The sequence below is a fragment of the Nicotiana tabacum genome, chromosome 20 (genome assembly GCF_000715075.1).
Source record: "Nicotiana tabacum cultivar K326 chromosome 20, ASM71507v2, whole genome shotgun sequence".
Lineage (NCBI taxonomy): Eukaryota > Viridiplantae > Streptophyta > Magnoliopsida > Solanales > Solanaceae > Nicotiana > Nicotiana tabacum.
Genome location: NC_134099.1, coordinates 68,759,587 through 68,831,675, shown reverse-complemented (window position 1 = coordinate 68,831,675; position 72,089 = coordinate 68,759,587). Strand labels below are relative to the sequence as shown.

Sequence of the window (72,089 nt, the reverse complement as noted above, 5' to 3'; positions counted from 1 at the left end):
AAACTCTCTGCCCAGCGGCTCAAAGCATCAGCCACTATATTGGCCTTGCCCGGGTGATACAAAATAGTGATATCATAGTCCTTCAGCAACTCTAACCACCTCTTCTGGCGCAAATTTAGATCCTTTTGCTTGAACATGTGCTGCAAGCTCTGATGTTCAGTATAAATCTCACAGGGAACACCATACAAATAATGACGCCATATCCTCAGGGCGTGAACAATGGTAGATAACTCAAGGTCGTGGACCGTATAATTCTTCTCATGTATCTTCAACTGTCTAGATACATAGGCAATCACCCTACCATCCTACATCAATATCGCTCCGAGGCCAATCCTCAAGGCATCATAATAGACCATATAAGACCCCGAACCTGTAGGCAGTATCAAAATTGAGGCTGTAGTCAATGCTGTCTTGAGCTTCTGAAAGCCGCCTAACACTCTTCCATCCATTGGAACGGAGCACCCTTCTGGGTCAGTCTAGTCATAGGGGCTGCAATCGATGAAAACCCCTCAATAAAATGGCGGTAGTAACTCGCTAAGCCAAGGAAACTGCAGATCTCTGTAGCTGAGGATGGTCTGGTCCAACTCTGCACGACCTCTACTTTCTTCGGATCCACTTGAATACCCTCACTCGATACCACATGGCCTAAGAATGCCACAGAATCCAACCAAAACTCACATTTCGAGAACTTACCATATAACTTTTTTTCTCTCAAAGTCTGAAGCACTGTCCTCAGGTGCTACTCATGATCTTCCCGACTCCGATAATACACCAAAATATCATCAATAAAGACAATGACGAATGAGTCAAGATACGGCCAGAACACACTGTGCATCAAATGCATAAAGGTTGTTGGGGCATTGGTCAGCCTAAATGACATAACAAGGAACTCATAATGACCATACCGAGTCCTGAAAGCAGTCTTCGGGATATCTGGCTCCTGAATCTTCAACTGATGGTAACCTGAGTGCAAGTCAATCTTAGAAAACACCTGTGTGCCCTGAATCTGGTCAAATAGATCATCAATACGAGGTAAAGGATAACGGTTCTTCACTATAACCTTGTTCAACTGGAATTAATACACATACACATAGACCATCCTTTTTCTTTACAAACAAGACAGGAGCACCCCAAGGTGATACACTGGGCCGAATAAAACCCTTATCAAGCAATTCTTGTAATTGATCCTTCAACTCCTTCAACTCAGAAGGAGCCATACAATACGAAGGAATAGAAATGGGCTGAGTGCCTAGCAACAGATCAATGCCGAATTCAATATCTCTATCAAGCGGCATGCCTAGAAGATCAGCAGGAAACACATTAGGAAAATCTCATTCTACTGGGACTGAATCAACTGAAGGGGTATCAATACTGACATCTCTCACATAAGCAAAATAGTTTCACATCCCTTCTCAACAATACATTGAGCTTTAAGAAAAGAAACAACTCTACTGGGAGTGTGATCTAAAGTACCCCTCCACTTAACACGCGAAAGACCTGGCATAGACAGCGTCAAAGTTTTGGTGTGACAATAAAGAATAGCATAATAGGGTGACAACCAGTCCATGCCTAAGATAATATCAAAATCTACCATGATAAGCAACAATAAATCGGCTCTGGTCTCAAAACCACTAAGAGTAACCAAACATGACCGATAAATGCGGACCACAACAAGAGAATCTCCCACAGGAGTAGAAACATAAACATGGGAACTAAAAGAATCCCGAGGTACACCCAAATACAGAGCAAAATAAGAAGACACATAAGAGTAAGTGGAGCCTGGATCAAATAGAACCGATGCATCTCTGTGACAAACCAATATAATACCTGTGATGACAGAATTAGAGGCAACAGCCTTGGTACGGGCAGGAAGGGCATAGTATATGGAATGGCCTCCCCTTCTAGGGCGACCTCTACCTCCCCGACCTCCACCTCTAGCTGGCTGAGCAGGTGAGGTAGCAACTGGAGCTGTAACCATAGCCTGGGAACTCTACGGGGCACGCTATGGCTGAGAAGTCTACGGAGATGCACCCCTCCCTAGTCTGGGGTAATCCCTCACCATATGGCGTGTGTCACCACACTCAAAACAACCTCTGGGAGGACGTGGCGGCTGTGACTGGCTCAGGCCAGGTCTGCTGGATTGATCTCGAAAAGCACCCCACGCAAGAGGCGCACTAGAAGCTGGAGGTGCTTAATAAGGCTCCTGAGACCTAGGACTAGAATACCACTGGCCGCTGGAAGAGTTGAATGAACAGGGTGAATCATATAACCCCTACCATGACGTCCTGCAGCTGGGGCATGGGCACCAGAATAATGGCCCGACTCTCGAGACCTCTTGACCTCCCTCTCCTTTCTTCCTAGCATGCATACCCTCAATCCTACTAGCAATGCTCACCACTTGCTGATAATAAATATCTATCTCCAACTCACGAGCCATGCTAGACTTGATGCTAGGAATAAGGACCTCAATAAACCGGAGAACCCTCTCGCGAACAGTTAAAACCAAGGTTGGTGCATGCCTACCCAAACTAGTGTAACAGATAGCATACTCTAAGACGGTCATATCACCCTGGCGCAAATGCTCAAACTCTGTGCGCCATGTGTCCCTGAGGCTCTAGAACATACTCTCTCAGGAACAGATCTGAAAAGTAAGTCCAAGTCAGTGAAGCAGCCTCATCCGGACTGTCTAACTCATCGATGCGCCACCACTCATAGGCGGCTCATCGAAGCTGGAAGGTAGTGAAGGAAACCCTGCTCGATCCTGATATACCCATGGTATGGAGAATGCGGTAACACTCATCTAGAAATCCCAGAGCATCATATGATGCTAGACCACTGAATACATGAGGCTTGAATTTCTTGGACCTCTCAAGCCTCAGCTGCTCATCCTCGGAAGCCGCTGCCCTGTCCTCGGGCTGATCTCGAACTACAAGATCTACAGGAATAATCTCATGGACCTGCTCAACATGCACTCGCTGCTCAGGAGTGCAGGCGGTAGGAGTCTGTGCTCCTCCCCCGGCCTGAGATATAGCTGCAGTAAGGGGAAACAACCCTGTCTAAGCCAAAGTGGTGTACATGCTCATGAATTGTGCCAGTCTCTTGAAGTACTAGAGTAGTAGTAGCAGTAGGCATATCAGGTGTCTGGACTTTGGCTGGATCTGCTGGTGGTACCTCAGTGGCAGCTCGCGCAGGTGCTCTGGCTACACCACGTGCGCGTCCTCGGCCTCTAGCCCGGCACCGGCCTCTAGCCCGGCACCGGCCTCTGACGGCTGCAGTAAGGGGTGCGGGTGCCTGATCATCTCGGGTAGCACGTGTCCTTACCATCTATGAGAGAATAGAAGACAGAAGTTTAGAATTGTGATGTCAAAATATCGTACAACAAGGAAATCAAATAAAGTGGAAATTTTCCTAACAGTTACATAGCCTCTTGTAGATATGTATAGACGTCTCTGTACCGATCAGCGAGACTCTAATAAACTGGTTTGTGACTCATGACTCCTACGAACCTAGAGCTCTGATATCAACTTGTCACGACCCCAGTTTGCCTTCTGTGAACCATAGTGATGGCACCTAGTTCCCTACAACTAGGTAACCCTAATAATGTGGAAAACAACTAATTTGCGGAATGAAATAATTTTAAACAGAAATAAAGTAATAAAACAACGTTTAAAAGTGTCGCTCGGCATACACGACATTAACTCTTAAAAACTAATACATATTCCCAAAACCCGGAAACCCATAAATCACAAGCTAAGGATACTACATAGTGCTCTAACTCCAGAATAGTCTAAAACAAAGTAAATACAGAAGGGCGGTAACTACAATGAGAGAATGGAGAGAGACTCCTCGGTCTGCAGATGCGGAAGATATACCTCGATGTCTCCGAAAAGTCGCCTCGCCTTAAGGATGGTAAGTTTGAGTCGAAGTACCTAGATATGCACATGAAAAACATGTGCAGAAAGGGCATGAGTACACCACAACGGTATTTAGTAATTGCCAAGCCTAACCTCAGTCGGGTAGTGACGAGGAAGGTCAGGGCCCTACTGAGGTTAAATAAAATATAAAGTTCGACAGTGTAGTGTCGCGCCCACTTTTTCCTTCACAGAATCGGGTTTATGGCATTTTGGTTGGGACAATTCTTTCCTTTTCGGAAAAGGGGTTTGCATTTTGAAGAGTCGCCACCTAACAATTTAAGGTGCGTTAGGGCACCTATAGGGTTCATTTATAACTACGTTTGGTAACTAGAGACAGGGTAAGGGTCTGAAATTATCCCAAGGGGAAGGTGTTAGGCACCCCTCAGGATCCACTAGTGTGGTTCCCGGACAAACAATTTTGTGAATTTGTACAATTAGCAAATAACAAGTATGGCTCAAATAGTAGGGGATTTAAGTTTAAGAAATAGATGTTTGAAAAGCAATTAATGAAAAGCAAGAGTTTAAAAGAATTACAATCTAAGCACATTTGTGAATGTAAAGGGGGGTGTCCTAGGTTTGTTTATAATATGGATCACATCAATGCAATACCTGGTATGACACTCCTCAAAGAGGGGCTACACGTGGTATTAACGCAACGGTCATCATGTCCATATCTACCCTTTCCCGTCCTATGAAGGTAATTAAAGCGAGGGTTGGTTTCGACCCCTATTGCATGTTGTTACCCGTCCCTTCCTATCAGTCCTAGAGGAATTTAGGATCTTGTCCTATAAAAGGGGATTCTAGGCAGACCCTCAAGTTTAAAGGCAAAATATGAAGGCGACATATAATAAACAAGTAGGACTTCAATTATGGGGAGCATGGAAAACAAAAATGAAAGGCTCAGATATTCTTCCACACATAGTACACATAAACAACATGACTCATACACAATTAAGGTCTAAATTCAGATCCTAAACAAGGTATCTAAGTGATAACAACAGAACCAGATTTGTTACATGACTTAGAAAAGAAGTTCGAATCAGTCTTGCTTACTAATTTTTAACACGTTGACAGTCAAATACTAATCATAAAGACGGTTCTAGTTTTATTTTAAGTTTACTGCCTAAGGATTGCCTAGGTGTAACATAATATGCAGTAGTTACCAGGATTATTGAAAACAGTTAAAAAGTTATTTTACCTAAAGGCATGCTGTTCTAACTGTTGCAAAGACATGCAGGATTATCACCAATTTCTCTTAAATAGGATAATCAAACACAAGACTGTTTTATGTCCTTTTTCATGCATCAGTAGTTTAACTAGGTGTAGATGAGCGAGATCCTAAAAATAGGGTATCTAACGTGCACATATGAAAATTACAGAATGATTGCAGAATATGCAGAATTCCTAGAGCATGGTTTCTAAGTGCATGAGCAACAGTTTCATATTAATGTTGTTATTTAGCCTAAAGCAAGATTTCTAAGTGATAAAGTGATGTCAAATGAGATGCTGAAATAGTAAACCTAAGAACATGGTATCTAATGCATGACATGTTTTGAATGGGTTGATCTTACACATGGATTCTAATGCACTCATAGGAAATGCAAACCTAAGGCATGGTTCCTACCCATTGATGTTGATAACATGTATAACTACCCTCCCCTTTTCATTAGCCAGCCGTAATACTTGTTTACAATAGATTATTACAAACCGATATTGAAATGAATTACATAAGTAGAAATGAACAATAAGAGATTACACTATAGATAGCCTGATTAGGACTTCCTCCCTGACTTATGTAATAAATCACCTCAAGTGCCAAGATTATTTCATAGCCCTTCTCATATCCGGGTGTGTCAGAGTTCTCTAAGGACCTCAAGGGATCCCGGGTAGTGCTCACACCCAGATTTCATAGCCAAGACAGAGTAAGTGCAGTGTGGAAAGGCCAATTTATGTGTTTCCAAGTTCAGAGGGAGCTTAAGGGTCCCAAGGCAAGGCTCAAACAAAAAGGGGCAGAACTTAGTGGTCTAAGAGTAGAGTGAGAGTGCTTAGCATAGTTTTGAAAAGGTTGAATTGGAAAACAGTTTTGAAACAACATGTTTGAAATAAGTTTGCAAAACAACAAAAGGGTTGCTCAGGGAAAACAGTTGGGAATAGGAGCAACAACAACTTGGAACAAGCCAGCACACACAGAACAAGTTTAAAGAATAGTATCATTTCAACATTCACAAGCAGGGAAGTAAGGGGTTGGGGACATAGAGAGCCCAAATCAGAAACATGCAAACATGGATGAGAAGCGAAGCATATAGATCAGTAGGTACAAAGAACAAGTAGCAACTGATTGGAATCTAGAACACAAAACTACTACTTTAAAGTGTTAACAAGGGAATCATACTCGAAATTAGAATAGTAATAAGACATAGAGACATGGTATGTGAGTAGTCATGTTGAGGACAGGGGTCTATTACACATTATTAGTCATGCCTCTTAGTGTTAATCAAGTACATTAGGAGTCTATGATACTAACATGTCATACTAGTTGAGGGAAGTAAACAAGAACTCAAGTAGACATACTAGCCGAGTATCAAACAAGACAAGTGATACCCAAACATGATGAGTACACACTTGAACAAGAGAGGGCACACTTAAGCATGCTATATAAAGCAATAAACAAGAATAGCAATTAAAACATAAGCCATTAAGTTAGTGCAGAAGGAAACATGGATTAACAAACATGGAGCACATAGAATTGAGTTTTAGAATTGAACTAGTAACATACTACTTAAGGAAGCAAAATGCAAAAAGTAAAGCAAGTAGAGTTCCACAGTCTAGCCTTGGCTTTCAGCCGGCTAGACAAGCAGTTAGCATAAGTAGCAGAGAGAGATAAAAGAGAGAATTTTATGTGTGTGTGTGTTTGTTTGAACTAATTGTTCGTGTCTAAGACTGTAGAAGAGAGTCATTTATGTAGTAGTTGAGAGCAGAGTAAAATAACGTAAAGAATCAATCATCCAGTAATTAGGGAAAATTACATAATCAATCATGCATAAAATCAGCAAGGTTCTCTTCTAGTAAAGGGGTGACCAGTTAATTATAAAGAGCATGCCATATAATTAAGGAAAGATGGGATTTGAATTCCTCCTCCTCTCTAGGACTGCTGTGAATAGTACCGCCACCACTATTCACGTCTCATAACTCCGGTGTACGGCAAGGTAACACCACAACATTAGTCTCAGAAGAACCCCTTCTCTTTGATAACAATCCCCAGTTGGTTTCATTATCAAATAATCAACCAACTGCTACAAATCTGAATTTTTTCGTGAAAGTTACTGTAGCAGCGTCCCAGATTTGTGTTTCTGCTTCATCTTCATCAATGATGTCGTGTTGAGGCAGCCATGAATATAGTATCCTCTCCCCAGCCTTTGGCTGTGGGAGAGATGATCCAAAACATCAACGAAACAACTCCTAATTACAATCCAAAACCTTCTTATGCTTCGCAACTTCAAACCAAGCAAGCTGCCACAACTTCGCACAAGATAAACCTACTGCCTGTCACGTTTGAACATGGGGAACCAACTGTAGAATTCACCATGGATGAGGTTAAAGAGTTTACAATAGAAGAAGGATTGCATCAAGCAGTTGTGATGAAGTTTTCATACGGAAAACCAGATCTTCAAGAATTTCGTAAAATCTTTTCGTCGCAATTCGATGTTCAAGGTCATTGTAATATTGGGCTTCTGGAGTTTCATCATCTCTTGATTAGATTTGACCTCAACAATTATGTTCAGTTCTTATCTAAATCAACTGGATATGTCAAGGCAAAAGGTGATGAATTCTTTTTTCGAACTTTTCCATGAACGTTAGGATTCAATCCGAAAGAGGAAACATCCATGGCTGTTGTTTGGATCTCGTTTCCAGGTTTACCGCCTAATTTCTTTGCGAAGAGGTCGTTATTGTCCATTGCCTCAGCTGTGGGTAAATCTCTTGCTGTTGACAAGGCAACACAAGATAGAACACGACCTAGTGCAGCGAGGGTGAAGGTTATACTTGATCTTTTGGATAAACATCCTAAAAAGATTAAGCTACTGATAGTGGACAGAATTTCGGGTAAAAGTATCGTACATTACCAGGAGGTGGTATATGATAATCTTCCTACATATTGAACCTTTTGCAGGCATCAAGGACATGGTGAAAGTGTTTGTCGAGTGAGGAACGAAAAAGAAGGAAAGGAGGTAAGGGCAAAGGAATTGACATCTGGAAGTAATATGCCTATTGTCGAGGTGAGCACTTTTGACAAGTTACAAGGTGATGCTAGGGACTACCTAAATGCCAAAAGAATGAATCAAAGAGCTATGGAAATAGCAGGTGATAAGCTGGGTGATGAAGCAGCAAACCAAAAAAATTTGGTCGAGCAACAAATTTTGCAAAATGAAGGAGTTTTTGTGGCTACTGTTGGGCGAAAGGAAGTTGGTGATCGACCAGATGTGCAAGTGTTTGATTTAAATATTGATAATCAAGGGATATTAGTAGGTGATGTAGCAGGTCCGTTGAAACTACTGTCAGGACATGTTACAGGAGATGCTATAAAATCAACTGGTATATGTGCAAATATGATGGCTACTGTTGCACTAAAACAAACTAGGGATCGAGCTGTTGCATCTGTGGACCCAATGGAGAAATCAACTGGAATGGAGCAGGTTGCACCTAGGCTTGTGTATCCTACAGCTCGAACCAAAACTGATACAAAGAGCTTGCCAAGTTATGAATTGTTCAATCAGGAGGACCTAGCTGGGCTAAAGGTTAGTAATACATGATCAGTCCCTAAAGGAGCTAGGAATTTTTATAATGCCCAAGAGCAGGCAGCAGGTGCATTGAATACAAATGGGAAATCTGAGGTTAGTGCATTGGGTACTGCATTTCTAAATAATGCTGAATTACTAGGTGCATGGGTTGCTAAGTTGCTTTCTTCTAATGACGCAACTGTTGCATCAACTGCTGCAAACTTAATGGAAGTTGTTGATCGAGCTGGTGCGTCTGTGCAATTTAAGTCTAAGGTAGATGGTGATCGAGGTGATATGACACCGAATTCACATGCTAATGCACCACATATTGTAACTGAAGGTGAGGTCCATATGTTAGACAGTAAAGTGTCAACTGCTGCAAGCCTAAATGGAGATCGAGCTATTGCACCTGCTGATGAATGAGAAGGCAAAGACAATACGAAATTAGCCAAGAAAGTGACTGTTCGACCAATTGAATCAATGAAAAACCAAGCACACAGCTCAAATATTCCAACTTTACACTTTTCAAGTCCTCATGTAGAACAAATCATTAGAGAAGCCCAGAATGCTATGATGGTCAATAACATGGTTAACTATCCATTGGTTACATTGAACACATCCGTCTTTGAAGTACCATCACAAGAGTTTTGTGGTGAACATGGTGGTGATAAAGGACAGATGGTGGTATCCACTAGAAACAAATCAACGTTATTAAAGAAAATGTGGGGGAGAAGGCTCTTAATGCTATCATGGGTTGAGCAACGCGAATACGATGACAAAGAAGACTGGGGGGTAGATTTTGTGGATGACTCTTCTGTTAATGGGGAGAGATGTAGTGGTGATGAGGAACTGGTATCAGTAGCGTCTCCAGCTTTTCCAAAAGCTGAGAAGAAGTCAAATGGGCAGCAGTATACTCCAGTTGTCCGTAAGGATAGGCAGCAACATATTGTTACTGGGCAACAACAGATTACGTCGAGCAGTCAATCTGCTACTCTTTCAAAACAGCCTGGGCAGCAGCATACTCCAGTTGCTACTATAGGTGATGATCAACAGTTCACCACTTCAAATCCTGGACAGCAGCAGCATATTGCAATAGTGCCAAAGTCAGTTAATTCCCCATCTGTTGCAAGCCAAAAAACAGTAGCCGTAACTACTGTGTAGCAACAGAAACTTAATCCCAACATCTCAAAGAATAATCATACTGGAGATCAAACATACACAGCAACACCAAAATCTGGGCAGCTCCAATTTGTGACAACAACTACTCCTGATGCAAGCCAAAATGCAGTAGCAGGCCCTTCAGTTACAATTCCTACTGATGATCGAGGAGCAGCAGTAAAAAATGAATTTCGACAACAGCAAATTGTGACATCCACCACAGCTATTTCAGTATCTGGGCAGCAGCAACAGGTGAACACTCCTATGTCGAGGCAATCACATGATGGAACAAATACAACTAATGCTAGCTTGATGGTAGTAGCAGCACAAAATAAAACTGGGCAACAGCAGCATGTGAACAAAAATGCTACCATTTCTGTGATCCCTGGACAGCAGCACTCAAATGCATCAACAGGTAAGAAGAAAAAGAAGGTGAAGCAGAAGCAGAATGCAGCAACAGAACCTAGATTTTCTGTTGTGCAGGAACATTATGTGCAAGTTAGTGAAACAGCTGCAATAGAAATTTTGGCAGATGCATGTTTGTCAAATAAATTCAACTGCTCAAATTTGAAAAGGGAGCAGGAATATGGTCTTAAACTAAAGTTTCAATTTGCGAGCCATCGAGTGGAAAGAGTTATCAAGTATGAACTTCAAACGCTAAAAGTTGAAAGTATTATGACTGGCAAGTTAAAGGACAAGTTGGATGCTCCAGATTTCATTCTAAGCAAGCCTTCCCGTGACACATGCCTTCACCACCTAGATACCCCACCAAATACTGTGGAGGAACATATTGGAACAAGCAAAGCAGGTGCTATCTGGATGAAAATTGCAACAAGGTCCAACAAGGAAGCAATTGTTAGGCGACTTCCAATGAGAGTTGCCAAATAAAAGCAGGCTGCCCCAACTACATCAATGAGGTCAAACCGGTAAAAATGGAAATCATGATTTTTGAATACTTTTTGAACAAAGTTGTTGAAAACGACAAAGAATTACAAAGTGAAGATTTTACAACTTTGGAAAAGAAGGGACAAGAATCAAATTGGTACTACATTTTATTCTACCACTTTCTTAGTATTATCATCTGTAATATCATTACAGAGTATGTTATAAACTCTGTGATGATCATACAATACTTGGTCCTTTCAAGTTCATACTTTTTACATGCTTGTTAGTAGGCGAGGTTTGCAAGCCTCAATAGGATTAGTAAGGTAAGGTTAGCCCGGTTTGTGTTGTATAGGTAACAAGACTGGTGCTATTGTCCCCCTTATTTTTACTTTTCCTAATTGTTGTATTTTTCTTTTTTGTTATAAATAAAAACTAGCAGCGCTTGCCTAGCGGTTTGCCAAAAGAAAAATATATATAATTAAGGAAATAAAATTAAATACATAAGTAAGGGGTGGGTACTTAAGGGTAAATGAACAAAAGTTCAATTAAGGGAACAATCAATAAGAATCAGCAGGTACCACCGTTAATCTTAAATAAGGCAAAAAATAATCAAAGGTCATAGAAATAGGAAAATAACCAGAAATTAGTATATAGGTATTACCATAGCAAATCAGTGAATAAGGATTCAAAATAATACTAATTTAGGGAAAATGATATAGGTTTTACATGAATAAGCAACTAAGCCAAGTGTAAACGGAAAGAATCAAATCTGAAATCCTAATAGAGGCATACTAGGGTAAAATCACAAGATATTCTAATTAAACGAAGAACTAATCATGTAAATCAAAGTCTAGAACATTGGCCTTTATCAAATAACATGGACAAGTGCAGAATCCAAACAAAGTGTCAAAAATCGGGGGTTTTAGCATAGGCTAGTTAGGGCTAAGGAAGAACTCAACAAAATCAATCAAACACATAGACACAGGGGACTAAACACTTAAAACCAAAAAGCGTTTTGAAGAAAAGGATTTTTAGAAACCCTAGTTTAGAAAAAGCGACTAAAATCAAAATAGTTGGTTAAAACATGATATTTTTAAAGGAAAATGCTTAATAATACTCGAATCACCTCAGATCTATAAAGATCTGAGAAGAATCGAACAGTAGCAAATCTAGGATTTTCGAAAAATAGTAGAGACGAAGATAATCGGTTAAAAACTCATGGATTCAAATGAAAAACAAGAGTAAATCCTTACTTACAAACGAAAAAGGCCGGAGACAGGCCAATGAACGAGTTTCAAACTGGAACATGTTGTCTTTCCTTGAGATCTTCTCATGAACTCATGAAGTCGAAGAGCCATGGAGTATAGGAGACCAGAGGTGGTCAGAGAAGGCACGAGAACACTATAGGAAGGAGGTTCTCTCCGGTAATGGTTATTAGGGTTAGGGTGAGTTGAGAGAGAATTTGGGAGAGGAGGGATTCAGAGGTGGTGCAAATGAGAGAATAGGGGTAGGGTTTGGGGGTCGTTTGATTAAAAAAGGAAAGCGCTAACGTGGACCATTGATCTGGGAGATCAACGGTCGAGATTAAATGGGGTAGGTGGGTCAGGTTTTTATATTGTAAAATTGGGCTAGGAATTGGGGTCCGATTTGGCTATAATTGAAAGACAATTCGGCTATAATTTAAATAGCCAGTTTTCCCTATTTAATTTATAACAAATAGTAGATAATTTCTGAAAAATAATTTAAAATGCTAAAATGATTTATAATACATAATTAGCAATTTTAAAAATACAGGATCCAATTTTATGCATATAAAATATAATTAAATCTTAAAAGGGATAATATTGCAATTATGTGCAATTTAGCTTTAAAAATACTAAATATAATTATAAAAGTATATAAAAATTACATTAGCCATATTTTGGAATAAATATATAAATCTAATAGATGAATTATCAAAATAATAATTTTAAACTAATTATTGGGTATTTTATGGATAAAAACGGAGAAAATAAATCAATTTGAAACCTTAAAATTATGGAAAATAATGAAAACCTTGGGTATGTTTATATATGCATATATATGCTATTTTGAAGGTATTTTGCATATTGAAAATATATAGGGAAAAATTGGGTATCAACAGCTGTCCCTCTTTACCCAGGAAGAATGAAAGAGTTTCCGGGTAAAGAAATGATGGCCAAGTTTGACCGAGCGAAACGGTTTGAAGAGGTTAGGCCATACCCTGGCTCCTGAGCTGCCTATATATCCCTTGTTTCATAGGAATCAGGCCATATGTAGTTCCGGATTCACCTGCGGAGTATACCGATGAAGACATTTCAAGAACGGACACGATATCTAGGGCTGGGTGAGTGGATAGTTTACGAGAATGGTTAGGTTTGTTATGGCTGATGGAACTGGAGAGGGATCACTCCTGGTGGGATAGTCGTCGCTCGCCAGCTTACCTGCAAATAGAAACAATACAAGCATATACTGTGCATAAATTTAAACATGATGCAAATTCCCGTTGGACCATGAAAGTTGTCTTCGGACGATGGGAATGATGTCCTTAGACCATGATGTCCTGGGCTATGAAGCGTATGATAAGGGATTCATAGGCCATGAAATGATGTTCTTGGGCTATGAGGATGGTGCCTCCGAACCATGACGCCTTTGAATAATGATATGCAAAAGATTGAAAGAGATCCTCAGGCCATGACATGGTGTTCTCGGGCTATGAAGATGGTGCCTCCGAACGATGATGCCTTTGGATGAGTTGGCGATATTTCAGCCCATGAAGGATGCAATAGTATGATGCGGACAAGACAAAGCTTAGTCTTGCGAATTGAAGGGCAGATCTTAGTCCATAAGAGGAGCGAGATAAATAGTGCTTGGGGTAGTGCTTAGTTTCGAAGAAAATTGGAGACCGAGCTTAGCCTCGAAAGGCAAAAAAGTTGCCTTATGCAAAGATGTGAATGCAGGTGGAGGTAGAGCTTAACCTCGGAAGGCAAAATGGTAGCGTTATGCATATTGGAAGGCAGAATAGTAGCCTTATGCAATGCAAATGCGAATGGAGACATCGTTTAGTCTCAGAAGGAAGAATGGTACCCTTATGCAAGAATGCAGATGGAGACAGCGTTTAGTCTCGGAAGGCAGAATGGTAGCCTTATGCAATGAAGATGCAGATGGAGACAGCGTTTAGTCTCGGAAGGTAGAATGGTAGCCTTATGCAAATTGGAAGGCAGATTGGTAGCCTTATGCAATGCAGATGGAGACATCGTTTAGTCTCGAAAGGCAGAATGGTAGCCTTATGCAAATTGGAAGGCAGAATGGTAGCCTTATGAAATGCAGATGTAGACAGTGTTTAATATTAGAAAGCAGAATAGTAGACTTATGTAAGAAATAAAATAACAAATGACAATAGAGTTTTCTTAGTTGATAGCAGATTGTGACGTTGTGATAACTGGGAGCATCGTGACATATGGAACATCACTGGTGTGTATTGATAGCAAATGTTGGTAAGTGCAACAGTTTTGTGAATCGTGTTTTGGATAATGTTTGTCCCATGGGCGTACAGTATGTCTAACGTTGGTGCCTGCATCTAAAGAAAAATCGTGAGTTTTGTAAGGGGGAAGGTTAGCTCATATCCCCGTTGGGTTTTGCTTGACTCGTTCGGCTTTGATCTGGTGATACCGTCTGTATTATTGGGGTAGCGTTGCTAAACAAAGCAGTTTCAATAATAAACATGCATGATTTTGTAAAAGTATGAGGCTTTTAGATGAACCGACGACTGTGATGTAGTTCAGGACATTGCAACCTCTCCTGTTACGGAATTTTGAGGGTCCTTCTCAAAATTCTGCCCCAGTTTGATGGGTTGACGTTTCTGACTGTTGCTCGTGCGGCGATCGGCTGAAATTACTTTGGAACTTTGAGGGTCCTACTCAAGATTCTGCCCCAGTTTTCAATTGCGGAGGGGGGGGAATGAAATTTTTATTGTATTATGACCGAACCCATAGGGCTACCTACGTATCCCCTCTTAAACATGAATCTGGTCAGGCGTGTTCAATTTACACCATATAAGAAAAGCATAAAGATTATACATAGTAACACTTGACTGCATCTGAATTGATCAGCTTTGGCCAGACTTCTCCATCCATTTCTGGAAGTATGAGGGCTCGTCCTGTCAAATCTGGTGAACCATGTATGGACCTTGCTAGTTGGGAGAGAACTTCCCTTTGGCTTCATCTTGATGCGGAAAAATTTTCTTTAACACCAGCTGCCCCGGTGTGAACTGTCTTGGCTTGACTCTTTTGTTGAAGGCTCTGGACATTCTATTCTGATAGAGTTGACCATGGCAGACTGCATTCATTCTCTTTCTGTCTATAAGGGCTAGTTGCTCATAACGACTTTTTACCTACTCTGCATCGTCGAGCTCAGCTTATTGTATGATCCTTAGGGAAGGAATTTCTACCTCAGCGGGAATGACAGCCTCTGTACAGTAAACCAGCATGAAGGGGGTTTCCCCGGTTGATGTGCGGACCGTGGTACGATACCCAAGAAGAGAAAATGATAACTTCTCGTGCCATTTTCTATGATTCCTTATCATTTTCCTCAATATCTTCTTGATATTCTTGTTGGCGGCTTCTATAGCTCCATTCATCTGAGGCATGTAGGCTGTGGAATTCTTGTGTTTGATCTTGAAAGTTTCGCACATAGATTTCATCAAATAGCTGTTGAGGTTGAAGCCATTATTTGTAATGATTGACTCTGGAATCCCAAATCGACAAACAATGCGGTCGCGGACAAAGTCTGCCATGACTTTCTTAGTCACTACTTTGTAAGATGCTGCTTTGACCTATTTGGTGAAATAGTCGATGGCTACTAGGATAAACTTGTGTCCGTTGGAAGTAGCAGGCTGGATTTGTCCAATAACATCCACCCCCCAAGCGACGAACAACCACGATGAGCTTGTTGTGTTAAGCTCGCTTGGAGGTAATTTTATCATGCCTGCATGTATCTGACAATGGTGGCATTGTCGGACATACTGGATGCAGTCCGTTTCCATAGTCATCCAAAAGTATCAGTCCGAAGTATCTTCTTTACTAAGAGTAAACCATTCATATGTGGACCGCAGGTCCCAGCATGAATTTCCTCTAGTAGCCTGGATGCTTCCTTTGCATCGACAAATCTTAATAATCCTAAATTGGAAGTCCTCCTATACAGGATTCCTTCGCTGTGAAAGAAGTTGTTGGACAATCTCCTAAGTGTGCATTTCTGAGTAGGATTAGCAAGCTTCGGGTACTCTCTTTTTGCCAAATATTCCTTGATATCATGAAACCAAGGCTTTCCGTCTGCTTCCTCTTCAACATGGGCACAATAAGCTGGCTGATTATGGATTTTCACTCGAATAGGATCAATGAAATTCTTGTCGGGATGTTGTATCATAGATAATAGGATAGCTAATACATCGGCAAACTCATTCTGGATTCTTGGAACATGCTGGAATTCCGTCTTCGTGAACCTCTTTCTCAATTCCTATACTTGATGTAGATACGGGAGTATCTTGGAGTACTTGGTTGTCCATTCTCCTCGTACCTGATGTATAAGCAAGTCTGAATCTCCAATCACTAGTAGCTCTTGAACGTTCATGTCAATGGCCATTTTGAGTCCTAAGATGTAGGCTTCATACTCGTCCATATTTTTGGTGCAGGGGAACCTGAGTTTGGCAGACACCGGATAATGCTGACTAGTTTCTGATATTAGGACTGCTCCTATGCCAACTCTTTTGAAGTTTTCTACTCCATCGAAGAACATTCTCCAACCGTCATAGGATTTTGCAATGTCTTCTCCTACTTCATCATGAAAATACATTTTTAAGGGTTCGTATCCTCCATCCACGGGGTTTTCGGCAAGGCGGTCTGCCAGTGCCTGTCCCTTGACCGCTTTGTGAGTTATGTAAACAATGTCAAACTCACTCAACAGGATTTTCCACTTGGTTAGCTTGCCAGTGGCATGGGCTTATGAAAGATGTACTTCAAAGGATCCATCCTCAATATGAGATATGTAGTATAGGCGCAGAAGTAATGTCTCAGCTTCTGAGCTACCCAAGTCAAAGCACAACATGTGCGTTACAATAGAGAATACCGGGCCTTGTAGGGGGTGAAATTCTTACTGAGATAATAAATGGCTTGTTCCTTCCTCCCTGTTTCATCATGCTGCCCCAGAACGTAGCTGAAAACTCCATCCAACACTGCAAGGTAGAGTAATAAGGGTCTACCTGGCTCGGGCAGGACTAAGACTAGTGGCATTGACAAATACTCTTTGATTTTGTTGAAGGCCTTTTAGCAGTCATCGGTCCATTTGGTGGCAGTGTCCTTCTTCAACATCTTAAAGATTGGCTCACAGATAACTGTAGACTGTGCTATGAATCGGCTGATGTAGTTAAGCATTCCCAAGAAACTCATCACATCCTTCTTGTTCTTTGGCTGTGGTAGTTCTTGAATGGATTCGACTTTCGATGGATCCAGTTCTATTCCTTGGCGGCTCACAATAAACCCAAGAAATTTCCCAGCAGGAACCCCAAATACGCACTTTGCAGGGTTTAGTTTCAAGTTGTATCTCCGCAGTTTATTGAAGAACTTCCTCAGATCTTCTATGTGGTCAGTGGCCTTCTTGGATTTGATAATAACATTATCCACATATACCTCTATCTCCTTGTATATCATATCATGGAAGATGGTAGACATGGCCCTCATGTAGGTGGCCCCTGCATTCTTCAGGCCGAATGGCATCATCTTGTAACAGTACACTCCCCACGACGTAATGAAAGCTGTCTTCTCAGCATCTTCCTCATCCATCCAGATCTGATGATAATCAGCGAAGCAATCTACGAATGACTGTAGCTCATGCTTGATGCAATTGTCAATCAGTATGTGTATATTTGACAAAGGGAAGTCATCTTTCGGACTGGCCCTGTTGAGATCACGGTAGTCGACACAGACTCTGACCTTCCCATCCTTCTTTGGCACTAGCACAATGTTGGCTAACCATGTCAGGTATTCTACTTCCCTAAGAACCTTAGCGTTGATCTTCTTGGTGACTTCTTCCTTGATTTTCAAACTCATATCAGGCTTGACCTTTCTGAGTTTTTGCTTTACCAGTGGACACATTAGATCGGTTGGCAGTTTGTAAGCCATAATAGACGTACTCAGATCAGTCATGTCATCATATGACCAGGCAAATATGTCATCATACTCTTTAGAAATTCTGTGTATTCTCCCTTCTCTGATGGTGATAGGTGAATGCTGATTCGTATTTCCTTGATGTTTTCTACATCTCCCAGGTTGACAATCTCGTTTTGTCCAGGTTGGACTTAGGTCTGTTCTCAAAATTCTCAACTTCTTTGACAATCTCGTCAGGTATGTCATCTTCCCCTGAATCAATGTCCGTTTGTTGTGTTGTCTCATTGCATGTCACAGTCATTGGTTCATCAGGACAAGTAATAGTAATGTTGTATTGGTAAAGCAAGGAGAGAAAACGATAGCAATAAATATTAATTCATAAGAAAAATCAAAAATGCTTTTGATAAATTGAATAACTGTTTTGAACATCGAAGATCTTATTGCGGGAATTGAAAAATGTGAAAAAAAAATCATTTAGTAAAAACAATGAATAATACTTGGTATAGTCTTGCTACCCCGAGGCTCATCGGGCTTTGGTTGTCCTGATGGTCTAATTGTTGAGATGCACCCCTCTGCTCATAGCCTATATGGAAGGGCCTTCCTCCCCCCTCCTCCTCGAGAATAACACAACAGTCCATATCACTGTCCTCTAGAAACAAGTTCCTCACTGCTGCAAGTGCTTCTTCTTCATCTGACCCATAAATAATGTCGGCCTGTTGGAAGGTCTGTTCTAGATGCGGTATTGGATGCTCTAGTGGATAGTAAGGACCACGCCATGGTGGCGACCAGTTACTGAATTCTTCCCAGGTGTATTCATATCCCAAGCCTAAGTTAGTGCCATGTTTCTCGAGTTTTATAGGTTTAGAGATTCCTTGGAGGTTCTTGCCGAGCCCTTTGCCAGGTTCATACCCGCTCCAACTTAGTATACTCTCGATTTTTCTATCCTACCATTTGTCTTTGTCAATAGCATTGACTCTCTCAATATGGTGGTAAGTTTCTCCACTCGCTCCTTCTTCCCTGGATTGCCGGAATGGTCTGGCGACTGTATATAGGGTTGTTACCGTCGCCGTGAATGGTCACTTCCTAGTGATTCCATTTGAACTTTACTGCATGATGTAGCGTTGATGATACGGCCCCAGCAGCATAAATCCATGGCCGTTCCAGCAGCAAGTTGTAAGATGCTGGTACATCTATCACCTGGAAATCAACCTCGAACCAGGTTGGTCCCATCTGCAGGCATAGACTAATCTCACCAATGGTGGACCTCTGAGAACCATTCAAAGCTTTCATATCGATTGCTCCATCCTTTATCTCATGTAGCCCTTTACCCAACCTCTTGAGTGTTACCAGCGAACAAATGTTAAGACTGGAACCTCCATCAATCAGGATTCTGGTGATGAAATAATCTTTGTATTGCACGGTGATGTGCAGTGCTTTGTTCTGCCCCAGCCCTTCAAGTGGCAGCTCGTCCTCATGAAAGGTGATCTTATGGCTTTCCAGCACTTGTCCTACCATATTATCCACTTCCCCACTAGTGATGTTACTTGGTACGTACGCTTCATTTAGCACCTTTAACAAAGCATTATTGTGTGTCTCAGAATTTTACAGCAATGGGAGAATGGATATTTGTGCTGGCACCTTGTTTAACTGGTCGATGACCGAATATTCCTTGCCCTATATTTTCCTCCAAAGGTCGTCCGGACCTGTCTCAATAAGGGGCAGCCGGTTGGAGGCCTGCTTGCTTGATTCATCTAAATTTTTAGGGGTATAGACTCTACCAGTTCTTGTCATACCCTGTGTTGCGACAGTTTCTTCAATCCTGGCCTTGCCTTTCCTTCTCACCTCAGTTGTATAGTCCCAGGGTACAACATTTGTATAGAATGGTAGCATGGTTGACATCGCCACTGGTACTGATGCGACTATCCTTACTTCGAATGGAACATATGCCTTGGGTGGCAAGACTACAACCTCAAATGGTGCATGTGCATTTTTCGGAGACACGAATTCAACTTCAATTGGTACCGGTGTCTTTGCGGATGGTGCTGCTTCAAACTCAAGAGGTATAGACATATTCACCTAGCATCCTCAAACGGTTGGATCTGGACTATGATTGGATTAAGAGTAATTGTTGGTTTCTTTGTGTTATCACCTTTTGCGATCAACCCAATTGATCCCTCGGGATCCCAGTCATCTTCTATTTCAATCATGTGGATACCTCCACCCTTATGGTCTGGTAGAGGGTTGTTGTAGATGTTTGGAGCGGGCTCCTTTGCCACAATGATCTTGTTATCAATCAAGGACTGTATCTTGTCTTTCAAGGAGCAGCATTTATCGATGGTGTGCCCTTTCATGCCGGAGGGGTATGCACAAGATTTATTGGGGTTAACCCACTGAGAAGGATTCTCAGGGGTTGTATCTGGGATGGGGGTGACATAACCAACAACTTTGAGCCTCTCATACAACTGGTCAATGGGTTCAGCGATGGTTGTATATTGTTTTGGAGGTCTGCAATCGAAATTAGGTCGGGGTCTAGGGAAATTTTGGCGTGCAGGGGGTGATTGATAATGGGATGGTTGAGCATTATAGGTTTGGTAGACATGAGCGGGTTGGGAGTATCTGGGTGAAGTAGGTTGATATGTAGGAGGTGGAGATGACTGATAAGTTGGTGGCGGAGCTTGGTATGAGGGTGAGGGTGCTTGGTAATTTGGGGTTGGATGGTATGTGAGTGGAGGTATTGGGTAAGCTTGGTATTTAAGGGGAGACTTGATCCTTTGTGCAACCATCTCGGCCCCTACGTCCCTTTTCTTGGACACACCATCGGACTGTAAAGCCTTATTTGTAGCTTGCAAGTCCTTGAAATTTGTAACCATACACTTTTAATACCTTCTTCAATTCTCTCACCTAATTTGATAATGTCGGAGAACTTGTGGTTCTCAATCATCATCATCTGTTCACAGTACTGCGGGTCTTGAGCCCGAACAAAGAACTTGTTCATTTGCTCCTCTTCTAAGGCAGGTCTGACCTTAGTAGCTTCGGACCTCCAACGAGTAGCATACTCGCAAACGTCTCAGTGGGCTTCTTCTTCAAATTCTGGATATAGAACACGTCTGGTGCGTTTTCTGTATTAAACCTGAATCTGTCCATAAAGTCAGATGCCATGCCTACCCAGCTTGACCACTTCTTGGGATATTGGCCGATGTACCAAGATAATGCATCTCCTTTCAAACTCCTCATGAACAACTTCATGCGGATCCTTTCATCCTTCCCTACTCCAACCAGCTTGTCACAATATGTCCTCAGATGGACCCTTGGATCACCCCTACCATCAAACATTTTGAACTTAGGAGGTTTGTACCCCTCAGGCAGGTCGACATCAGGCTGCAAAGGTCCTCGTAGTTCAGCCCCTCAATTCCTTTGCTTCCCTCAACGCCTTGAATCCGGATGGTCAATTTCTTAAGTTCCTCGGCCAAGTTCCTGATAAGCAGATCCTTTTCATCGGACTCAAGTGTGCCTGAGATAGGTTGGGTGGAGTGTGGCATAGTCTCCGCATAGATAGAAGTATTATGGTGGCCTGGTGTATGGGTGCGAAAATGGTTCTTTGTGGAGTTCTGAGGTTCTGGGATGAGTAGTGGAGCATTGTTTGGGGTAGGGAAAGTGTTACATTTGTTCTTTGGTGGATCAGTGTGATGGTGAGGCGCGGGATGATTCTGCTGTTTTGGGATATGTGAGGAGGTGTAGGGTTTTGAGTGTTGGGGAAGTTGATATGTGGGGTTTTGAGGGAAAATGATAGGTTTGCCAGATTTCAAACCTGATCGAGCTCTTCCTGGAATTTCAATAGTTTCTGTTCAAGTTGTGACAGATTCTCGTTAGGAACCCGAATACCCTGGCCATCAGTGGCCTCTACCCGTTCAGTTGTGTCGCTTAAATCTTACAGTTTGTCTTTGTTCTTGCCTTTAATAGGACTAAGAGGAGGAGTGGGTGGAGGGCCCCTAGATCTTGCAAAATAAGATGATGATGCCAGAGTGCACGAACTAACCTTTGGGGAGGGGGAATAATAAAACAAACATAAAAACAAAAGGTAATCAAGTCAGTGAGGATTATAAAAGTATTGCAATATTTAAACACATAGTGCGGGAATGTAAAACGTGTCCTAATTTGGAACCTCTTTGTGCCCGAGGTAGGCCTAGCGACAAAAAGATTTATAGAACTTTTAATGCTAAATTCCTCATTTTATTGTTAAAGATAGGCGAATCCCGAAACAACACTAAATAAGCAAGAAATAAAAGTCACTAATGGCCATTGGCCTTGTTACATTCATAAAGCGAAAAAGTAAATTTCTATCTATTTGGTCCCAGAAGGACCTTTCTCAGTTTGAATGCTCTCGTTGATCAAATTCTCCAGCTCGCGTAGGTTCACTAGTAAAAATGCCTTTGCCAGGTGTTCTCCTTCGTTTCCCTCAGCATTCTGGCAGTCGGCGACTCTCTTCCTCACTTTTCCTTCCAATTCCAGTAGACTGTATTCTAGATATTCCAACTTTTCGCTAGCTTTGGCGGCCCTCTCTTTCCACTCATTGATTTGGTCATTTGATGGAAGACTCATCCACCAGTCTAGTAAGAGTGAGGGTGTGCTAACCATACCGAACCTGGTCTTCATTTTCTGCAAGACAAACAAGGTTAGGCACTTACCCCCACCAGACTCGACTATTTAATATCAACAATTAGAATGAAGCATTTAGTTCTCCAAATAAATGCACAGAACGTGATGATGTCCGTTTGGGTTTAGAGAAACCTAATGGACTTTGGACAAGGATATCTTAAAGGATCATTATGTGGACAACATAACTGACCCGGCTAGGTTTGACCATGATACATGCACAATTTAAAGTGAGTAAGGTTTCTATGGGGTTTTAGACTGGTACCCTTGAGCGGACAACTCAAGGGGGAAGGCACAGAACTGTCGACTGCATTATTGATCGACTAATTTTACCGCAAAAAAGCCTTTCTGAATTTAGGGGTAATGATATAGAGAGGGCGCAACCGCTCATCAAGCGTTGCTATAGTATTTGTTTGGCACGATTGGAGTATGATGTTGAACATGATTATGCAATAATTAAAAGCATGTTGACATGTATTTGCACATTAAGAAAGCGATAAATACAGCAGTTTCATAATTTAAAATAGTTTAAAGGAAGGAAACAAGAAAGATATGTAAGTTTTGCTTTTGAAGAAGAAATTAAATGCTTAAATAAATTAAACAAGTAATTGCACATAGGGAGGGGTACTAATTCACAAAAACGGTATGAAATGGTAAAAGCCTAAATATCCCCAGCAGAGTCGCCATGCTGTCGCGCCCCCTTTTTCCTTCACGAAATCGGGTTTATGACATTTTGGTTGGGACAACTCTTTACTTTTGGGAAAAGGGTTTGTATTTTGAAAAGTCACCACCTAACGATTTAAGGTGCGTTAGGACACCTATAAGGTTCATTTATAACTACGTTTGGTAACCAGAGACAGGGTAAGAGCTTGAAATTATCCCAAGGGGGAGGTGTTAGGCACCCCTCAGGATCCACTAGTGTGGTTCCAGGCTAAACAGTTTTTGTGAATTTGTACAATTAGAAAATAAACAAGTATGACTCAAATAGTAGGGGATTTAAGTTTAAGATTACAGATGTTTGAAAAGCAATTAATGAAAAGCAAGAGTTTAAAGGAATTACAATCTAATCACATTTGTGAATGTAAAGCGGGGTGTCCTAGGTTTGTTTATAATATGGATCAAATCAGTGCAATACCCGGTATAACACTTCTCAAAGAGAGGCTACACGTGGTATTAACGCACCGGTCATCATGTCCATATCTACCCTTTCCCGCCCCGTGAAGGTAATTAAAGCGAGGGTTGCTCTCGACCCCTATTGTATGTTGTTACCTGTCCCTTCCTATCAGTCCCGGAGGAATTTAGGACTCCTATCCTATAAAAGGAGGTTCTAGGCAGACCCTCAAGTTTAAAGGCAAAATACTAAGGCGACATACAATAAACAGGTAGGACTTCAAGTAAGGGAAGCATGGAAAACAAAAATGAAAGGCTCAGATATACCTCCACACACAGTACATATAAACAACATGACTCATACACAATTACGGTCTAAATTCAGATCCTAAACAAGGTATCTAAGTGATAACAACAGAACTAGGTTTATTACATGACTCGGAAAAGAAGTCTGAATCAGGCTTGCCTACTGATTTTTAACACGTTGACAGTCAAACACTAATCATAAAGACGGTTCTGGTTTTATTTAAGTTTACTACCTAAGGCTTGCCTAGGCATAACATAATATGCAACAGTCACCAGGATTATTGAAAACTGTTAAAAATTATTTTACCTAAAGGCATGATGTTCTAAATGTTGCAAAGACATGCATGATTATGACCAGTTTTGCTTAAATAGGATAATCAAACACGACACTGTTTTATGTCCTTTTTTCATGCATTAGTAGTTTAACTAGGTGTAGCTGAGGGAGATCCTAAAAATAGGGTATCTAACGTGCACATATGAAAATTGCAGAATATGCATAATTCCTAGAGCATGGTTTCTAAGTGCAGGAGCAACAGTTTCATATTAATGTTGTTATTTAGCCTAAAGCAGGATTTCTAAGTGATAAAGTTATGCCAAATGAGATGCTGAAACAATAAACCTAAGAACATGGTATCTAATGCATGACATGCTTTGAATGGGTTGATCTTACACATGGATTCTAATGCACACATAGGAAATGCAAACTTAAGACATGGTATCTACCCATTGATGTTGATAGAATGTATAACTGCCCTCCCCTTTTTGACTAGGCAGTCCCAATACATGTTTACAACAGATTATTACAGACCGACATTGAAATAAATTACATAAGTAGAAATGAAAAATAAGAGATTACACTATAGAGAGTCTGAGTCGGACTTCCTCCCTGAGTTATGTAATAAATCACCACAAGTGCCAAGATTGTTTCATAGCCCTTCTCATATCCGGGTACGTTAGAGTTCCATAAGGACCTCAAGGGATCCCGGGCAATGCTCACACCCAGATATCATAGCCAAAGACAAGGTAAGTGCAGTGTGGAAAGACCAACTTTTATGTGTCCAAGTTTAGAGGGAGCTCAAGGGTCCCAAGGCAAGGCTCACACAAAAGGTGCAGAACTTAGTGGTCTAATAGTAGAGTGAGAGTGCTTAGCATAGTTTTGAAAATGTTGAATTGGAAAACAATTTTGAAATAGCATGTTTGGAATAAGTTTGCAAAACAACAGAAGGGTTGCTTAGGGAAAAACAGTTTTTAAAGGAGAAGGGAATAGAAGCAACAACAACTTGGAACAAGCCAGCAGACCCAGAACAAGTTCAAAGAATAGTATCATTTCAACATTCACAAACAGGGAAGTAAGGGGTTGGGGACACAGAGAGCCCAAATCAGAAACACGTAAACATGGATGAGAAGATAAGCATATAGACCAGCAGGTACAAAGAACAAGTAGCAACCGATTGGCCTCCAGGACACAAAACTACTACTTCAAAGTGTTAACAAGGGAATCATGCTCAAAATTAGAATAGTAATAAGACATAGGGACAGGGTATGGGAGTAGTCATGTTGAGGACAGGGATCTATTACACATAATTAGTCATGCTGCTTAGTGTTAATCAGGTACATTAGAAATCTATGATACTAACATGGCATACTAGTTGAGGGAAATAAACAAGAACTCAAGTAGACATGCTGGCCGAGTATCAAACAAGACAAGTGATACCCAGACATGCTGAGTACACACTTGAACAAGAGAGGGCAAACTTAAGCATGATGCATAAAGCAGTAAACAAGAAGAGCAATTAAATACATAAGCTATTAAGTTAGTGCAGAAGGAGACATGGATTAACAGACATGGAACACATAGAGTTGAGTTTCAAAATTGAACTAGGAACATACCAGTTAAGGAAGCAAAATGCAGAAAGTAAAGCAAGTAAAGTTCCACAGTCTAGCCTTATATTTCAGCCGGCTAGAAAAGCAGTTAGCACAAGTAGCAGAGAGAGAGAGAGAGAGAAGAGAGAATTTTATGTATGTGTGTGTTCTTTTGAACTAATTGTTCATGTCTAAGACTGTAGAAGAGTGTCATTTATATAGTAGTTGAGAGAAGAGTAAAATAAGGTAAAGAATCAATCATCCAGTAATTAGGAAAAATTACATAATTAATCATGTACAAAATCGGCAAGGTTCTCTTCTAGTAAAGGGGTAACCAGTTAATGATAAAGAGCGAGGCATATAATTAAGGAAAGAAAATAAAATACTTAAGTACTGGGTGGGTAATTAAGGGTAAATGAACAAAAGTTCAATTAAGGGAACAATCAATAAGAATCAGCAAGTACCACAATTAATCGTAAATACGACAAGAAATAATCAAAGGTCGTAGAAATAGGAAAATAACTGGAAATCAGTATATAGGTATTACCATACCAAATTAGTGAATAAGGATTCACAATAATACTAATTTAGGGAAAATGATATAGGTTTTTAATGAATAAGCAACTAAACCAAGTGTAAATGTAAACAATCGAATCTGAAACCCTAATAGAGGCATACTAGGGTAAAATCACAAGATATTCTAATTAAACGAAGAAGTAATCATGTAAATCAAAGCCTAGAACATTGGCCTATATCAAATAACACCGACAAGTGCAGAATCCAAACAAAGTGTCAAAAATTGGGGGTTTTAGCATAGGCTAGTTAGGGCTAAGGAAGAACTCAACAAAATCAATCAAACACATAGACACAGGGGACTAAACACTTAAAACCAGAAAGCGTTTTGAAGAAAAGGATTTTCAGAGACCCTAGTTTAGAAAAGAGCGACTAAAATCAATATAGTTAGTTAAAACGGGAGATTTTTATAGGAAAATGCTTAATATTACTTGAATCACCTCAGATCTATAAAGACTAAGAAGAATCGAACAGTAGTGAATCTAGGGTTTTTGGAAAATAATAGAGACGAAGAAAATCGGTTAAAACTCATGGATTCAAACGAAAAACAAGAGGAAATCCTTTCTTACAAATTAAAATGGCCGGAGACAGGCCAGTGAACGAGTTTCAAACCAGAACAGGTTGGCTTCCCTTGAGATCTTCTCAAGGACTCATAAAGTCGAAGAGCCATGGAGTATAGGAGACTAGAGGTGGACGGAGAAAGCACGAGAACACCATAGGAAGGAGGTTCTCGTCGGTAATGGTGATTAGGGTTAGGGTGACTTGAGAGAGAATTTGGGAGAGGGGGGATTCAGAGGCGGTGCAAATGAGAGAATGGGGGTAGGGTTTGGGGGTCGTTTGATTAAAAAAGGAAAGAGCTAACGTGGATCGTTGATATGGGAGATCAACGGTCGAGATTAAATGGGGAAGGTGGGTCGGGGTTTTTTTAATTGTAAAATTGGGCTGGGAATTGGGGTCCGATTTGGCTATAATTGAAAGCCAATTTGGCTATAATTTAAATAGCTAGTTTTTCCTTATTTAATTTATAAAAAATAGTAGATAATTTCTGAAAAATAATTTAAAATGCTAAAATGATTTATAATACATAATTAGCGATTTAAAAAATACAGGATCCAATTTTATGCATATAAAACATAAGTAAATCATAAAAGGGCTAATATTGCAATTATGTGCAATTTAGCTTTAAAAATACTAAATTTAGCTATATAAATATATAAAAATTAATTTAGCTATGTTTTGGCATAAATATAGAAATTCAATAGATGAATTATCAAAACAATAATTTTGAATATAATTATTGGGATTTTATAGATAAAAGGGGAGAAAATAAATCAATTTAAAACCTTAAAATTATGGCAAAAATAATAAAAATCCTGGACATGCTTATATATGCATATATATGCTATTTTGAAGGTATTTTTCATATTGAAAATATATAAGGAAAAATTAGGTATCAACATGTTAAACAGAGCAGTGTAATGAAGTACAACAGTAAAAGTAACACAGGATATAAAGGACAACAACAACTATTACAGAGGCAAGTAAACACAGAAAGAAATGCGGCTCAGCACCAAAATAACAATCGGGGATCTCCCAAGATACCGTCCTGGAGTCCCAAATATACATATCCAATGGATCTCTCGGGATCCCGTCCCGTAGTCCAACTCATAATGTGCGGGGATCTACCGGAATCACGTTCCGTAGTCTCAAATGTAAATACCCAGTACTGGGGGAATCTACCGGGTGCATTCCCGTAGTTCCATATAACTGTGCAGGGGGATCTACCGGAATCCCACATCCGAAGTCCCAAATGTAAACAGACAAAGGGGGAGCTACCGGAATCCCACATCCGTAGTCCCAATGTAAATGCACAGCAGCAACAGGAAGATATTCAGAAATGTCAAATTTCATATTAAGACAAATAAGTAATTTTAGCCTAACATGCTGCACAGAATTCATGTAAGGCAGTTTGAGCAAATACAACAATTAAATTACTTAGACATGCTTTCCTAAGCTAAGAACAAGCTTAATAGTGCAATTGGTAAAAATAGGAAAGGAAACATACTAATAATTACTTAATAAAAACATTGGATTTCCAACAATTAGCACAAGTACGCACTCGTCACCTCACGTACGAGGCATCTCAATTACAAAATATTCCAAATCCTAAGGGGAAAGTCCCCCACACAAGGTTAGGCAAGTCACTTACCTCGAACTAGCTCAAATCAATCTGAAACCATGCTCTTGCAATGAATACTCGACTTCAAATGGCCTAAATCTATTCAATTAAATTTTATAATGTAATAACACTTCAAGTAATTGATTCTACAAAGAAATTCTAAGCTAATACGCGAAATTAGGTAAAATAACCAAACGCCCCTCGGGCCCACGTCTCGGAATCAGGTAAAATTTACATTTCCAGAATTCTCACACTCTCATGAGTTCAGTCATACCAAAAGTACCAAAATCGGACCTCAAATGGTCCCTCAAATCATCACTCAAAGGCCTCTAATTAGTCAAGCCTTAACCCACAAATTACCACTGATTTTCCTTAATTTTTCATGCTTAAATTGATAAAAGTCATTCCAATAACGAGGTTAGGGACCAAAGACCTTACCCCAATGAATTCCTCTGAACCCCTTGAAAAGTGCTCCCCAAGCTTCTTCCCGTTTGGAAAGAGGTGAAAAATAGCTAAATTTTGCAAAGGCAAGAATTTATATGTTTCTGCCTAGTTATTCTGCTTCTGCGGCCCTAGGACCGCATCTGTGGTTCCGCTTCTGTTAGGACATGGTCGCATCTGCGGTTAACTCTTCGCAAATGCGGGGCTACTTCTGCGGTGAAGCTCCTACTTCTGTTGCCCCTGCTAGCTTCTCCTTTTTCCGCTTTTGTGATCTCTCTGCCGCTTCTGCAGTTTCGCATGTGTGGTTTTGACAGATACCAGCAGCTGAAGCTGCAACTCTAAACTCCAAATCATTCCGTCAACTATCCGAAAACATCCTGAGGCCTCCGGGACCCCAACCAAAAGAACAAACAAGTGTACTAACACTGTTCAAACTTATACCAATCCTTAAAACATCTAAAACAACATCAAAACAACGAATCAACCACGGATTCAAGCCTAAGAACTCCAAAACTCTAAAAATATGCTTTCGATCAAAAAGTCTATCAAACCTCGTCTGAATGACCTAAAATTTTGCACACACATCACATTCAACACTAGGAGCTACGCCAACTTCCAGAATTCCATTCTGACCCACGGATCAAAATCTCACTATCGAACCGGAAACTTCAAAAATTCGACTTTCGGCATTCCAAGCCTAAATTAGATATGGACCCCCCAAAACACAGTCTGATCATGCCCCTAAGCCCGAAATCATCGAACAGAGCTAACGGAACCATCAGAATTCCATTTCGAGGTCGTCTTCATGTTGTTCCTACTATGGTCAACTTTCCAATACTTAAGCTCTCATTAAGGACTAAGTGTCCCAAAACTCTCCAAAACTCAAAACCGAACATCCCGACAAATCAAAATAGCGGAAATAAACACGAGTAAAGCAGTTAATAGAGGATCAAAGTGTTAATTCTTAAGACGACCAGCCGGGTAATCACATCAATTCACTAATAAGCCTTTTTCGTGATTATCCTACTCCGAACTACTCGAAACTAGACAAAACAACTTCATACCATAAATACAAACTATAGGAAGTTCCCCTGAAAAATAAAGTTACAATCTTTAAAGAAAAATAAAAAAGTCAACCACAGGCTTGCGTCTCGGAATCCGACAAAACTTATAAAAATCTGAACACCCGCTCGATAACGAGTCCAACCATACAAAATTTACTCAAATCCGACTTCAAATTGCCTTTCAAATCCCCAAAATTTGGTCTAAGAAGTTTCACAATTTTTCCCAATTTTTTAAACTCAAATCACTAATTAAATGATAAAAATAACGATGGATTCATGTATAATAGCCAAATCCGAGTTAGAATCACTTACCTCGATGAATTCCTTGAAAATCCTTTGAAATTTTGCCACAAACCAAGCTCTCAAGATAAAAAGATGAAGAATGAAATAAACCCTCGAACACACCCCTTTTCTGCCCAGCGATTTCGTACCTGCGAACCCTCAGCCGCATTTACAGCTCTGCATCTACGGAATTTCCATTGCAGGTACGGTCCTCACTTAGGCTAGCTCCCTTCACTTTTGCGCACGTCTGCTCACTTCTGCGGAATTTCAACCACACGTGTAGTATTTCACAAGCCCCTCCCAATTCTACTTCTACGGAAGAAAACTTGCGCCTGCATATGCGCATCTGCGCCAGGCTCTGCACCCACGACCCAGGCCTGGGCTGGCACCCTTTCCGCTTTTGCGCTTCTTCACTTGCACCAGCGAGTCTGCACTCTTGGCCACTCCCACTGCAAGTGCGATAACAACAGAACAACTGATGCTTCAGCAAAACAACTAAGTCCAAACAAAGCCAATTTCAATCCTATTTCCACTCGGGGCCCCCGGGACCCCGCCTGAATATACCAACAAATTTCGAAACACATAACGGACCTAATTGAGGACAAAAAATACATCAAAAAACATCGATTCTACGAATCGCAACCCAATTCAAGCCTATTGAAACTATGACCACCCGACTTCCAAAACTAATGCCGAATCATACCATAACAACTCCGATTGATCTCAAGCGCACACGTCATAAATGAAAAGATGAACTTATTCCTACTTTCAGAATCATAATCCGACCCTGATATCAATAAAGTTAACTCCTAGTCAAACTTCTCAACCTTCCAAACCTTCAACTTTCTAACTTTTGTCAATTCAAGCTGAACGACCTACGAACCTCCAAAAAAATAACCGGACATGCTCCTAAGTCCAAAATCACTATACCAAGCTATTGGAACAGTCAAAACTCCATTCCGGAGCCGTCTACACAAAAAGTGAAATGTCGGTCAATTCTTTCAACTTAAGCCTCCAACTTAGGGATTATGTGTCCCATTTCACTCTGAAACTCACCCGAAACCAAAATCGAACACCCTCGGCAAGTCACATAACCACAATACAATATAGGTGAGGCAATAAATAGGAGAAAAATGACTAAATACTCAAACAAACCGGCCGGGTCGTTACAGTTCTCGAGAATTTGGAATTGCAAATAATTGATTCCTTCTTGAAAAGATATTTCTTTTTTATTTAACCTAGATTTTAAAAATTAAAGACAATTTGACTACTTCTTGAAAACTATTTTTCTCATTTATCTATGGTTGGAATTGTAGGATATCTTTTAACCTTTTTTATTTATATAAGAATGTTGTGAATGTTCTATTTTTCTTTTTAAGCATGTAAATTAAAGTGTATTTCATAATTCATATTAGAAAAAATAATAAATATTTATTTTTTATTTAAATTAGGAATTGCCAAAAACTTTAAAAATAACTTTGTTCCTTCTTAAAAGGATAATTTTCTTTTTTATTTACGGTTAGTACACTTTTTTGTAAAAAATTATTTTAAAGGAATCAAATTAATACTAAAATTTGTTAGAGACCCTTGACTACTTCTTGGATGTCAGAAACGAACATATTTCAACGGCAAAAGTAGATATAATTTCTGTCTTACGAATGTTGAAGGAATTGTACTTTAATTCTGTTGGATTTTGTTGTTTAATAACAAAAGAAGTGTGAATGGAAAATGGTGGGAAAAGAACTGGAGGGAAGTGAAATTTTGAATGAGTTCATTTCACTAATGCACTTTGTCCCTCATTGGTAGAAGGAAAGAAAATCTTTGTGTATATATAGAGAATCTCATCTTTTAGCTCTTAAAGAGCTAAGAAGAAGGCAAGCCTTGCGCCGTCGTCGTCGTCGCTCGGCTTCAGCTTCGGCTTCGGCTTCGGCTTCAGATTAATTATTTAATTAATTAGTTAAATTAATTAACAAAAATTCAATCCGAAATAACCCATGACCTGCTACCCGGTCCGGTTTGGCCCATTTTTCTTTCCCGGATTATTTTAAATCCGTTTTACATTTCCCATAATATTTTCAACAGCTATGGCTGTTCTGAAACAATGTCACATCTGTTCCAATAGCTATGGCTGTTCTGAAAGGTTACAAACCTTTTCAAAAATAGTACTAAATTGGCTATAAATATACCTTCAAGTCCCAAAATATTTACTTACGAAATATTCTGATAATCTTCTTCTTCTTCTGCACAAAAAATCCAGTGTGTTTTGCAGCCTTCGAGTGGTTCGCTGTTCATCGGTGTTTTTGGTACCAACACTCCGGTGAGTTAAATTGTTCTATCTTGGGAGGATATATTACAGAACCTTGGGTACTTGAGGGTAATAATTTCCTTAAGGACACACTGTGTATTCAGTGGGCTCGATTTGTTCCTTTAACGTTTCAAAATTTATTTTGAAGTTCAAATACTGTTTTTCAGAATTTATTTCTACTAACTTTTTGTTTCTGTTTTAAGAAAGATTACTGTTTATTTATTTACAGCAATACAGTTTAATAACATTCTTAAGGAAATTATAGTTATTATATTCTATATTTTGTCTGAATTTTACTATTCAGTAAACAATTTGAAGAACATAAAAAAAACTTCATTGGTTTCTGGAAAACAGTATATACAAACTTCAGTTGTTTTTATTACGTGTTGTTTATTGATTACAATATTATTTATTGTTATGGTTTTGCCATTAATTGATCTCTTCTGTTGTTGACAGTGAGAAATGGCAATTGATAACGGAAATCCTTCTACGACTGTTGGTGCAACGACAATTGCCTCGTCAAGCCGCACTGCTGTTCCTCCGGCCGAGAAATCGGGGAGATTTTCTGGAACCAACTTCAAAGGATGGCAGCAAAGGGTGTTCTTCTGGCTTACCACACTTGGTAGGCAGAAATTCACTAGTGAAGAGCCTCTAGTGCCTGCTGCAGACATGCCGGACAATGAAAAGTTCATGGTTGTTGAGGCGTGGAAGCAGGCAGATTTTCTTTGCAAAGGCTATATCTTAAGTGCTTTAGAGGATGACTTGTACAATGTGTACAGTGCAATGAATACTTCGAAAGAATTATGGGAGGCACTTGAGAAGAAGTACAAGACAAAAGATGCATGCTTGAAGAAGTTCGTGGTTGCCAAGTTTCTAGACTATAAAATGATAGACAACAAAACTGTGGGAACCCAAGTTCAGGAGCTTCAGCTTATTTTTCACGACCTTATTGCTGAAGGTATGGTTGTGAATGTGACGACCCGACCAGTCGTCCTAAGAATTAATGCCCTGATCCCCTGTTAACTACTTCCCCAAGTTTAATTCTACTAATTCGATTCGCCGAGATGTTCAGTTTTGAGTTTCGGAGAGTTTTGGGACACTTAGTCCCTAAATGAGAGCTTAAGGGTTGAAAAATTTACCATAGTCGAAACAATATGAAGACGGCCTCGGAATGGAAATCTGATGGTTCTGTTAGCTCCGTTAGGTAATTTTGGGGTTAGGAGCATGTTCGGATTGTGTTTTGGAGGTCCGTAGCTAATTTAGGCTTGAAATACCGAAGTTTGATTTTTGAAGTTTCCGGTCCGATAGTGAGATTTTGATCCGAGGGTCGGAACGGAATTCCGGAAGTTGTAGTAGTTCCGTCATTTCATTTTGGAGGTGTGTGTAAAATTTCAGGTCATTCGGACGTGGTTTGGTTAGGTTTTTGATCGAAAGCATATTTTGAGGAAAAATTGGAGTTCTTAGGCATAAATCCTTGATTAATTCGAGTTTCCGATGTTGTTTTAGGTGTATTAAGGATTGGTACAAGTTTGAATAAGGTATTAGGTGATATTTGTGCTTTTGGTTGAGGTCCCGGAGGCCTCGGGGTGATTTTGGATGGTTGACGGAAGAATTTTAAAGTTGAAGAGTTGCAGATTTTTGTTGCTTCTGGTATTTTCACATCTGCAGTTTAAGGACAGCAGATGCGTTACCGCAGATGCGGATTTGGAGACCGCAGAAGCGTAATTTGGGTGTCCCTTCAGTGTCCGCAGATGTAGAAGTTCCACCGCAGATGCGATTTCGCATATGCGAAAGTAGTATCGCAGATGCGGCTCCTGTGCCATTAAATGAAAGTCGCATATGTGACCAATGTTCTGCAGAAGCGGAACCGTAGGTGCGGTCCCTTGACCGTAGATGTGGAAATCACTGGGCTGAAATATGAAATTCAAGGGTTTAGTTTCAAAAGTTAGAAAAATCAAATTGGAGCACGGGAGAGGGCAATTTTGAGACGGTTTTGAAGAGAAGATCATTGGGTAATGATTCTTTACCCCTTTCTAGTTATATACATCAATCTATAGTTAATTTCATCATCTAAATTCGTATTGGGGATTAAAAATTAGGAAAAATTGGAAAACATTTCTTAGGCCGAATTATTGAGTTTTGAATGGGTTGTTGATATCCGATTTGAGAGATTTTTATATGGTTAGACTTGTGAGAGTACGAGGTTTCTGAAAATATTAATTTCACCCGATTCTGAGACGTTGGCCTGAGGGGATTTTTGGTCATTTAACCTAATTTTGCATCTTAGCTTTGAATTAAATCGTAAAAATTAGTTGCTTGAGATGTTATTTACGATATGTAATTGAATTGAGTAGATTTGGGTCATTTGGAGTTAGATACTCGTGGCAAACGTGTGGCTTCGAGTTGATTTTGGAGCCGGTTCGAGGTAAGTGGCTTGTCTAACCTTGTGTGGGGACCTTCCCCTTAGGATATGATATATTTGGTAATTGAGATGCCTTGTACTTGAGGTCACGAATGCGTACTCAAGCTAATTGTTGAAAATCCGATTTTACTTTAAGTATTTCAATTGAGTTCCTTTTTCCTGCTTTATTCTACTTGCGATTTAGCCTGATATAGTTTAGAAAAGCATGTTTAGTTGATTTAATTGCCTATCTGCTTAAACTGTCTTAATTGCATTACGTGAAACATGTTAGGCTAGAATTAACTGTTAATTGGTACGAAATTTCGCATTTAATTGTGTATTCTTGTCTTGCTTCTATGTGTTTTTAATTTGGGACTATGGGATGACATCCTGGGAGATCCCCTATACGTATTTACGATCTGGACCGAGGTGCGGGATACCAAGAGATCCCTGACACGTATATTGAGGATACCAAGAGATCCTCGGGATACCAAGAGATCTCTAGCATACATTGAGGATAACAAGAGATCCTTGGGATACCAAGAGATCCCTAGTATATATTGAGGATACCAAGAGATCCTTAGCATACATTGAGGATACGGAGAGATCCTCGGTATACTAAGAGATCCCTGGCATATATTGAGGGTACTAAGAGATTCTCGGGATACTGAGAGATCCCCGGTTATCATCCTTGTTATGAGTGGTACTTCCTGGTGTTTGCCGTTATTTCTGTTTCCGTTATTGTACTCCTTATTACCCTGTGTAGATTCTTACTATAGATTTTCAACTGTACTACTTATCTTATACTATCATGTCTCATATTCTCTATATTTATTTAATATCAGTAGGGCCCTGACTTTCCTCGTCACTACCCAACCGAGGTTAGGGTTGACACTTACTGAGTACCACTATGGTGTACTCATGCCCCTTCTGCGCATGTTTTTTTTCATGTGCAGATCCAGGTACCCCTGATTAGGCCTACTATCGTTGAGAGAGGAGACTGCTTAGAGACTCCGAGGTACATCTACCATGTCCGCAGACCAAGGAGTCCCTTTCTATTCCTGCCTGTAGTATTTAGCCCTTCCATACTTTTCTGTTCTTTATTAGAAATTCCGGAGTTAGAGCTATGTAGTATTTCTTTTCTTTGCTTGTGATTCATGGGTTTCCAGGTCTTGGATTTATGTTTGGTGCTGAGAGTTAAACATGGTATATACCGACCGACACGTTTACACATTATTGTTACTTTATTTCGGTTTTTACATTGTTTTACGTCCACAAGTTTGGTTTTCTTCCCCAAAGTTAGGCTTACCTAGTCGTAGAGACTAGGTGCTATCACGATGGTTCACGGAGGGTGAACTAGGGTCGTGACAAGTTGGTATTAGAGCTCTAGGTTCATAGGAGTCATAGATCACAAGTTAATTTATTAGAGTCTTGTTGATCGGTACGGAGACGTCTGTACTTATCTACGAGAGGCTATGTAATTGTTAGGAAAATAACCCTTCATTTGATTTCCTTGTCGTGCGATAATTTTTGACATCACAATTCTAAACTTCTATCTTTTATTCTCTCACAAATGGTGAGGACACGTGCTACCCGAGATGATCAGGCACCCGCGCCCCCTACTATAGCCGTCAAAGTCCAGGACCAGGGCAGAGGCCGAAGACGCGCACGTGGTGCAACCAGAGCACCTACATGAGCTGCCGCCGAGGTACCACCAGGGACGAGGCTGCTTCACTGACTTTGATTCAGTTCTTAGAGCTGTTCCTGAGAGAGTTTGTTCCTCAGAGCCTTAGGGACGCATGGCATGTAGAGTTTGAGCATTTGCGCCGGACGCTATGACTGTTTCAGAGTATGCTATCCATTACACCAGATTGGCTAGGCATGGACCAACCTTGGTTTCCACTTTTGGCAAGAGGGTTCACCAGTTTATTGAGGGGCTCACTCTAGCATCAGGTCTAGCATGGCTGGTGAGTTGGAGATGGACATCTCTTATCAGCAGGTGGTAAGAATTTCTAGGAGGATTGAGGGTATGCATGCTAGGGAGAGAGAGGATAGGGAGGCCAAGAGGTCTCGAGACTCGGGCAATTATTTTGGTGCCCGTACCCCAGCTTCCGGCTGTCATGGTGGGGGTTATATGAGCCGCCCCATTTATTCAGCTCTTCCAGCAGCCAATAGTGCTCCAGCTCCTCCTAGGCCTCAGGAGCCGTATTATGCACCTCCGGTTTCTAGCGCGCCTCTTGTGCGGGATGTTTTCAAAGGTCAGTCCAGTAGACCTGGCCCTATCCAATCACAGCCACCACGTCCTCCTAGAGCTTGTTTTGAGTGTGGTGACACACGCCACGTGGTGAGGGATTGCCCTAGACTTGGGAGGAGTGCACCTCCACAGACTTCTTAGCCACAGCGTGCCCCGCAGAGTTCTCAGGCTATGGTTACAACTCCAATTGCTACCCCACCTGCTCAGCCAGCTAGAGGTGGAGGTTGGGGAGGTAGAGGTCGCCCTAGAAGGGGAGGCCAGGCTCGATACTATGCCCTTCCTACCCATACCGAGGCTATTGCCTCCGACTCTGTCATCACAGGTATTATATTGGTTTGTCACAGAGATGCATCGATTCTATTCGATCTAGGATCTACTTATCTCTACTTATTCTTATGTCTCTTCTTATTTTGCTCCACATTTAGGGGTATCTCGGGATTCTTTGAGTTCCCCTGTTTATGTTTCTACTCCTGTGGAAGATTCTCTCATTGTGGACCGCGTTTATCGGTCGTGTTTGATTGCTCTTAGTGGTTTTGAGACCAGAGCCAATTTATTGTTACTTAGCATGGTTGATTTTGATATTATCTTGGGCATGGACTAGTTATCGCCCCATTATGCTATTCTTGATTGTCACGCCAAAACCGTGATGCTGGCTATGCCAGGTGTACCGCATGTTGAGTGGAGGGGTACCTTAGATTACACCCCCAGTAGAGTCATTTCTTTTATTAAAGCTCAGTGTATAGTTGAGAAGGGGTGTGACGCATATTTAGCTTATGTGAGAGATGTCAGTATTGATACCCCTTCAGTTGATTCAGTTCCAGTAGTACGGGACTTTCCCGATGTGTTTCCAGCTGACCTTCCAGGCATGCCGCCTGATAGAGATATTGATTTTTGCATTGATCTGTTGCCAGGGACTCAGCCCATTTCTATTCCTCCGTATCGTATGGCTCCTCCTAAGTTGAAGGAGTTGAAATATCAGTTATAGGAATTGCTTGATAAGGGTTTTATTAGGCCTAGTGTATCCCCTTGGGGTGGTCTTATCTTGTTTTTGAAGAAAAAGGATGGTTCTATACGGATGTGTATTGTTTATCGCCAGTTGAACAAGGTTACCGTGAAGAACCGTTATCCTTTGCCTCGTATTGATGATCTGTTTGATCAGATTTAGGGCGCACGAGTGTTTTCTAAGATTGATTTGCACTCAGGTTACCATCAGTTGAAGATTTGGGAGCCAGATATCCTGAAGACTGCTTTCAGGACTCGGTATGGTCATTACGAGTTCCGTGTTATGTCATTTGGGCTGACCAATGCCCCAACAACTTTTATGCATTTGATGCACAGTGTGTTTCAGCCGTATCTTGACTTGTCCGTCATTGTCTTTATTGATGATATTCTGGTGTATTCCCGGAGTCGGGAAGATCATGAGCAGCACCTGAGGACTGTGCTTCACACTCTAAGAGAGAAGAAGTTATATGCTGAATTCTCGAAATGTGAGTTTTGGTTGGATTCAGTGGCATTCTTAGGCCACGTGGTATTGAGTGAGGTCATTCAAGTGGATCCGAAAAAGATAGAGGTCATGCAGAGTTGGACCAGACCATCCTCAGCTACGGAGATTCGCATTTTCCTTATTTTAGCGGGTTACTACGTCATTTTGTTGAGGGGTTTTCATCGATTGTAGTCCCTATGACCAGGTTGACCCAGAAGGGTGCTCCGTTTTAGTGGACGGATGAGTGTGAGACGAGCTTTCAGAAGCTCAAGACAGCTTTTACTACAGCCCCAGTTTTGATATTGCCTACTAGTTCGGGGTCTTATACGGTCTATTGCGATACCTCGAGGATTGGCCTCGGAGTGGTGTTGATACAGGACGGTAGGGTGATTGCCTACGCGTCCAGACAGTTGAAGGTACATAAGAAGAACTACCCTGTTCACGACCTTGAGTTAGCTACCATTGTTCACGCCCTAAAGATTTGGCACCATTATTTATACAGGGTTCCCTGTGAGATTTATACTGACCATCAGAGCTTGCAGCACTTTTTCAAGCAAAAGGATCTAAATTTGCTCCAGAGGAGGTGGTTGGAATTGCTAAAGGACTATGATATCACTATTTTGTATCACCCGAGCAACGCCAATGTAGTGGCCGATGCTTTGAGTCGCCGAGCAAAGAGTTTGGGGAGTTTGGCTTATTTACCAGCATTAGAGAGGCCTATGGTGATAGATGTTCAGGCCTTAGCCAGCCAGTTTGTGAGATTGGATCTTTCGGAGGCCAGCCGGGTTGTAGCTTGCGTGGTTTCTCGGTCGTCTTTATTTGATCGCATTAGGGAGCGGCAGTATGATGACCGTCATTTGCTTGTCCTCAAGGACAAGGTTCATCATGGTGATACTAGGGATGTAACTATTGGTGATGATGGGGTATTGAGGATGTAGGGTCGGATTTGTGTACCCAATGTCGATGGGCTTCGAGAGTTGATTCTAGAGGAGGCCCATAGCTCGCGGTATTCCATTCATCCGGGTGCCACGAAGATGTATCAGGATTTGAGACAGCACTATTATTGGAGGCAGATGAAGAAAGATATAGTTTGATTCGTGGCTCGGTGTCTCAACTATCAGCAGGTGAAGTATGAGTACCAGAGACCGGGTGGGTTGCTTCAGCAGATAGAGATTCCGGAGTGGAAGTGGGAGTATATCACCATGGACTTTGTAGTTGGGCTCCCACGGACTTTGAAGAAGTTTGATGCTATTTGGGCGATTGTGGATCGACTGACCAAATCCGCTCATTTTATTCCTGTGTGTACCACTTATCTCTCGGAGCGGTTGGCGGAGATCTATATCCGGGAGATTGTTTGTCTACATGGTATTCTGGTTTCCATCATTTTAGATAGAGGTACTAAGTTCACATCACAATTCTGGAGAGCTGTTTAGAATGAGTTAGGTACTCGGGTGGAGTTGAGTACAACATTTCACCCTCAGACGGATGGACAGTCCGAGCGCACTATTCAGATTCTTGAGGATATGCTCCGTGCGTGTGTGATTGAGTTTGGAGGATCTTGGGATCAGTTCTTGCCATTGGCGGAGTTTGCTTACAACAACAACTATCAGTACAACATTCAGATGGCACCGTATGAGGCTTTATATGGGAAACGGTGTAGATCCCAGGTGGGTTGGTTTGAGCCGGGTGAGGCCAGATTGTTGGGCACAGACCTGGTTCAGGATGCTTTGGAGAAAGTTAAGGTGATTTAGGATAGACTTCGCACAGCCCAGTCCAGACAGAAGAGTTACACGGATCGGAAGGTTCGTGATGTTTCCTATATGGTTGGAGAACGGGTTCTGCTTCGGGTTTCACCTATGAAGGGCGTTATGAGGTTTAGGAAGAAAGGGAAGTTGAGTCCGAGGTTTATTAGCCCTTCTGAGATATTGAGGCGTGTTGGGGAGGTTGTTTATGAACTTGCCTTACCTCCTAACTTGGCCGGAGTTCACCCGGTATTCCATGTTTCGATGCTCTAGAGGTATCACGGGGATCCGTCACACGCGTTGGATTTTAGTTCCGTCCAGTTGGACAAGGATCTATCTTATGATGAGGAGCCAGTGGCAATATTGGAAAGGTAGATTAGAAAGCTGAGGTCAAAGAACATTGCTTCGGTAAAAGTTCAGTGTTGGGGATAGCCAGTCGAGGAGGCGACCTGGGAGACCGAGCAGGATATGTGCAACCATTACCCTCATCTCTTCATTACTTCAGGTATGTCTCTATGCTCGTTCAAGGACGAACGAATGTTTAAGTGTAGGAGGATGTGACGACCCGGTCGGTCGTCTTAAGAATTAATGCCCCGATTCCCTATTAACTACTTTCCCCAAGTTTAATTCTGCTAATTTGATTCACTGGGATGTTCGGTTGTGAGTTTCAGAGAGTTTTGAGACACTTAGTCCCTAAATGAGAGCTTAAGTATTAGAAAGTTGACCGTATTTGGAGAAATGTGAAGATGGCCTCGGAATGGAAATTCGATGGTTCTGTTAGCTTCGTTAGCTGATTTCGGGGTTAGGAGCATGATTGGAATGCATTTTGGAGGTCCGTAGCTAATTTAAGCTTGAAATGCCGAAAGTTGAATTTTGGAAGTTTCCGGTTCGATTGTGAGATTTTGATCTGAGGTGTAGTAGTTTCGTCATGTCATTTGGGATGCGTGTACAAAATTTCAGGTCATTTGGAAGTGGTTTGGTTAGGTTTTTGATCGAAAGCGTATTTTGAGGAAATTTGGAGTTCTTAGGCTTAAATCCTTGATTAATTCGAGTTTCCGATGTTGTTTTAGGTGATTTAAGGATTTGTACAAATTTGAATAAGGTATTAGGTGATATTGGTGCTTTTCGTTGAGGACCCGGGGGCCTCGGCGTGATTTCGGATGGTTGACGGGAAGATTGAAGAAGTGTTGCAGCAGCAGTAGCTTTGCTGCTCCTGGTATTTCCGCATCTGCGGCTTGGAGACCGTAGATGCGGCGCCGCAGAAGCGGCTAAAGGGACGCAGAAGAGGATTTTTGGCTTCTTTTCAGTTTCTACAGATGCGGAAGTTTTACCGCAGAAGCGGTTCCACATATGTGGAATAGTGATTGCAGATGCGGTCCTAGGCTGTATTAATGAGAGTCACAGATGTGACGTTTTGTCCAAAGATGCGGTCCCAGAGCCGCAAATGCGGAAATCGCTAGGCAGAACATATAAATAGTTGCCTTTGCGAAAATTGGTTATTCTTCCACCATTTTTGTCCGAGTTTGAAGCTTCTAAAAAAGGTCTTTGAGGAAATCAAAGGGATATTACTTGGAGGTAACGTTCTTGACCTTATAGCTCGTTTCTATATGATTAAAGACCTAATTAATGGTGAGAAATTTGGGTAAAATGGGTAATTAGGGATTAAGTTTAAGAGACCTTCAATTGAGGATTTGAGGGGTCATTTCGACTCCGATTTCAGTGTTCTTGTTATGTATAGACTCGTGAGAGTACGAGGTTTCTGAAAATATAAATTTCACCCAATTCCGAGATGTTGGCCTAAGGGGCATTTTGGTTATTTTATATAATTTTATGTATTAGCTTAGACTTTAATTGTAAAATCAATTACTTGAAGTGTTATTTACAATATGCAATTGAATTAAATAGATTTGGGACATTTGGAGTCAGATACTTGTGGCAAAAGTGTGGTTTTGAGTTGATTTTGAGCCGGTTCGAGGTAAGTGGCTTGTCTAACCTTGTGTGGGGGACCTTCCCCTTAGGATTAGTATGTTTGGTAACTGAATTGCCTTGTGCGTGAGGTGACGAGCACGTACTTGTGCAAATTGTTGGAAATCCGATTATTCTTAAAGTATTTATTAGCATGTTTCCTTTCCTGCTTTATTATACTTGCAAAATTAGCATGTTGTTAGTTAGAAAAGCATGTTTAGTTGACTTAAATTGCTTATCTGCTTAAATTTCCTTGATTGCACTACGTGAAGCATGTTAGCCTAGAATTACTTGATTCCTTGATATGAAATTTCATTTCTAAATATCTTCTTGTTGTTGCCGCGTATTTATATTGGGACTACGGATATGGGATTCTGGTAGCTCCCTCTTGTCTGTTTACTTTGGGACTACGGGTTAGATTCCCAGTAGACCCCCCTGCACATTTACTTTAGGACTACAGGTTAGATTCCCGGTAGATCCCCTTGCACAGTTATATGGAACTACGGGAATGCACCCGGTAGATTCCCTCAGTACTGGGTATTTACATTTGGGACTACGGATCGGGATTCCGGTAGATCCCCGCGCATTGATAGTTGGAATATGGGACGGGATCCCGGGAGATCCTTTGGACATATATATGATGGACTACGAGACGGTATCCTGGGAGATCCACTAGACAGTTGTAATTGGGACTACAGGATGGTATCCTAGAAGGTGCCCAGTTGTTATCTCTGTGTTGAGCTGTATTTCTTTCCATGGCTTGTTTTGTCTCTGATCTAGTTGTTGTTCTGGTAATTCTATGTTATTTCTTACTGTTGCACTTATTTATACTGTTTTATTTCACACTGTTAACCCTTATATTTTGTTTAATCACAGTAGAGCCCTGACCTTCCTCGTCACTACCCAACCGTGGTTAGGGTCGGCACTTACTGAGTACCGCTATGGTGTACTCATGCCCCATCTACGCATGTTTTTCATGTGCAGATCCAGGTACCGCTGATCAGGCCTACTATCATTGAGAGAAGCGACTGCTTAGAAACTTCGAGGTACATCTGCTGCGTCCGCAGACCAAGGAGTCCCTTTCTATTCCTGCCTTTAGTATTTAGCCCTTCTGTACTTTTTGTTCTTTATTAGAAATTCCGGAGTTAGAGCTATGTAGTATTTCTTTCATTAGCTTGTGGTTCATGGGTTTCTGGGTCTAGGATTTATATTTGGTATTGAGAGTTAAACATGGTGTATGCCGAGCGGCACATTTAAACATTGTTACTGCTTTAATTCTGTTTTACATTGTTTACTTCCGCAAATTTTGGTTTTTCTTCCGTAAATTAGGCTTACCTAGTCGTAGAGACTAGGTGCCGTCACGATGGTTCACGGAGGGCGAACCGGGGTCATGACACATTTGTGATATGAAGTCGACACCATCTAGAGGTGGAAAAAAAGTATTTTATTAACTTTATTGACGATTGCACTAGATATTGTTATGTTTATTTGCTTAATAATAAGGATGAAGCAATTGAAGCATTTAAGCAATACAAGAATGAGGTCGAAAATCAATTGAATAAAAAGATCAAAATGATTAGAAGTGATAGAGGTGGAGAATATGAATCTCCGTTTGCAGGAATATGTTCGGAATATGTAATTATCCATCAAACTACTGCACCTTACACACCTTAATCCAATGGAATTGCGGAAAGGAAAAATTGGACATTAAAAGAAATGATGACTTCTTTATTAATAAGTTCCGGATTACCACAGAGTTTGTGGGGGGAAGCTCTCCTTACAGCTAGCCGGATACTCAACAGAGTACCCCACAGCAAAACGCAATCTATTCCACATGAAAAATGGAAAGGAAGAAAACCCAACTTGAAATATTTCAAAGTGTGGGGCTGTCTAGCAAAGGTACAGGTTCCTTTACCTAAAAGGGTTAAAATTGGACCAAAAACAGTAGATTGCGTTTTTATTGGATATGCTACAAATGGTAAAGCATGTCGGTGTTTGGTTCATAAATTCGATAATCCCGAGATTCAGTTAATACGGTAATGGAATCAGATAATGCTGAATTCTTTGAAAGCATCTATCCGTATAAAACTGAATGACAGTCTTTAAGTGAAAGACCTAAACGACCTCGGGAAGAACCAAAGGAAAATACTCCAAGTATAGAAGATCCAAGGCGTAGCAAACGTCAAAGAACATCTACTTCCTTTGGACCAGATTTTGTGACATTCTTGCTTGAAAATGAGCCTCAAACTTTTAAAGCAGCTATGTCGTCTTCTAATTCAGCATTTTGGAAAGAGGCAGTCAATAGTGAGATTCAATCAATTTTGGATAACCATACATGGGAATTGGTTGATCTTCCTCCAGGAAATAAGCCTTTAGGTTCGAAATGGATCTTTAAACGAAAAATTAAAGCTGATGGCACTATGACAAATATAAGGCAAGACTTGTTGTCAAAGGTTATAGACAAAAGGAAGGCCTTGATTACTTCGACACTTTCTCGCCAGTAACAAGGATAACATCTATTAGGGTATTAGTGGCACTAGCGGTCGTGTATGGTCTTGAAATCCATCAAATGGATGTTAAAACAGTTGTCTTAATGGAGAATTGGAGGAAGAGATTTACATGGAATAACCTGAGGGTTTTGTTGTTCCTGGTAAAGAAAAGAAAGTGTGCAAACTTGTTAAGTCGCTTTATGGACTTAAACAAGCACCCAAACAATGGCATGCAAAATTTGACCAAACAATTGTTGGCAAATGGATTAAAATCAACAAGTGTGACAAATGTCTTTACATTAAAAATATTCCAGGTCATGAAGTCATTGTTTGTTTATATGTTGATGACATGTTGATATTGAGCAAAAGTATGACAGATATAAATGCTACAAAATGCATGTTGACTAGCAAATTCGACATGAAAGACTTAGGAGTTGCTGATGTGATCTTAGGAATCAGAATTCACAAGACTTCACAAAGTCTAGCATTATCACAGTCTCACTACATTGAAAAGGTACTTGACAAGTTCAAGTATTTGGATTTCAAAATTGCCAAGACTCCAATTGACGTGAGTTATGCACTTCAAAAGAGTGAAGGCGAAAGTGACTCACAACTAGACTATGCAAGAGTATTGGGAAGTTTGATATATATCATGAATTGTACGCGATCAGATATAGCATGTGCTATTAGCAAACTGAGTCGGTTTACAAGTAATCCCAATCAAATACATTGGATGGCAATGAAATGAGTTTTGGGATATCTGAAACATACCCAAAATTATGCTTTGCATTATAACAAATATCCATCCGTGATCGAGGGATATAGTGATCCAAATTGGATTACCGGATCATCTGAAGTTAAATCCACGAGTAGATATGTTTTCACAATTGGGGGTGGAGCAGTGTCTTGGAAATCATCCAAACAAACGTGCATCGCCCGTTCTACAATGGAATCTGAATTCATAGCTTTAGATAAGGCCGGTGAAAAAGCTAAATGGCTCCGGAATTTCTTGGAAGATATTCCATTTTGGCCCATACCTTTGGCACCTATTTGTATACATTGTGATAGTCAAGCGGCAATGAGTAGGGCAGGGAGCGTTATGTATAACGGAAAATCTCGTCATATTCGATGGAGACGCAATACTGTAAGACAAATACTCTCTAGTGGTGTTATTGCAATTGACTACGTAAATTCAAGAGATAATGTGTCAGATCCACTTACAAAAGGCCTATCTAGAGAGGTAGTTGAAAGATCATCAAAGGGAATGGAGTTAAAGGCCTAGGACAAGTCATCGTGGCGGTAACTCTACCTAGCAGACTGGAGATCCCAAGAGCTAGGTTCAAAGATATCAAACAAAGTTATGAATGACGGTTCAACATTGTCAAATAACTCAACCCATTCTTATGAAGAATACAATGTTCAAAAACGAGGTAAAGCATTAAGGATTTTTTATGAGTCAATAAAGCTTAAAGCTTTTTAATGATTTGTTAAGTCTGGCAGGATATGACCAGATAGTGTGATTTTAGGATTACACGTTTAGGAATCACCTATATGAGTGTGAAGTGTAAGCCTCTTCAAGGAGATTGAAAGTAAAGGCCCATTCTCTAAGCACTCATGGTGTTCATGGCTGAAACGAACACAACCGTGAGAACCATAGATGGTTAAGGATTGATTGTGTGACTTATGTTATCTAGGTATACAACAAAGCTCGATGGTTCAAAGATATCAAATCTACCGATTGACCGAGTATATCCGAAATAAGTTCATTACGGAATGTTCAAAGGGAAACCTACTTATCCAGATGCAATTAATTCTTGCATGTGAAACACACATATGTATGTGCATTCCTTTAAGTTTATAGCCATTCCCCATTCATGTGGGGGATTGTTGGATTTTGTTGTTTAATAACAAAACAAGTGTGAATGGAAAATGGTGGGAAAAGAAATGGAGGGAAGTGAAATTTTGAATGAGTTCATTTCACTAATGCACTTTGTCCCTCATTGGTAGAAGGAAAAAAAATCTTTGTGTATATATAGAGAAGCTCATCTTTTAGTTCTTAAAGAGCTAAGAAGAAGGCAAGCATCATGTCATCGTCGTCGTTGCTCTCTCGGCTCAGCTTCGGCTTCGGCTTTGGATTTGGATTTGGTCAAAGATCGATTGATTGATTAATCTTTTTGGACTAAATTCTTTTTTGAAATATTTAATTAATTAGTTAAATTAATTAACGAAAATTCAAACCGAAATAATCCATGACCCGCTACCTGGTCCGGTTTGGCCCGTTTTTATTTCCCGGATTATTTTAAATCCGTTTTACATTTCCCGTAATTTTTAACAGCTATGGTTGTTCTGAAACATTGTCACACCTGTTCCAACAATTATGGCTGTTCTGAAAGGTTGCAAACCTTTTCAGAAACAGTACCAATTTGGCTATAAATATACCTTCAAATCCTAGAATATTTACTTACAAAATATTCTAATAATCTTCTTCTTCTTCTGTACAAAAATTCCAGTGTGTTTTGCATCCTTCGAGTGGTTCGCTGTTCATCGGCATTTTTGGTACCAACACTCCGGTGAGTTAAATCGTTCTATCCTGGGAGGATATATTCCAGAACCTTGGGGTACTTGAAGGAAATAATTTCCTTAAGAACACACTGTGTATTCAGTGGGCTCGATTTGTTCCTATAACGTTTCAAAATTTATTTTGATGTTCAAATACTGTTTTTTAGAATTTATTTCTACTAACTTTCTATTTCTGTTTTCAGAAAGATTACTGTTTTATTTATTTACAGCAATACAAATTAATAACAAATTCAAATTAGTTTTTTTTCTTCTAAATTTTGGAATACGATTTTTTATGGGTAAAATGATCTAGAAAAGTAAAAGTTGTTTATTTATAGTAAATTTCAATAGTTCTAAATATTATGAGTTTCTACATAGTTCAAATAAGGAAAGATCTAATAATCAAAATTTTATTTGATTTTAAAGTCCTACATATTAGGAGAATAATTAAATTACAACTTTATTTAATAATAAAAGATATTTTTAAAGGATAAAAAAGGCGAACGATATTTCGCTAAGGATTTTTGTGCTTTTAATATAGTATAGATATAAAAAACAGTGGTGTTTGGGTCAAAATCAAACTAGGACGATTGTCATAAGTGACCTGCAAATCAATATGGGTGGTTTGGCCAAGGTCAATCAGCGGTCAACAGAACAGACCGCTGAGTGGTTCATTAGGGCTGAGGTCAAGCAGCATGGACAGAAGTAATGTCTAGTATTGCTTTGGAACCTTCAAAGTTGAATATTCCCTCTGTTTGTACCTTTTAGGGTTCTTTGGGAATATCCCATATAAATAGTATGATATATAAGGCAAAAGGCATGTAAGATTCTATATGATAAGAACTCTTTCGAAAAGCAAGCGCTCGAGATAAATACAAAGAACACCTTTCTAAAGGGATTGGTCTTTTTGGATTATTCCTTGTCATTTCCACCAGATCCGAGAAAGTCTTCAATATTCTTATAAGTTTCTTTTCACTCATCATTGTCAGAAGGAGGAATCATCCACCTCATTCAATATTAGGTGAATCTTCCCCTTTATTACGTTTACTATCATTTATTGTATTTATCGCTTATCATTATTCTCATTCCATTAACAACCGTAATATTTAATTGGTAGTGCATTAAATCCAGTTTAATGTGACCCAATATTATCTGCATAAACCTATTTTAGATCTAAAGTCATTATCTTTAAGTAGGATTTACCTTCTATCCTATTATTTAATTAGTTTAACGAAATTTTTTATACTTTTTGGTCAAATAATTTGGCAATGTCTGTGGGGATTTCCTAGTCAAAGTCTTAGTTTCTTTCAGATCTAAAAGGAAGCAACACAAAACCTTGTCTTTTCTTGCATGCATAGTTTAACATGGTAGGTAATGGAGAGGAAAGAATGAAAGCAGTAGCTGGTCGTACTACCAACCTCTTAAACACCATCACTGAAGTCACTGGAACAGACACTGAGGATGTGACACCAAACGCCTCTCCCAGGCGAAGTTGTTCACCCATCCCTCATGGAAACATCACAACCTCACACGGTAAAGGGGCCTCTACATCCACAATGGAAGAGGCACCACCAGTAGTGAAAAAGTTGCTCGTGGCATGGTTGACAAACACGTTGACCAGCATTCTCGACAAGCCCGCCCAAAGGACAAACATAGAAACTGCGAGAGTCTGCATCACATCAGTGACAGACGAGCAGCACGACCCTCCTCTTTTGACAAGTATTACTCGCAACGTTAGTGATGCAGGTAACAACACCTTCACAGCCAGTTTGAGGAAGATAGAGGAGATGGAGAACGAGAACAAAATGCTCCGCGACAAAATAAAAGAGTATCAAGAAAGGGTAGACAGAATACCAGGCGCCCCAAAACTCTTACCAAAAAGGGACGCCGGCCGGTTCGTTGAGCAACTGTACAATGAAGAAGCTGCACCACACGCCATACCTAAAACCTTCAAAATGCTATCATACTTGAAAATATACGATGGCACGATGCACCATGAGGATCATGTGACCCACTGTGTCACCGCAGTAAAATGAAACAACCTCGCCAAAGAACAAGTGTCTTCCATATTACTGAAGAAGTTTGGCGAAACCCTTACTGGGGGAGCACTAACTTCGTATTCACAGATGCCTGCACGCGCAATTGAAACATTCAAGGAAATGGCCGACAAGTTTATGACTGACCATGCTGGGGCTAAGAAAGTAGAGGCGAGGGTGAATGACATATTTTCCATTAAACAATCACTCGGTAAAGGACTAAGAGATTTCCTCCCCGATTCAACCATGTGAGGATGACCTTACCAAATGTATCAGAGGGGATGGCAGTGGCATCTTTCCAGAATGGGTTCAACAGGAATGGTTCAAGGGCGACCGGAAAATTATTAAGCCCACTCATGAAATATCCCCCAACCACTTGGGATGAGATACACAACGCTTACTACGCCGAAGTGCGACCTGGCGAGGATGACCTCAACGGGCCAACTCAATGGCTGACCTCAGTCCAAATGGAACCCAGGAAAGACCGAAGAAATTACAATAGAAGGGACATACAGGACCACGACACAACCATGAAAGACATAAACCATATGTTAGAACCGCTGCCATACCACCTCCCCATCATGGTGACGACCCATCTAGCACGCCAATAGGGACTCACCGAAGCGAAAAAGGTATGCCTCTACTACTATCTACTCATAATTTTTGTGTTTCTCCCTCATAAATAGTCTATGCCCTGGAGAAGCTCGGCCCAAAAGTGAAGTGGCGGCAAAAGATGAAGTCTGACCCAAACACTAGAAAAACAAATGCCCTTTGCAAATTCCATCAGGAATAGGGAAACAAAAGCAAGGAATGCATCGCTCTCATGCAAAAGGTTGTGAACATGCTTCACCAAGGACATCTGAAAGAACTTTTGAGCGATCAAGAAAGGGCAAACTTCGCTCGAGGATGCGAATAGCACCAGGGTCCACCAAAATCACCCTCCCCAACTCGAACCATCCAAATGATTATCGGAGGAGGCGACAATGTGTCAATAAATAGTGTAAAATTCACGACCACCCACAAGCTGAAACGGTCAATCACTTATGAACAGTATGATGAACTTGAAGAGAGTATCATCTTCGATAAGTCAGATACTCACGATTTGGTCTTTCCTCATTATGATGCCCTTGTTATTACTTTACGCATCTTAGATACTGAGATAATATGTAATATGATCGATGATGGAAGCGGTGCATGCATCCTCCATCCTCGATTTCTCACCCAAATGAAACTCGAGGATAGGATAGTGCCACGCTGCATCATGCTAACAGGTTTTAACAATGCAATTGAGTGGACATATGGAGAAATCACGCTGCCCGTCTTGGCCGGCGGCGTCACCTTGGAGACCACTTTCCACATCATGGACCAAGATACGGCGTACAACGCCATCATAGGTCACCCATAGAGACACGCCATGAAAACCGTACCCTCCAACTTATATCAAGTCCTCAAATATTCAGCATCCGAGGAGAGCAACGCACTGCCTGAGAATGCTACCACATCTCCCAAGACTGCACATATACCCAACAATTAAAAGTCAAAGTAGAGATCGCATAGCAATTAATAGGGTCGACGTCAAATGACAATGAAGGAAAAGATTTTATCGGGGACCCCGAGATCGTAGAAGCCACATGGTTGACCGTAGAGGATCTTGACCCTGTACAACTCGACAAATATGGCCACAGCAAAAAAGCCTACATCGGCCACAAAATGCAGGAACCAGGTAAATTCTATCAATTTTTATCTAACAATGCAGACTTGTTTGCCTTTTCCCATGCAGATATGCCAAGAATCCCAAAAGAGATAGTGACACACAATTTGAACGTCGACCCATTTTACCCCCAGTGCGGCAAGTTAGGCGGAAATTCAACTCCGCAATAAATGACGCGGTCCGTGAGGAGGTTGAAAAAGTGCTGGAAAACTGCTCTATCAGAGAATCGAAGTACCTCAATGGGTATCCAACGTGGTCATGGTGAAAAAAAGAATGAGAAATGGCAGATGTGCGTAAACTTCATAGATCTGAACAAAGCCTATCCGAAAGACTCATTACCACTACCCCATATTGACCAACTCATTGACGCAACAGCCAGACACGAGTTATTAAGCTTCTTGGATGCCTACTCGGGCTACAACTAGATCCTCATGGAGGAGGAAGACCAAGAAAAGACCACTTTCATCACTCACTAGGGGACGTACATCTATAGAGTGATGCCTTTTAGACTAAAAAATGTGGGGACGACGTATCAGAGGTAGGTGACAAAAATGTTCAAAGACCAGCTCGACAAAACCATGGAAGTCTACATCAACGACATGTTGATAAAGTCAAAAAGGAAAGAGGATCACATCGACCATTTGAAAAAGGCGTTCGACGTACTCAGATGATACGGTATGAAATTGCACCTCGAAAAGTGTGCCTTTAGCTTAACTTCGGGAAAGTTTCTTGGCTTCTTGGTATCACAACGAGGAATCGAGGTCAATCCCGGCCAAATCAAATCTATAGAAGGAATACCGGAGAACCTAACCAGTAAAAAACAAGTACAGAAGCTGACTGACTGCATAGCCGCCCTGTCGAGATTCATCTCATGGTCCTCCGACAAAATGCCATAAATTTTTCGTCGTACTCAAGAAAGACAATGGAATCCAATAGAACTCTGAGTTCGTAGAAGCCTTGAAAGAGTTAAAGATGTACCTATCTTCATTCCCACTGCTCGCTAAGGTGAAACCTGGGGAACCCCTCCTCATCTACCTGGTCATGTCCGATGTGGCCGTGAGTCCAATCTCTCATTTACTATATTAGCAAAACTCTGGTTGACGCCGAGACGAGGTATCCATACCTTGAGAATCTGGACCTCGATTTTGTCGTAGCTTCACGAAAGCTTAGACCCTATTTCCAGTGCCACCCCATCTTGGTAGTCATGACCTTTCCCCTAAGGAGTATTCTGCATAAACCTGAGTTGTCGAGCAGATTGGCCAAATGGGCCATATAATTGAGCAAGTACGATATAACCTATCAGTCACGAACGGGAATAAAGACTTAAGTGCTCGCCGACTTCGTCACTGACTTCAACACAAAAATAATACGTGAAGTTAAAAGGGAAGCCGCCCATACTTCCCCCAAAATACATGACCTATGGGATTTGTATACCGATGACGCCTTTAACCTGTCGGGATCGGGATTGGGACTTGTACTCGAAGTCCCAACAAGTGAATTAATTCACCAGTCCATAAGATTCCCAGATATGACTAACAACGAGGCTGAGTATGAGGACGCGATTGTAGGGCTAAAGTTAGCACTCAAGTACGGAGCGAAGTGAGTCGTCCTACGATGCGACTCTCAGCTCATCGTCAATCAAGTCACAAGGACTTTCCAAATCAAGGAACGAAGACTTCAAAAGTACCAGGCCAAGATCTACAAGTTGTTACTAGAGTTCAACAAATGCCAACTCGATCAAATCCCTTGAGCACAGAATATCGAAGCAGATGGCCTTTCCAAACTGGCAGCGGCTACTAAAAGCATAACCGGAGAAGGGAACTTGGTAGCTCTCCTTCACTCGTTGATCGATCAAATCACGGTACAAACTATAAACCTAAATCGGGACTGGCGCAATTGTATTGTCACATATTTGCAGGATGGAGTGCTTCCAGATAATAAAAACAAAGCCAAGAAGCTTTAAATGCAGGCATCCAGTACATCATCATCAACAATGACTTGTACAAAAGAACGTATGTTGGACCCCTAGAAAAATGCTTAGGCCCAAATGAGATGCGACGCGTTCTGGAGGAAGTCCACGAAGGTCACTGCTGAGCTCATACCGGCAATCGAGCCCTAGTCAGATGCCTCATACGAGCAGGCTACTACTGGCCCACAATGAAAAAAGAGGCTGCCAACTTCGTGAAAAAATACAAACAATGCCAAAGATACACCCCCATGATCCACCAAGCGGGAGAGCAGCTCCACTCAGTCACCTCGCCTTGGCCTTTCATCAAATGGCGGATGGACATCGTCGGACCCCTCCTAGCGGGATAAGGTAATGTACATTTTCTTTTAGTTTTAACTGAATATTTCTCCAAGTGGGTGGAAGCGGGTGCATTCGCCAAAATACTCGAGCAAGAAGTGATCGCCTTATTTTGGAGGAATATCATGTGTCGTTTCAGCCTCCCCAAAGAAATCGGTTATGACAACGGGCCTCAATTCACTAGAAAAAAGATCGCCGAGTTCTTAGAGAAATGGCATATCGAAAGAATACTCTCCATTCCATATTATTCCATGGACAATGGGCAAGCGGAATCCTCCAACAAGTCAATATTGAATATCATGAAGAAGAAGCTCGAGAATGCCAAGGGACTGCTGCCAGAGTTGCTACCGCACAACGCCAAAAACAAGCATAGAAGAAATATCGTACTCACTGGTCTATGGGGCCGATGCAGTAATATCGATCGAGGTCGAAGAACCAAGTCTGAGGTACTCAAACAAAAGTGGGCTGAGAAACAAAGAAAACATGAGGCAAGACCTCGACAAGGCCGAAGAACGAAGAGACATGGCATACATAAAGATGGTCACCCAGAAACAACAAGCATAGCGATACTACAACAAAAAAGCCAAGATCAGACCACTTAAAAGTCGGAGACTACGTACTCAAAGCCAAAACACTAGAAAGCAAAGATCCACGAGAAGGAAATTTAGGGACTAACTGGGATGGCCCATAAAAAATTACGGCGACAACAAGCAAATGGTCGTTCCAACTAGAAACGATGGAAGGAAAACTACCACCCAACAACTGGAACATCGCCCACCTCAAGTACTTCAACTTCTGAGGAAAGATGTTCTCCCAACTGTACTCTTTTTCCCTAACCTGAGTTTTGTCCCAATTGGTTTTTCTCAGCAAGGTTTTTAACGAGGCAACAAGGAGTACATTTTGAAGTTAAGCATGAGCAGGTGAGAATACAAGTTAGCAAGTTCATTGCTCGACCCCTCGAATACTTCTCGATGTCGAACAATAAAAGGACTAGGTAGACTGGGACTGGAATACCTGCCCAAAAATGTGTAAACTTCTCCAATGTATATATGTAAGCAAAGCATACAAGAACATGATATTCGCCTATGCATCCACCAAGTTTTACCACTACACTAATCAAGATACTCACATTCGACTTCACTTGAATCAACTCACATTCGACCTCGTTCGAATTAACTAAGAGTAACATCTGACCTTGCTCGAATCAACTCATATTCGACCTCATTTAAATAATTAAGAGTAACATTCGACCTTACTCGAATCAACTCACATTTGACCTCATTCGAATTAACTAAGAGTAACATTTGACCTTGCTCGAATCAACTCACATTTGACCTCGCTTGAATGAACTCACATTCAACCTCGTTCGAATTAACTAAGTGTAATATTCGACCTTGCTTGAATCAACTCACATTCGACCTTGTTCGAATTAATTAATACACTCACATTCGACCTAGTTCGAATTAGTTGAGTGACGTTCGACCCCGCTCGAATTCAACTTACATTCGGCCTAGCTTGAACTTGATTCACAGTTAACCTCGTTCGAGTTAATTATGGCAACGTTTGACTTTGCTCGAATTAATCAAAGACACTCGATAATGTTAGATCTAATGCCTACCAACACAACATCTTTAATAAAAGCAATCAATTAAGGAAAACATTCAAGGAAAAAATAGAAGACTCAAAAATAAACAGCAAAAATAGCATTCCAAATCAAGAGGTATCTCACAAGGACCAAACAGACGCCTATAAAAGAAAACAAAAGATTACAAAAAGCATTATCGGCAGTATCATCCCCACCATTGTCCTCGCCATCAGAGTATTTGTCATCATACCAGGCACCTGGCTCAAGCCTGTCCAAGTCATCTTCACTATCACTAGCCCCCGACATAGCAGGATCGTAACCACATGCGACTTGAGCTACGCGCTCCTTAGCACGAGCATCCTCAAACTCAACCTTAGAAACTCTCTATGTCGTCATCAAGCCCCTGAATATGTCTAGTTGAGCCTTGGCATGGATCCACTTCTCATAAAAATCCTGCGGAACATCGGGATAAGTGGAAGTGCGAGATAAAGACGGTCAAGCCAGTAGTTGCACCTTTTCAGCCTCAAGAATGGCGATTTGCTCATTAAGGTCCGAAACCTCTTTCTCAATCCCACTAATCCGTTTGTCAAACCTCGCCTCCTTGAGCGTGGTCGTCTCTACATCACTCGCTCACTCAGATATGAGGATGCGGATGGTATCCTCTAACGCCGCCACCTTCACCAAATATACCGCCCGGGCCTCCTCGACCCTCTCCGACTCTACCACTTTTCAACCAACTCAGCACTTAAGTTGTTAGCTCTGATCGAGCTCTGCTCAAGCTCGTCCCACAAGGATGCCACTTGAGCTTGAAGGCCGACACACTCAGCCACAACCCCCTTGCTCACTTCGAGCTCGTCCTCCTTGACTCTAAGCTCTCCCTCGAGCTCATTGCATTTGTCGATGAACCTCATGAGTTCATCGTAACGGTACTTGTCACGGTACTTTCGATACTTCAAGACCATTTTTTTAAAAACAACCTTCCGCTTCTCCTCTTGTCGGGCGCTCTCGATCTCCAAAATGAGAGTTTAAGGGAAAAAGAAAGAGCCAAAAAGAGTCAGTAAGAATAGAAAAGGTAAAAGGACGTAAGGTATAAGAACAACAAATACAAAAAAACAAACTTACCCTCAAAGCCATCCTAGATATGCCTAATGACAGATCAGCATCCTTAAAAGTCTGTAAAGTCCTGTTCTCGGCACCGAGGAACGAAAGAAGGCACTACGCTCTCTGTATTCATCAACAAGTCACAGTCCAAGTGAATGACTATGGTGCGAGTAGTGCCACACCCTATGTTCTCGTACATGGAAGTACTCCATAAGTAAATTGATATAAGCTCGGAAATGAGATGTTACATCCTGCATTTTTGTACGTTAAAGTTTTGTCGTACGTTAATTGACGTATGTTTGGGAATGAGAGTATTTGGAGATTATAAGCATTATTCTACCTCAAACAAGTGATGAGTAAATTCGTGAATGTGAGAGGGTAAGCAAATCAAAGAAAATTAATTTCGTCGAAGTTTGACACTTTGGGATAAAATACGATCCGAGCTATAATACCAGTGTTTATGGACTAGTGTCATACAAGGTACCACATGACCATGATAGTAAGACATATAAAATGTGTTAAAAGTGAGTAGTATTTTAAATAATTTGAGATAACTCCTAATTATGTGGATAATTGGATAATTATAAATTTTTAACGAGAGATTAACTAAGTAATTAAGCTAATTAAGTAATTAAGATTATGGATAAAACTTAAGGTATCCCAAAACGTGGAAGCAAATTAGATGCAATTAAAACTCAAATGTGTGACTCTTACACTATGTAGCTAGGTGGCACAATTAATGAGATTGGTGGCCAAGTCATCACCCACTTTGATAAAAACAATTAAGGAACATGTATAAGCTTGCTAAGCTTATGGATGGAATTCACAAAAGCCATAATCTCAATGTGACCGCTTCAGCAAATATCATACAAGGTTATAATTAAATTCACAAATAGATCATATGGAATTTGCTACAAAAATTCATACAAGACTACTTAGCAACGTGAGAATTTGCGATTCTTAGAGAGCATGGGGCAATCTTTCTCAAGAATATCATACAGATTTTCCCCTACTTTGATCTGCCGTTTTGTGTTCTTGGCAAAAGACGTGTGTAGAACGATTGTCAAGAGAATCATCTTAGGTATGTTAAGGTCATCCCTTCTTTCCTTTTGGCATGATCCATACAATACAAAAGAAATGAGCATATGCACAATTTCCATAAATGACTCTATTCATAGAAATGCTAGAGATGCATATGTTCTGGATTTCCCATATGTCGTATTATTCTATCATCTGTTCACAGGTCTCAGAACATACGTAAGTTGATAAAGTCTACTTCATGATATTAATCAAAAGCATAATGGACTTATGCCATTCCGAAAGATTTTATTGACGAACTTCTCATGCATTGCATTCATTTAAACATGTACATTGACCCATGACCAGATGGTGTTACATATATATATATATATACATATGGAATATGGAAAAAGGTTACGGTGTTATATGCGCACCACTACTTAATCAGCTGGTATACATTAATGATTTGCCAACAGTGGCCGAGATGATATGATGGGATGCCTTAAGAGGCTTGATGATGTTATGAACGCATCTACCCTTGCAACCTAGTGCTTTGATACCAAGCTTTGTCACGCCCCGAACCTGGGCTTGGGCATAACACGACACTCGGTGCCTAACTACATGTGACCGATCGAACCAACTGGCTGGCTGAATTAACATGTGATATCATAACATACTGAATTATAGAACATGACGATCTACTAAAGAGTCTGACTGAAATATCATAGATGAGGAAAATACTGAAAAGTCTACAAGTATAAATGAGTAGCTGACAAGGCTAACTTATAAAAGCCTGCTAATATTTGACTGATTAAACTATAGTCTACGAAGCCTCTAAAGAATACTGAAATGCTAATTGTTTACCGAGACAAGGTACCCGATATACCTTATTAATTGAAATACTATAATGACAGGACAAAAAAGAATAATACCTCGAAAGACTGGGGCTCACCAATAGATGATACGAGATGTCCTAGCAAGCAGAGTCGTCAACCTGTAAATCGTTATCTGCATCGCGAGATGCAGGCCCTGGGCAAAAAAGGACGTCAGTATATTTGAATTGCACTGGTATGTAAAACAACTGAAGGAAAGAACTATAAATATTGAAACTGAAAATAATAACTGAACAAAACATAGGAAGTAAGGTTATGAATACTCCATCTTTTGAATGATGAACAACATGTTTATCTGATAAACTATGTCCTCAGGCCCAATATATATATATGTGCATAAGGTACAGACTCAGGCCCAAGTATACATATGCATAACTACGGCCTCAGGACCAATGATGCATAAATCATAAACTATGGCCTCAGGCCCAAATACAAGTGTTCAACATTCAGGAATTTATAATCAGGAACTGAGAATCATACTGCAACACATGATACTGAAATAATGAACCATACTGAATTACATGATACTGGAATAATGAATAGGACTAGACTGAGATGTGTATTCATAAAAAGTTGATTTTTCATAGCTGAAACTCATAAAATATTGAATGATTATGAAACCATGCCATCTAGAGAATAAAAGTTCTACGACTATTCATAGAACTAAGGCATAATTAGTTTTTGAGGAAACTAGTAATAAGCATAATAAATGGGACGTAGGGAAAATCATAGACGTTCCCAAACGCAAAGAGTTATCCTCACATACCTTAGTTTCGCCCATTAGTGATACGACAATGAACTAAGAACCTTCAATCTTTTTGGAATAAATCTTGCAAAACCCTTCTTTGAGTTCTTGAAGAAATCTCTTGAAGATCTAAGTATTTTATGTGTAGATTTCATCAATACTAGAGTATAAATGATGGAATTCACACCAAGATAATGGAGATTTCTTACCTTGAAGATGGGAGGGGTTGGAGGTCTTGATAGAGTGGAGAAGAGCTACAAAATCCGCCAAACTAAGTGGGGAAAAATAACCCCCCGAAGGTCTTATATCAAAATAGGGTCGGGTTGAAAAAAATAAGATTTGCACGGCCGCGGCGCATGGGGCACCGCACAGGGTAGCACGGTAATGAAAAATGTATCTAGAAACAAAATTTGGAAGTGTTTTGGAAATCTCCACAGCCGCGCCACAGCGGGCGACGCATGGGGCGGCGTGGAAGTATTAATTCTACCATCTTTAGGTAATTTGGTCATAACTTCTGGTAAGAGTGTCCAAATGACGAACAGTTTAAAGTATTAGAAACTAGACTCTAAGATCTTTCATTTGATACATGGTTCATCACATAACACCTTATGTAAATGTAGATATTCACATGCAAAATTTGGTCTTGTGTATGCTCATTTGGAATTTTTAGTCTATCAGGAAATTTTCAAACTTGACTTAGACTTAAGCCTCTCCTTGGACCCAAAATCACCTATGATATGCCTTGTACACTTATTATCATATCCAAATGATAACCATTGTCGCTCCACCTTTTTCTCGAGAAAAATCGAGTTCATGACATTTGGGAGGACAACTCATTCCCTTTTGGGAATTGGGTTTGAATTTGAAGAGTCGCCACCTAATGATTAAGATGCATTAGGAAACCAAGAGGGTTTGATTTGACTAACCAGAGATGGGGTAAGGGATTGAAATTATCCCAAGGGGAAGGTGTTAGGCACCCCTTAGGATCCACTAGTGTGGTTCCCGTCCAGCCTATTGGTATGAACTTAGGTGCAAATAACACGTAAACAAATAAAGCTTCAAATAAGAGGGGATTTTCACATAAGGGTTTATAAACAAATAAAGTTGGAAAGAACTAAAAGAAAGCTAATTTTTCTTAAAAAAAGAGAGTTTGAAATCTTTAGAAGAAACAAAGAAACAAAGGGAAAGAGGAGTCCTAGGTTTATTCATAATATGGATCACCCCACACAACATCCAGTAATCACTCCTCAGTGAGGGGATACACGTGATGTTATCGCGTGGTCATCATATCCATATCTACCCTTTCCCACCCCGTTAAGGTATTAAAGTGTGGAATGGTCTCGTTTACTTATTGCATACTATTACCCGTCCCAATCCTACTAGTCCTAGAGGTATTTAAGACTACTAATCCTAAAAGGGAGGGATATTAGGCTTATTTGTAGTTTCAAAGGTAGAATTCTAAGGCGACATACAAAAACATGTATAGCAAGTTAGGGAGGAGCACATAACAAGTAAAAAAGGCTCAGATATACCTCCTTCAATCAAAGAAGCACGTAGTTAGCATGACTTACACATACTATTTAGGGCCTGATTAAGAACTTAAAAGCTGAGGCAGATTGATTTATTACATAATTCAGATAAGAAACCCAAATCAGGCATGCCTGCTGGTTATAATTAATAAAGAAAGATTCTATTTATAATTTTCACCCTAAAGCTTGCCTAAGTGTTGGACAAGGATCCTATAGACATGGTGTCTAATGAATTCAGAAAGCATTGAAATAAACTGAATGCGTACTGGTTAAGAAAGGTTGCTAGATTATTAAAGAAAGGCAAGTTTTTAACAAAAGTGTTATAAGTTCTGCAGATGATGACACGTCGTTATTACTGGTTTTAGCCTTATAATTAAATAAAGCGATTCAGATTCGATTAATAATTCCTATAGACATGCTTTTTATGCGTTGTCGATTTAAAACCTTTTATAGACATGGTAAAGAATGCAGAAGCCTTATAGACATGATATCTAGATGTTGAGTTTTTGTTTAAGACCTATGAACATGATTTCTAGATGAAGAATGGATATACGGGATTTAGAAGGACCTATAGGCATATTTCTCTATATGCGTATGCACAATTCAAATTTCCACGTACTTATGGGCATGATTTCTATATGAGAGCATGCAAAATTCAGAAATACTTATAGACATGGCATCTATGTGAGAAAACCAGATTACCTATAGGCAGGATATTTATGCGAGAATGTAGAATTCCAGAAATACCTATAGGCAGGATATCTATGTGAGAATGCAGAATTTCAGAAATACCTATAGGCAGGATATCTACCCTTTGCATACATAGTTACCCTTCCTTTTTTTCACTAGCCATCCCCAAGAATTTATTACAAATTATTACAGCCTAGAAAAAAAGTAAAAGAATACATCAGAAATTGAAAAGTACAACCAAGGAGAGCCTGATTCAGGCTTCATTTCTGAAATATGAGGTAAACCAACTCCAAGAGATCATGATCCAAAGCCTTTCTCTCATTTGGATGTGTCAAAGTTTCCTAAGAGCCTCAAAGGGGACTCCGAGCAATGCTCACAATCAAACACATTATCAGATTAAGACAAGTGCAGTGTGGAAGGGCCAGCCCTCAAGTGTCTAAGTTCAGAGGGAGCTCAAGGTCCCAATGCAAGGCTCACAAGAGGGGGGCAAAACTTAAGGACTAAAAGAGTGTGCAAATGCAGAAATAGAATTCTGAAAGGGGGAGAGAGAAAGGGAAATAGCTACAAATAAGTACACATAGGGATACAAGGGGAATAGGGAAGTTGAAAAGACTAGGTAGGCTGTGGGTATACCTAGCAATGGAGAGTCCTAACACACCCAGAAGCCTACTAGAACACATTATTAGAGGCTAGGATCCCGAGGGATCAAGTTTAGTTCATGGACAATAATTTGAATATAGTCATGCCTTAAACCATAGCTCAAACACATAGGGGGCAAGGGTTTTGGAATTCATAATAGGAGTAGGTGAAAAGAAATCAGCATGCTAATTCAAGTACATAAATAGTAAGTAGACATGGATACAAAAGTAGTAAATAAACACATTGTTGCGGTGCTAAAGCTTAAATCAGGACATATCAATTTCAAAGAAACAAATAGAGAAAAGCAATATGTCTGTGCAGACAAAAGAGAATACTATTTTGTATGAATGTGAGTTCAGAAAGATTGTAAATGCCCCGAGTTTGTGAAAGAGGCGTGCCTTTATAGTGTGAAAATCAGGCGGAAATAAGGTAAGAAAACAGTTAAGGAACTGATTATCAATTGAGAATCAATCAAATGAGACTTCCTTTAATTAAGGAATTCAGATTCAAATGGGAAAACTACTTAAGGGAAGAAGTCCAATAAACATTTTGTGCAAAGCATGCAATTAGGGGCAAATACATAAAAGTTATTTAAGGGACAGAATTTTGAAATACACGGTTGTACAAATAAGGTAAGAAAATCAATTAGTAACCAGTAAATCAAGAGTCAGAGATTTTGTAATTATTGGTCTATGAACGAACCAAGTCAGAAAAGCTGAGAAAGGTTTTAACTTAAGTCAAATCACAGGGAAATCAGCAAACAATGAAAAGAAATCATTCAGACCTATTAAGAAGGAAGTTTGAAACTGATCAAGATTTGAAAGCCATTTTAGAGGTAAGTTCATCACATATAAAGAGCATACAGACATGTTAAGCTGAAAGAAGATGTCGTGTCATTGAAAAATCAGTAGATAATAGGCTACATGAGCATGGTTGTCACATAGGTTAGCAATGTAGAAGAGAAGTAGCAAAAAGATCCAGTGTAAAGCAAAAGTCAGAATCATATGAAAAACAAGGATTTCAAAACTCAGTTCAGAGACTCGAAACTGGTCTGAAAGAGTTTAGGGTTTTTGAAATAAAACAAGTTTAGGCATATCACATAGCCAATGGTTTCCAAACTAGGACAAACCCCCAAATTCTATGGTTTCTACCATCAATCGAGTGCAGAGATGAGAGGACAAGTAATTGAGTCAAAACAGGTTCAGAGGTCTCAGAAAAGAACTAAAACCTTTGACATGTTACTCTCAGCAACAAAACTCATGAGAAACATGATACAAGAGTAGCATACGAAATATAACAGAAGAGTTCAAAGAAAACATGGTAGAAGAAACTAATACGAAACATACTGGAGAAACTGATAAGAACAGTAAGAGAAACACATTAAGACATATTAGAGGAAACTTAACTAGAACATAGTGTAGGAAACTTAATAAGACACACTCAAGAAAACAGTAGGGGAACATACAGTAGAAGAAACACACAAGAATCACAGTAGAGGAAAAACAGTAGAAGAAACACGCGAGAACGCAGTAGAGGAAAATATAGTAGAAGAAACACACAAAAGAAAGAGAAAATCAAATAAACATCTAAATATTTCAGAAAAACCCTAGATCGGAAAAAGAGATGGTTTCGAAAGTATATTTTGTTTTTGAAAGAAAATTCAGAAAATCATTTAAAAACTTAGGGAAAGCACAGATTTGGAACAAATCTAAAGAGATTAGAAAAACCTCAAAGCTAGGGTTTTTAGAGGAACCCAAACGGTGAGAAAGGCTTGGATCTAAACAGAAGGAGTCGTAGCCAGGCTTGAAACAGACATAGCTTGCCGGAGCAGGGCCGGAGATGGCCGTAAAGCTTGAATCAACAAAGGTCTGGACCCAAATCTTCGTGGTCAAGTCATGAAGCTTCAGTTAACCAAACTTGAGGAGCCATAGGTGGCTTGGTGGGTCGTGAGACCACCATAGATTTAGGTTAGAAGGTGGCCGGAGAAGATGAACAGAACTCATCGGAGAGGAGAGGGAAGGTTCTAGAGAGAACCAGAAGTAGAGAGATAGAGACGAGTGAGGAATGAGAGGGGCATTGGGGGGTCATTTGGTTAAAAAATGTAAGGACGGATGAGGGTCGTTGATCTTTTTGATCAACGGCCAGGATTTAATAAGGTTTTAGGTCGGGTAGGGGTAATTGGGGCCTGGGTTAGGTTTTAATTTAAATTAGCTGAAATTGGGGTCCAATTAGGGGTCCGATTTTAGGCTAAAATTGAAATGGATTGGGCTATTATTTAAATAGCCAGTTCTTAACTTTAAAATTATAAAAAAAATAGTAAATTAATTTCCGAAAATAAATTGAAAGCATCAAAATGATTTATAACACATGATTATCGATTTAAAAATATAAAATCTCATACTATGAATATGAGACGAATTTAAACCTAAAATGGCTAATATTGCAATTATGCAATTGTATCCTTAAGAAATACCAAATAAATTTGTAAAAAATGTGTAAAAAATACCCTAGCTATATTTTAATATAAACATGAGACTCCAATAAATGAATCACCAAAATAATAATTTTGGGGATAATTATTTGGGTTTTCTTGATAAAAAGGGAAGTAAATTTATTTAAAAATCTTTGAAAATTTATGAAAAACAATGCAGCCTTGGAAAATACTTATATATGCTTATACATGCTATTTTGAAAGGTATTTTACATAAAAAAAATATAGGTAAAATTGGGTATCAACAGCTGCCCCTTTTTACCCGGGAAGGATCAAAGAGTTATCGGGTAAAGATACGATGGCTAATTTTGACCGAATGAAGGGGTTTGAAAAGGTTTGGTCGCGCCCTGGCTTCTGAGCTACCTATATATCCCTGGTCTTACCGGAATCAGGCCATATGTAGTTCAGGATCTATCGGCGGAGTATGCTGATGGGGATTTTTTTTAAGGAGAGATGCAATATTCAGGTTGGGATGAATGGTTAAGGTCTAGTAGGGGTGCAGGAACTGGAGAGAGATTGCTCTTGCTGAGATAGTTGTTGCTCGCCGGTTTACCTGCAAAGAAGCAATACAAGCATATACTGTGCATAAATTTAAACATGATGCAAGTTCTCATCGGACCATGAATGTTGTCTTTGGATGGTGAGGATGACGTCCTCAGACCATGATGTCCTAGGCCATGAAGTGTATAATAAAGGATCCGCAGGCCATGAAATGATGCTCTCTGGCCATGAGAATGATGCCTCCGAACCATGATGCCTTTGAATAATGATATGCAAAAGATTAAAAAGGGGTCCTCAGGCCATGATATGGTGTTCTCAGGATATGAAAATGGTGCCTCCGAGCAATGACGTCTTCGGATGATTTGGCGATCTTTCAGCCCATGAGATGCAGTAGGTGTCGATCTTTCAGCCGATGAGATGCAATGGGTGGCGATCTTTCAGCCATGCAAATGCAAGTAAGGTGGCGATCTTTCTGCCATGCAAATGTAGAGGTGGTGATCTTTCAGCCATGCAAATGTAAATAAGGTGGCGATCTTTCAGCCATGTAAATGTAAATAAGGTGGCGATCTTTCAGCCATGCAAATGTAAATAAGGTGGCGATCTTTCATCCATGCAAATGTAGAGGTGGCGATCTCTCAGCCATGCAGATAGAGGTAGCGCTTAACCTCAGAAGGTTAGAATGGTATCCTTATGCAATGCAAGAAAATATAGATGGAGGTAGAGCTTAACCTTGGAAGGTAGAATGGTAGCCTTATGCAATGCAAGAAAATGCAGATGGAGGTAGAGCTTAACCTCGGAAGGCAGAATGGTAGCCTTATGCAATGCAAGAAAATGCAAATGGAGGTAGAGCTTAACCTCGAAAGGCAGAATGGTAGCCTTATGCAATGCAAAAAAATACAGATGAGGTAGAGCTTAACCTCGAAAGGCAGAATGGTAGCCTTATGCAATGCAAGAAAATGCAAATGGAGGTAGAGCTTAACCTCGGAAGGCAGAATGGTAGCCTTATGCAATGCAAGAAAATTTATATGGAGGTAGAGCTTAACCTCGGAAGGCAGAATGGTAGCCTTATGCGGGAACAAAAAAGGGCAAACAACAATAGAGTTTTCTTAGCTGATAGTGGATTGTGGTATCGTGATTGCTGGGGATATTATGCCTGCTGAGGACACTGTTTTGTGCGGATAACAGTTGCGAGCAAGTGCAACGGTTCGGAGAGTTGTATTCCTGAACTTTGTGAGTGAGCATATAGTATATTTGATGATTTTGCAACTCAAGTTCCTGCATCCAAAGAAAAATCGTGAGTTTTGTAAAGGGGGAGGTTAGTTCGTGTCCCCGCTGGCTCTGTTTGACCTGCTTGGCTTGGATCTGGTGATATTGTATGTATCATTAGGGTAGTGTTGCTAAACAAAGCGATCGCCGAAATAAACATGCATGATTTTGTAAAAAAAACATAGGTGTATAATCAAGAACAACTTTTAGATGAACCAGTGACTTTGGCGTGGTTCAAGACATTGCAACCTCTCTTGTTACGGAATTTTGAGGGTCCTCCTCAAACTTCTACCACAGTTTAATGGGTTGATGCTTCTGACTGCTGCTAGCGATGATTGGCTGAAATTAACTTCAGAATTTTGAGGGTCTTCCTAAAAATTCTGCCCCAGTTTCCAATTGCGAGAGAAATGGAAGTTTTGTTGAATTATGACCGAACCCATAGGGCTTCCTACATATCCCCTCTTAAACGGGAATAAGGTAAGGCGTAGTCAGATTACATCATACGGGAAAGCATAAAGATTACACATAGTAGCGCTTGACTGCATCTGAATTGATCGGCTTTGGCCAGACTTTTCCATCCATTTCCGCAAGTATGAGGGCTCGTCCTGTTAGAACCCGGTGAACCATGTACAGACCTTGCCGGTTGGGAGAGAATTTCCCTTTAGCTTCATCTTGATACAGGAAAATTTTCTTTAATACCAGCTGCCCCAGTGTGAACTGTCTTGGCTTGACTCTTTTATTGAAGGCTCTGGACATCCTGTTCTGATAAAGCTGACCGTGGCAAACTGCATTCATTCTCTTTCCACCTATAAGAGATAGATGCTTGTAACGATTCTTTACCCATTCTGCATCGTCTAGCTTTACTTCCTGTATGATTCTTAATGAGGGAATTTCCACCTCGGCGGGAATGACGACTACTGCACCATAAACCAGCATATAGGGGGTTTCCCCGGTTGATGTGCGGACTATGGTGTGGTATCCCAATAAAGCAAATGATAGATTCTTGTGCCACTGATTATGCTTCTCTATCATTTTCCTTAGTATCTTCTTAATATTCTTATTGGCGGCTTCTACTGCTCTATTCATCTGAGGTCTGTAGGCTGTAGAATTCTTGTGTTTGATCTTGAAGGTTTCACACATGGATTTCATTAGGTCACTATTGAGATTGGAACCATTATCAGTGATGATTGATTCTGGAATCTCGAACCGAAAAACGATACGGTCGCGGACGAAGTCTGCCACGACTTTCTTAGTCACTGCTGTGTAAGATGCTGCATCAATCCGTTTGGTGAAATAGTCGATAGCTAGTAGGATAAACTTGTGCCCGTTGGAGGCGGCAGGCTCGATTGGTCCAATAACATCCATTCCCCAGGCAGTGAATGGCCACGGCGAGCTTGTTGCATTAAGCTTGTTTGGAGTCACCTTTATCATATCTACATATATCTAACAGCGGTGGTACTTTCGGACATACTGAATACAGTCCGTTTCCATAGTCATCCAAAAATAACCTGCCCGGAGTATCTTCTTGGCAAAGACACAACCGTTCATATGTGGACCGCAGGTCCATGCATGGATTTCTTCTAGCAGTTTGGATGCTTTCTTTGCATTGACTTACCTTAGTAATCCCAAGTCCGGAGTCCTCTTATATAGGATTCCTCTGTTGTGAAAGAAATTGTTAGACAGTCTTCGGAGTGTGTGCTTTTGAGTAGTGTTTGCAAGTTCCGGGTATTCTCCTTTTGCCAAATATTCCTTGATATCATGAAACTAAGGCTTTCCATCTACTTTGTTCTTCGGAATAAGCACAATAAGCCGGTTGATCATAGATCTTTACCGGAATGGGATCAATGAAAATCTTGTCTGGATGTTGTATCATGGATGATAGGGTGGCCAATGCATCGGCGAACTCATTCTAGATTCTGGGAACATGTTGGAATTCCGTCTTTGTGAACCTCTTTCTCAATTCCTATACATGATGCAGATAAGGGAGTATCTTGGAGTTCTTGGTCGCCCATTCTTCTCAAACCTGATGTATAAGCAAGTCTGAATCTCCGATCACTAGAAACTCTTGAATGTTCATGTCGATGGCCATTTTGAGACCTAAGATGCAGGCTTCATACTCAGCCATATTGTGGGTGCACGGGAATCTGAGTTTGGCGGACACCGGATAATGCTGACCGGTTTTTAATACGAGAACTGCTCCTATGCCAACTCCCTTGAAGTTTGCTGCTCCATCGAAAAACATTCTCCAACCGACATAGGATTCTACAATATCTTCTCCTATGAATGATACCTCTTCGTCAGGAAAATATGTTTTCAGGGTTCGTATTCCCCATCCACGGGGTTTTCAGCAAGGTGATCTGCTAATGCCTGTCCCTTGGTTGCCTTCTGAGTTACGTAGACAATGTCAAATTCACTCAACAATATTTGCCACTTGGCTAGCTTTCCAGTAGCCATGGGCTTCTGGAAGATGTACTTCAAAGGATCTATCCTTGATATGAGATATGTAGTATAGGCACAGAAGTAGTTCCTCAGCTTCTGAGCTACCCAAGTTAAAGCACAACAGGTATGCTCTAGCAGAGAATACTGGGCCTCGTACGGGGTGAACTTCTTATTGAGGTAATAGATGGCCTATTCCTTCCTTCCCATTTCATCATGTTTCCCTAGAACACAACCGAACTCTCTATCCAATACTGCAAGGTAGAGTAATAGAAGTCTACCTAGCTTAGGCGGGACCAAGACTGGTGGTGTTAACAAGTACTCCTTGATTCTATCAAAGGCCTTTTGGCAGTCATCAGTCTATTTGGTAGCAGCCTCCTTCTTCAACATCTTAAAGATTGGCTCACAGATAATTGTAGATTGTGCTATGAATTGGCTGATATAGTTATGTCTCCCCAAGAAACTCATCACGTCCTTCTTGTTATTTGGCGGTGGCTACTCTGGAATAGCTTTGACCTTTGATGGATCCAGTTCTATTCCTCGGAGACTTACAATGAATCCAGGTAGTTTTCCGGTGGGAACCCCAAATGCACATTTTGCGGGATTTAGTTTTAGGTTGTATCTTCTTAGTCTATTGAAGAACTTAGTCAAATCTTCCATGTGATCAGTGGCTTTTTTGGACTTGATGATAACATCGTCTACATATACTTTGATCTCCTTGTGTATCATATCGTGGAAAATGGTGGTCATGGCCCTACCATGTTTTCCATCTCTCCTCCGGTGATGTCGCTTGGTACATATGCCCCATTTAGTACCTTTAACAGAGCATTCTTGTGTGCCTCAGAATTTTGTAGGAAAGAAAGTATGGAGATCTGTGCCGGTGTTTTTTTTCAGCTGGTCGATGACCGAGTATCCCTTGGCTTGTATCTTTCTCCAAAGATTGTTTGGACCCGTCTCAATTATGGGCGACCGATTGGAGGCCTGCTTGCTTGATTTAGCTAGGTGTTCCGGGGTATAGACGCTACCAATTCTTGTCATACCCTATGCGGCAAGAGTTTCGTCGAACCTCACCTTGCCTTTCTTCCTTGCCTTAGCTATATAGTCCCATGGTATATCCTTTATGTGGAATGGCATCATGGATGACATTGCTACTGGGATCGGCGTGTCTATCCTCACCCCGAACGGAGCATGTTTCTTAGGTGGTAAAACTACAACTTCAAATGGTGTAGGTGCATTTGTTGATGACATAAATTCGACCTCAATCGGCGTTGGCGTCTTTGTAGAGGATGGCGCTTCAAACTCAAATGGTATGGACATATTTACCTTGGCATCCCCAGAAGGCTAAATCTGGACTACAATCGGATTAAGGGTGACTATTGGCTCCTTTGGATCGTCGCCTTCTGTGATCAAACTGATTGATCCCTTTGGGTCCCAATTATCCTCTATTTTAATCATATGAACGTCTCCACTCTTATGGTCTGGTAGAGGGTTATTGATGGTGGGATGGTTGAACATTATAGGCTTGGTAAACATGTGCTGGTTGGGAATATCTGGGTGAAGTAGGTGGATATGTAGGAGATGGAGGTGATTGATAAGTGGGCGGTGGAGTTTGGCAAGAGGGTGAGGGTGCCTGGTAATTCGGAGTAGGCTGATATATGAGTGGAGGCATTGGATAGGTTTGGTATTTGATAGGGGATTTGGTTATCTGTGCCACCATTATGGCACTTACGTCCCTTTTCTTGGATGTACCACTAGACTGTAAAGCCTTATTGGTAGCTTTCAAGGCTTCAAAGTTTGTAACCATACCACTTTTGATGCCTTCTTCGATCCTTTCTCCCAGCTTGATAATGTCGGAAAATTTGTGGCTCTCAATCATCATCAGCCTTTCATAATATTGCGGGTCCTGAGCTCGGGCAAAAAACTTGTTCATTTGTTCCTCCTGTAATGCAGGCCTAACCTTAGCAGCTTCTGATCTCTAGCGAGTAGCATACTCGCGGAATGTTTCCGTGGGCTTCTTCTTTAGGTTCTGCATGTAGAACACATCTGGTGCATTTTCTATGTTGAACCTGAATCTGTCCATAAAATCTGACGCCATGCTTACCCAGTTTGACCATTTCTTTGGATCCTGGCCGATGTATCAAGACAAAGCATCTCCTTTCAAGCTTCTCATGAAAAGCTTCATGCGGATTCTCTCGTCTATCCCTACTCCAACCAGCTTGTCATAGTACATTCTCAGATGGACCCTTAGATCTCCTGTACCATCAAACATTTCGAACTTTGAAGGTTTGTACCCCTCGGGAAGTTCAACATCGGGCTATATGCAGAGATCTTCATAGTTCAACCCTTCAATCCCCTTACTTCCTTCGACGCCCTGGATCCTACTGGTCAAATTCTTAAGTTCTTTAGCCAGAATCCTGATGAGCAAGTCTTTATCATCAGACTCGGGTGCGCTTGAGATGGGTTAAGTGGAGTGTGGCACAGCCTCAACGTAGATGGGGGTGTTATGATGGGTGTGAAAGGGGTCATTTGTGGAGTTCAAATGTTCTGGGATGAGCAGTGGAGTATTTTTGGAGGTATGGCAAGTATTGCAGTGGTGGTGAGGAGCGGGATGGTTTCATGACTTTGGGATATTTTGTGGATGTGTGGGGTTCTGAGCATTCGGGAAATTAATGTTGGAAGTAGTGAGGGAAAATGACAGATTCGCCAGATTCCGAACCTGATCAAGTTCTTCTTGAAATTTCAGTAGCTTTTGTTCAAGCTGGGATGCACCTTCTTTGGAAACCTAAGTACCATGAGTGACCTCCACCCATTCAGTTGAGTTTTCCTTTTTGTTCGAATCTTCCATCTTCCCTTTGTTCTTGTTTCTGATAGGACTAAGAGGAGGAGTGGGTGGAGGGTCCCTGGATCTCGTTGAATAAGATGATCTTGCCAGAGTGCACGAGCTAACCTTTGGGGAGGGGAATAAATAAACAAAAAGGTAACAAGTCAGTTAGGATTATAAGAAAATGTTGCGATATTTAAACACATAGTGCAAGAATGTAAATCGTGTCCTATTTGGGGACCTCTTTGTGCCCGAGGTAGGCCTAGCGACAAGTTGATTTAGAGAACATAGAATTCTAAATGCCTCATTTTATTGTTAAAAAGTAGATGAATCCCAAATCGACCTTAAATAGCAGGAAATAAAAATATCACTAGTGGTTGTTGGCCTTATTACATTTCTTAAAGTAAAAGAAAAACTCCTATCTATTTGGTCCCGGAAGGACCTTCCCTAGACACAGCATCTTTGGCTCTGTCGAACAGTTCCTAGCTCACGAAGTCCCAGCAATAGGTAGGATCTGGCTAGATGTCCGCCCTCATTCCCCTCAGCATTTTGGCAATCCTCGATCCTTTTGAGGAACTTCCTTTCTAGCTCCATTATGCCTCGCTCCGAGTGTCCCAGTCGCTTGTTGGCACTGACAACCATGTCTTTCCACTCCTCGATCAGTTTTTGGTTGGCTTCTTGTATCTCACGGTGCTCGCTTTCACATTCCCGGATCCTCTTGCGCAGTTGATTGTATTTGAC

At 40.7% G+C, this 72,089-nt stretch overlaps 1 protein-coding gene across 1 annotated transcript; it reads left to right on the top strand.

Annotated features, from left to right (window-relative positions):
* The first annotated feature begins 50,576 nt into the window (after nt 1-50,576).
* LOC142174403 (uncharacterized) lies at nt 50,577-51,020 on the top strand. Its single transcript, XM_075240191.1, has one exon. The coding sequence runs from the start codon at nt 50,577-50,579 to the stop codon at nt 51,018-51,020; it is 444 nt and encodes a 147-aa protein (XP_075096292.1).
* Nucleotides 51,021-72,089: the final 21,069 nt, after the last annotated feature.

Bases quoted from the DNA above. Each gene is read 5' to 3' on its own strand.
- LOC142174403 (XM_075240191.1), top strand. From the start codon at position 50,577: ATGATTATCGGAGGAGGCGACAATGTGTCAATAAATAGTGTAAAATTC.